The sequence below is a fragment of the Quercus robur genome, chromosome 6 (genome assembly GCF_932294415.1).
Source record: "Quercus robur chromosome 6, dhQueRobu3.1, whole genome shotgun sequence".
In the NCBI taxonomy this organism is placed as follows: domain Eukaryota; kingdom Viridiplantae; phylum Streptophyta; class Magnoliopsida; order Fagales; family Fagaceae; genus Quercus; species Quercus robur.
Window position 1 is genome coordinate 8,524,633 of NC_065539.1, and position 65,624 is coordinate 8,590,256.

General features: G+C 36.1%; 5 protein-coding genes across 5 annotated transcripts; all 5 read left to right on the plus strand.

The window, feature by feature from the left end:
- The first annotated feature begins 1,576 nt into the window (after positions 1-1,576).
- LOC126732594 (calcium uniporter protein 2, mitochondrial-like) lies at positions 1,577-4,601 on the plus strand. The gene is made up of 2 exons (XM_050435540.1): positions 1,577-2,223; positions 3,915-4,601. The coding sequence occupies exons 1-2, from the start codon at positions 1,669-1,671 to the stop codon at positions 4,398-4,400; spliced, it is 1,041 nt and encodes a 346-aa protein (XP_050291497.1). The 5' UTR covers positions 1,577-1,668; the 3' UTR covers positions 4,401-4,601.
- A 20,289-nt stretch (positions 4,602-24,890) lies between these two features.
- LOC126689819 (dehydration-responsive element-binding protein 1A-like) lies at positions 24,891-25,235 on the plus strand. Its single transcript, XM_050384997.1, has one exon. The coding sequence runs from the start codon at positions 24,891-24,893 to the stop codon at positions 25,233-25,235; it is 345 nt and encodes a 114-aa protein (XP_050240954.1).
- A 3,268-nt stretch (positions 25,236-28,503) lies between these two features.
- LOC126732596 (dehydration-responsive element-binding protein 1B-like) lies at positions 28,504-58,061 on the plus strand. The gene is made up of 2 exons (XM_050435542.1): positions 28,504-28,607; positions 56,985-58,061. The coding sequence occupies exon 2, from the start codon at positions 57,054-57,056 to the stop codon at positions 57,780-57,782; it is 729 nt and encodes a 242-aa protein (XP_050291499.1). The 5' UTR covers positions 28,504-28,607; positions 56,985-57,053; the 3' UTR covers positions 57,783-58,061.
- LOC126732595 (dehydration-responsive element-binding protein 1B-like) lies at positions 28,591-29,797 on the plus strand. The gene has a single exon (XM_050435541.1). The coding sequence runs from the start codon at positions 28,678-28,680 to the stop codon at positions 29,407-29,409; it is 732 nt and encodes a 243-aa protein (XP_050291498.1). The 5' UTR covers positions 28,591-28,677; the 3' UTR covers positions 29,410-29,797.
- On the plus strand, positions 53,034-53,915 carry LOC126732597 (dehydration-responsive element-binding protein 1A-like). Its single transcript, XM_050435543.1, has one exon. The coding sequence runs from the start codon at positions 53,215-53,217 to the stop codon at positions 53,611-53,613; it is 399 nt and encodes a 132-aa protein (XP_050291500.1). The 5' UTR covers positions 53,034-53,214; the 3' UTR covers positions 53,614-53,915.
- Positions 58,062-65,624: the final 7,563 nt, after the last annotated feature.

Genomic DNA, 65,624 nt, shown 5'->3' on the forward strand with positions numbered 1-65,624 from the left:
AAAATAGCATTATAGCTTTTTAGCTCCACTGCTGCAAATGCTCTTAGAAATCATCCAATAGCTCAACAGTGAAGAATCTAGTCTAGGCCTAGGCCACTTTGACTCTGGCCTAAGGTTCCCAATACAAAAGATACCCCAAAATTATATTATATTATATTAATGGATTTCACACCCACAAAAAAAGAAAAGAAAAAAAAAAGTGATATGTCGAGGAAGTTATGGTAAGTGACAAAATTACATCTAGACATATCTGACATTTTGTTTGCTATTTCGATATTTAAAATGCCCAATTACTCCTAAATTCTACATTATCTTCTTGATTTATTTTTCTTTCTTCGTTTTGCCAAATAACAATTTCTCAATTCGATGTAATTTATTTATTTTTCTTCATTTTGTAAAAACATTTACATTAATTTGTGTAAAAAAACTTTCTATTTTAATATAAGAATCCACTTTTTATATTTTATATGGCCATTTTTAAAAAATAGTCATATCAAATTATTTATTTTAAACTACATTTTATTAAAATATTAGTTATTTATCAATTCTTGTTCTCCTAAATCATTTAAATAGAATTGAATATAAACAATAAACGTGTATATTGTATGGTAATTACAACTAGAATTCATTTTTACACAATTTTACATAAACTAATATGGATGTATTTTGAAGTTAATTAGGAAAAACTGTAAGGCTTAACCTTATCTCAAATGAACTGAGGTGAAAGTTATCATCATAGTTACTATACAGATAATAACAAACTTACCTTTGAACAATAATATACCAAAATTTGAGATTAAAAAAAAAAAAAAAAAAAAACGACAAATTAGTCCTCGCTCAAGCTGTCACGTGCAAAACTAGTCTTTACTTTTGTTGGGTGAAAGAAAAGCTAGGTTCAAAATTGGTTAGAAATATTTTCTGGCTAGTATTTAGCAATTGAGCTAATTTCGTGGGAGTGTTATTCGTAGAAAAGCGAAACAGACCTTTTTTTCAGACGTGTATAGAGAGTGACAGAGCATATGTGGCGAAGCGTTTGCGTGAACGCAAGACTTTGTAATTAACTCATCATTAATAATCTAACCTCCACCAGTTCTTTCTTTCTTCACGCACTTTTTTACAACGTGAACATTACAAGCACTCATCATCACACGTGTTATGCTCAATCACCGCACATCACAGATTTGATTTCACAAAAACTAGTCAACATCCAAAGCACCAACCCCAGATTATTATTCAGACGATCGGACGGTGGTGACAGAACGAGTCTTTAAACCTCATCCAACCACGTGTACGGTGACCAGCCCGACTCGTTGTCTCGTGATACGAGATAATGAATCCGGTCATCATACGATCATATCCATGAGAATATTTCACTTAGCTTTTAGGGCCAAGAAAACGAATATGCCATATTGCTATGCCTCGAAAAACCAACCATTTCCCCACTATAGCCGTTCCAAACGGCACGTTAAAAAATATCGCGATATTTTCAGAAATAATTTTTTGGTCTATCCTCATCAGTCATCACCATGTCATCCATGAACTCCATCCAAATGGGACACCTATTTAAGGAACCAAAGCCAAACCCATTCATAAAAACAAAACTTAAAGGGCTTTTTCTCGATTGTCCTAAACTAGAATTCTCTCGTTGTCTCTGTGTTTTTTGTATCAATGGCGTTTAGAAAGACGCTGGCTCAGCGTCTTTTCAATATAACGAAGGTCTCAAATCAGACCGTCGCGAATTGCCGGGTTTCTTCCTCTTCGATCCGGACCCGGGTCCCGCCCGATCCGGACAAGCCCGCCATTGGTTCGGATCCCGGAGATAAGGGCATTTTCCGGAGGTTTCTTCACAAGGGTGCTGCTTTTCAGCCGGAGCTCCGGTCACCACCGATCGGGGAGAACCTGCTGGATAAGCTGAAATCCATGGGCATTGCCCGGGACAGGATCCGACTGGATGGTCTGAGTCCGCCGCCGGCGAATGTTTCGGTGGAGAGGCCGGTGGTGACGGTGGACCATGCTAGGAAGTTACTGAGGGTGGCGCAGTTGGAAGCGGTGAAAACGAGGCTGAGAGAGATCCAGCAAAGTTGGATTTCTTATCCGGACTTTGTTTGGGTCTGCAGTGAAGGGTGTTCGGATCCGGATCAGGGTCTCGGGCTCGCAAAGATGCTTGATGAGTCCGGAACTGTCATCGTCTTGGGAAACAACGTGTTACTCAGGCCTGAACAGGTAATTTTGTATTCTAAATTATGGAAAAAAAAACAAATCTCTATTTATTAATTAATTAATTTGAATTTGTTCGCTTGCTTTGTTATTTTTTATTTTTATTTTTGACTGTCTTATTACAGAGGAAATTCTATAATAATGATGGTTCTGAAAGGGGTAGGAGAAATTTTTTTTTTTTAATGTTTTTTAAATTTATAAATTTTTGGGAAAGCCGAGGACTGATATAGTTTTTATGATTATTGTCTGTGTGTTTTCTTTGCGACAGGAAATTGAAACTATGTTGTAACACACGTTACGCCAGATCTAAAACGTGTAAAGGGTTCCACGTTTATGATGGGGTGTTGATGTTGAAGGACCATATAAGCCCTTCTGTTTCTCCAGTGTTGACTCACCAGAACCAGATTTTCACTACCGGTTATGGGATAAACCCATGACCTACCCTCCTCTCACAATTTAAACTAACAAATAAATTAATAGATAAACCAATATATATATATATATATATATATATACTTATATAGCATGGGAAAATGTGAGATAAGTTGGGTGAAGTTTGTGCTCAGTCCATTTTTTGCAGGATACGACACAATTTGGACATGTGTCCAATTTTGAACATATGTCCGTATTGTATTGTGTCTATACAAAAATGCACAGAACACAAGCTCCATACTGTAATTTAATTGAGTTAGTGAATTTTGGGGAGGGAAAAGGAGAGAATTACAAAAAGATACTGGGATTTTTTTGGTAGAGATTTTAATTTAGGGGTTGAAAAATTATGTAAAAAAGAAGAAGATAGAGACAGAAAAGAAGGAAGAGATTTTAATTCAGGGGTTGAAAAATTATGTAAAAAAAAGAGATAGAGACAGAAAAGAAGGAAGAGGAAGGAATGAAAGGATAAAGCTAGGTTTTTAGGGTACAGTAGTCACCACCAGCCATTGGGGTTGGTTGATAAAATATTCGTGTGTGTGTGAGATTCTTTATTTTGTCTCTTTTTTGGGTGGGCTGGGAGAAAGGGGAAGAAAAAGGTGGGGAAGTTTGCTAGGCTTTAATTTTTTGGAGGTTGGGACTGATGTAGGTAAATAATGTAGTTGCTAAAGTGAATAGAGGTTTGATTGTTTCAGGACTTGCCTAGAACCAATAAAGCTTCTTATGTATTACCTTTTTTTACACAGGCATGAATTTTTCATTGTTGAATAGAGTTTTTAATTGTTTCGGGTCATTACCTAGAACCACTTAAGACATTGTGCCTGTCAAAGAAAAAAAAAATTAAGACATTGTGGTGCTTTTTATGCGTTTCCATTTTTACACTGACATGAATTTTTCATTGGCTTAGAACCAGATTTTCGTACTTTCTTTCTTTATTTCTTTCTTCAATTTCTTAATTAAAATTTTTTTTTCAATTTTAGTTTCTTTTTAATCAATTCCAAAGACCCCAAGTCCTCAAGTCCAACACAAGAACTAGACATCCCAAAGTTTTAATATAGCTACTTTTTCTGACACACCAAAAAAGTCAATTTTTAAATGCTTCTTGGTTTTTATTTTGAGCTTTAATGGTTTATGTTTCAGCCTTTCTTGTTTTCCCTGTTTTTTTCTATATGAATTTATCAAATGGTGGACTACAAAAGCCCAAGTTTCATCTAGTAACATGGTTGAGCCATGTTTTACCCAAACGTTTCAAAATTCTTTGATTACAGGTTGCCAAAGTCCTCCAAACTCTTATTCCTATGCCTGGAGGCGATCCAAATGACCCAAGACTAAAGGAGCTGGAAGAGATGGAAAAGCAGAAGGCTGAAATCAACAAAAAGGCTGACATCTTGGTTCGCCGGGAACTCTGGGGTGGACTGGGGTTCCTGGTGTTGCAAACAGCAGGGTTCATGAGGCTAACATTTTGGGAGCTATCATGGGATGTTATGGAGCCAATTTGCTTCTACCTTACTTCAATGTACTGCATGGCTGGATATACATTCTTCCTCAGGACCTCCAGAGAGCCTTCTTTTGAAGGCTTCTATCAAAGTCGGTTCCAATCAAAGCAGAAGCGCCTCATGAAAATCAACAATTTTGACATTGCAAAGTATGATGCTCTCCAAAGAGCTTGTTATCCCAATTCAGTGTTTTCAGAACAGGCAGCAACTTCAACCGGTCCAATTGAAAAAGTTCATTTTGGTACCATAAACCATTAATTCAACAGCCCCAAAACTTGGGATAATATGGAATTCAACTTCTAAACACCCCTGCATTATGTAACCCAAAAAAATAGATGCGGCTTTCTATAACGTATTGTTGAGTCTTTTTGTAGTTTTTTTTTTTAACCAACACCTAACATCATTCTGGTCCTTCTGGATCAAAATTACAAGTTATAAATGAAATTTTGTTCTGACATATATCTACGAGTATTTCAATTATTGTAATTTATAATTAGCAATTATGATCTGGTAGAAGCCTAAAGAATAAACGCCGTAGTAACATAACCAAAATATGGTTGACATAATCAAAAGCAAGTCCTATTCAATACCCCAGCAACAATGGTATTAAGATCCTCACCAATTTGGACTGGAATTCCTACTTTGCGTTTCAAACCTGCAAGAAATTAATTAAAATTTGGTAGTGTATTTGTATTGGACAGGATATACCTATTTCTTCATCTATCGTTGGATTTTCTTGCCTTATAGGGAAGGTCATTCAGAGATAACGACTATGACATAGCCAAAAGAAATACAGTAAAATTTCGAGTCCATGGGCTAATTCACATAAAATATTCAAGCTGTACTTAAAAAATATAAAAAATAAAGCTGGAGCCAATTCATTGAACCGTGTAAATTGCTTCAAATAGTTAGAGCATCTCCAGGAGCATAGCCATCCGGGTATATTAGCTATAATATAGAGAACTTGTGCACTGTGGATGCTCCAGCGGATTCGGCAAAGTCAGTTTTTTTTGGGGCTCATGAACAGTAGCCCATCAAGTCTGATGGGCTACTGTTCATTCTTCAAATTCTTATTTTCTATTATAATAATTAGGTGTTGAATAAAAAAATGTTGGAAGATGTGTAGTTGTTAAAAAAAGAATAAGTAATGAATGAAGAAATAATATTTAAATGAGATAGAGAATGTGATAGAGAGTCTGTTGGAAAGTGTATTTGAAAAGTGGGTAGGCAAAAGCTAAATGTTATTGTTCATTAGTTAGACAGTACAAAAATTTGGCTGATCTGCTGGAGATGCTCTTAAGAGTTAAGACTATTTGACTATTTAATTGTCTTTTAAAGACTGAAATTGAAAGTTTAAAAATCGACTTCTTAATATTAGCCTTGTATTATAATCTTTTTTAATCTTTTAAGTTTTTATATTTTACCTTTTTAACTTCTTTCTCACAAAGTTGGATCCAAATCCATTCAAGTAAAGGAAAAAAAAAATGAAAATTTTATTGTTAAAAGTTCATCAACTAGGCCTTCTCATCCCTCACAAAGTTTGATCCTTTGCAACCTAAACCACATCCCTCAAATCGTGAAATAAATTATAGAGAGCAGAGTAGATATGATCATCAATTCTCAACCTCAAGCAAAAACCAGATAAGTACATCTAAGAGATCGTTAAAGATATTAATACATAATTCTTCATGATTTTGAATTTTAATGATATATAAATGGGATAAAGTTTAGCTACAAAATTAGTTGTAGCCTAAGACTACAACTTTACTCAATATCTTTTTATTAGAGGTAAATTTTGACAAATCCACAATTAGATTATATCTTCTTCTTATATCCTCCATGTTTGCAAAATTTCTAGAAAATTAAAGATCAATTGCTATGTCATTAATAAATTATTTAAAATGCAAGTTTTTTGTAGTTTAAAATTATGCATAAAATATAAGCTTATAGATTACATAGTAAATAATATTTGATTGATATAAAATTTGACATGTGTATTAAGAGTGTAAATTAAAGAACATGTAATTCAACGGTTAGATTTTCAAAATATGTAGTAATATTTATTTTATTAAGTATGGTTGTAGCCTTTAGTTACAGCTAATTTGTAGCTAAACTTTGTCCATATAAATGTGCTTTTGAAGAGTAGTGAACGGTAAATGTGAATATAAGGGAGAATGAGTCTTTGAGGGTAGTGTTTGTATTTGATCAATTCTAACCAAATGTGCCAGTCTTGACCCTCAAGCTGCTCGGTGTGCTCCATAAGGATAGTGATGTGTATAAATAGGACATTGGAAGGTTCATGGAGATGCCATGTTTCTACTTTATTGAGGCATCCCGAAATTGATGGCATTTGTGTTTGTATTCAAATTTCAAAGGTCTTTCCTGGTGAGAGTGCTGATCTAGGGAAGGTTTTTCTTGGACAGGCCAAGTCTTACTCACGCACTCTTCACACTTTTTATCAGTCAATGTAATTAAGTCTTTTTAACCTTGTCAGTCTGGGACTTTTATTCTATGGTGTTGAATTTGAAAACCCGAATATTGTGACGTGTTTTTCTGTCCACAAATTCACATGAAGTAGGTGTACCATGCCAATTTGTCAAGTCCAAGTTCAGTGGTCACGTTAAGCAACCTCCTAGAATGGTCCGATTGGTGTGGCTCAGCTTGCATGGCCCCCCGCCGCTTAAGTCGATACACTAGACGTCAAGGTCGAGGAACCTTCAAGAAAACAATTGGGTGCTTCATTCATTGCATAGAAGGTAGGCAAAAGGGTTGGGACTTGTTGCTCTATAATCATCTTAAACAAAATTTAATCAAATGGTTTTTTAATAATACCAAAGCCCAACATGATGAATCTCTCACCGCCCAATTTATAAATCCATCTTTACAATTTTGGATTTGGCTCTAGTAAAATAATGGGGAAAGAGAATATTGCAATATTGAAATATACAAATGTGGGTTCCAGTTAGTTCAACTAGTTTAATAGTTGTATAAGAGAACTAGGGTTCAATCATCGTCTACACCAAATACCGATTGGTGTCTTGGTTTAATAATAAAGAGTTATCATTAGGAGCGAACACCATAAGTTGAAACTTTCTGTATATATATATATATAATTTATGCGGTAACTTGAAGAATTGGATGATTGGTAACGTTGCAATTAGATAGTATGACTAATAAATGGTTGTCATTCCAACCTTGCGCATGGGCATAGAGTAGGTTTTTCATGTCGTTTTGTTTGTTGGGGATGTATCATATATGTATCATATAAATTATAAGAAACGTGAATGTTATTGCATATTGGCATAATATATGATTATCTCACAATTTTCACAGGCTGTTATACTATTGGTTCTGAACTACTTATCTATTGTCTCATCCTACTCGGTGTACCCGTCAAATGTTCCACGCGGTCTGTATGGCAATTTTTTTTTTCTTTTTTTGAGAACAATTCTGTATGACAATTCAATTTTGGATTACTACTGAATTTAAATATATATAATTTTATATGGATTGAACTTAGGTATTGTTCAACTGATTAATTAAATCAGTAAGTCTATATAATTAGCACCCATAATCCTATATATATTTATTGGAAATAATTATGCAGTTGCTTGATTGTTTCAAAGAAGTGGTGCCTCATAGGCAATGGCATTCTGCCCCGTTGGCATGTTAGCTGTCCATTTGTTTTTGTTTTAAGACACTTTTGTGGGTTTGCATCTAGGTTTTAATCTTTTTCATTACGCTAGTGTGGTCTCTCATGGAAATAAACATCTTTTTGTCTCACTTTTTGTATTTTATTTTATGTTACATTGATGGCAGTATGCCATGCATTTTATATATATTCAATTTTAAACTTTAGTTATTTTATAAGGGAAGTTAAAAAAAAAAAAAAAATCACCGCAGAGGCACAGACTATTGTGTAAAACAGTAAAACTTCTACTTTATTTAAGCCACTTTTCTCTTTTATTTTTTTAATCTTTACTATAAATTCTCACTTTTATTCATAACATGTAATTTTCCAAAATACAAATATTTATAATTATATACATACAGTAAAGTCAAAATGTTTGTGTCTTTTTTCCTATCTTCAAATTAAATGGAGGAAGATGTGGGGGAGAGAAGAAAGAAAAGTGAATGAAATGTGTACTAAATTTTAGTGTATATATATATATATGCTCCGCACATCTTTCTTCTATCTTTCTTTATTCATAACATAATCTTTATTTTTTCTTCTTCCTAAATGTCTCCCACGGCAGATTTTTTTTTTTTTTGTTGGGGGGGGGGGGGGGGGGGTTTGTGGGAGCGGTAGATAATCACCATCAGTGACTTCAAAGGGCTTATTGTACAATGGGATAGAAGGGTTAGTTAATTAAATCTAGACGTAGAAGTGTCAGTATACTCACTAAATTGAACCTAAATTAAATGATGGGCTTGGGTCTATGATGTATCATGATTCAAGATAGCCCTCTCAAGTTTACGCTTAATATAAGATAAACACCCAAGAACTTTATGGAGCCTCTATACAGGATTATAGGCTAATGACTTAATTTTAGTAAGTATGGTACAATAATAAAGAAGTGTTAGAAAATTGAACCTAGACGTAGAAGTGTCAGTAAATTCACTAATTTGAATCTAGACGAAATGATGGGCTTGGGTCTGCGATGTATCATGATAGCCCTCTCAAACCTATGCTTAATATAAGATACTCACCAATAAACTGTATGGGGACTCCATAATCTATATCGGATTATAGAATAATGACCTACTTTTAATAGTACAAAAGTATAAGTATAGTACAATAATAAAGAAGTGTTATTAAATTGAATCCAGATGTGGAAGTGTTGGTAAATTCAGTAAATTGAATCTAGACAAAATGATGGTATGGGGTCTAGTGCATCATGATAATCCATAATTGTTAAAATGTGAATATTTTTTATTTTTATTTTTATGTATTGTTTATCATAACGTATTGTCACATATACATACACTATATAAATTTATGAAAAATTATAAATATACATATATAAATTATATATTTTTTAAGAAATCAAACATATTCAACTAATAACTATTTTAATTATAATTTATGCTATAGTATTAGAAAAAATTAACTAAATAAATCAAATAAAATATATTTATAACATCTATATTCAAAATTATCAAAGGTAAAAGTATTAACCCTTAATATATATATATATATATATATATAGGAGTAATCTAATAGCATTTTGTAAGAGCACGTTTTGGATCCTAGGCCCAAGGTATGATTGAATCCTAGCCCAATAAGTCTAATATAATGAATTTGTAGAGAGTGAGTTGGAGAATTAGGCTCTAATGAATGACTTAACAGTTAGAATAGATTTTAAAAGATAATCAGATAGAAATGGACTGGATTTATCTAAGTAAATTTGTTTTCGGCACAATCCAAGGAGGTATATTCTAGTAGATATTGATTGAAAATGGTTACAGATATGGTTCAAGCTGCTATAGTACTTTCTCTTCCAAATTTCTGATCCCCATCTCTCAGGGTTCTCCCTCTAATTTATATCATCTTCCCTTCTCATCTTTCCGTACACGTGGACAGTAGATTGCTCAAGTGGATCCTTGCCCCATCCACCCCCTCCCGAAGTCTTTGGGAGTAGCTGTAAGGCTGACAAAACACTATTCAGAGATCACTTCCTCATTAATGCGGCTAGGGAGTTAGCTGCAGAGTATTCAATGCAGTGGTAGCAGCTTTCCCTTAGATATTTCTGAGCTCCCATCCCTCTTGTACGTTCATGATGAGCGTCTCTATCACTGTAATTTCCTAGAAGGTCACCTTGAATATTATAATATACATTTGACCTGTGCTTGGCTTATCCGAGGAGATATTCCTCCTCAGCCTACCTTTTCATTTGTAACCTACTCATGGAACTCTGAACTTAACCCACCCACTACTATTTATTCATCCTCAGATCACCCCACGTTCTCGGCCAAGGTCCAATGCCCAATGTATAATTTGGGCCCTTATCCTTACAATAGCCCCTTAAAACTCCAGTTTTTTCCCTCTCATTCGAGGAGAAAAAAATGGAGTTTTGATTTCTTAAGAGTTAAAACTATTTATTCCTTTGATTTACACACGTGGGAGCACCGTTTTGCGCTCCCCATAATTGTTACTGACGCTTCGGAGCTCGCAATGCGTCATTAATTGCTCCAGGCGGCGCTTTGTTCTTCGCATCTAACGGTGAGGCAGAGATCCTACGGTGGACATTTCTTCTTGAATTTTGAGCAGGATAACTCCCACTCAATTTCGCCTCCTATATAAGGTACATGGGGAAATCATTTTCCCTCATTTCACAAGTCTTCAAGTTTTCTAGAGATCTCAGACCTTCAAGGTTTTCTAAGTTCCTAGATCTCCCCACCCCTTTTCTTAAGAAATCTTTGAATCTTTTACAAGTTTAGGGATCAACATACGCACTTGTCCTTGTAAGTTTTTACGTCTTTAAGCTTTTTTCTCCTCGGCCTTCTATTCTTTACTTCCTTCTTTTAAAAATTTCTTTCACATCCCCTTAGCTTGCTTAGATGGGTAGGTTCAAGCACCTCATAGACTCTCCGGCTGGTATGGAGGATTTTAGGGCTAGATACCACATCCCGCAGGGAGTAACCCTGCAATATTGTGTCCCAGACCAAATTCTTACAGATAGAAAAGAAGGTGAAGTTGTCATTCCTATGATCGTCTTTTTAGAAGGAGGAATGACACTTCCCATGGGTAGGGTAACCAGAGATTACCTAATCAACCACAGACTGTGTCCCCACCAGTGCGCTCCCAACCTGTTTAGAGTTTTAGGGAGTGTAGATGCTCTGAACAAGCAGATGAACTTAGGGCTCACATGGCATGACATCGTTCACCGATATGAGTGCCATTCCCTTTATGGCGCGAGATTTTATCTCAAATCCCGGTCTGACATCGTTAGAATGGTATCATGTCTTCCTAAGTCTAACAAGGGCATGAAGAATGATTACCTGATCATCTCCGAGAAGTGGCACGACGGTCTTCACTGCCCAACTCGAGAGGGAAAGCCAGGTGGGGTACCCTAGGATTAGGTCCCTTGGCAGGAGATTTAGCCCCTTTAGCTTTACTTCCTTTCACTTTTAACACTTCGCCTTTCTCTAACGATAATTTTCATTGATCTAACCCTGATTTCCTCCTCAGATGTTTTTGCAGATAAAAGGTACGTTGCTCCGAGACTTAGCCTGGTCAACATTTCGAGTCTTAACAAGCTGCTGAAGTTGGAGATATTTATAAGTGAAGACAGGCAGCTGTGAGTCGTCCACTTGATACTCGACTACGAGCCTCTATCAAGAACATTCCAGGACGCAGGCCAAGCAATAAGAGCCGGTTACCCCAAATTCTCGAATAGACGTTTTTGTGCCTGGCTTTTTGGCTCGGAGAGACCTTCCACCAATTGAACTACTTCTTCAACGCTCTCCCTGAGAAGTAGTTGCCCCGAGGGAGGAAACAACCTCCTCGCATCTATCCCTTAAGGCCAAGATTGACCAATTCCGCTTCAAAGAAGAAGGAGAGGTGCTAGAAAGACTTGTAGAGCCCTTGGATTCTGAAGTTGAACTTGACAGATTCTCCGCAACCAATTCTCCAAGACTTGTGGTTGCCTGGGTTTATATTAGTTCTGAAGAAGAGGAAGAGATGGCCTTGAACCCGAGGAGAGGCCTGAAAGATTTAATAGCTGGGAGAAACAAAGGGTCATCATTTAAGGAGGCCCCACAGACCCAGCTTCCTCCCCATGCTCCCCTTCCCCCACTCCTAAATCCGCTCGGCCTGCTTCCCAACCCAGACCTGAAGAAGAAGAGGAAGGAAAAAGAGCCTGTTAAGGAGGGAGAGTTGATCCCTGAGAAGGACCCTAAGCTGCAAAAGACAACAAGGGAGAAAGGAAGGTCCTCCTCAGTGGAAAATAGGGGAGCTGAGCACTCGGCTGAGGTGCGCCATCCAACTTGGAACCTTAATCTGGAGTTGGATGGCGCAGCATTATCCTGGAACTCCACCATAAGGGAGTTCCAAAGAGGTCATGCTTACCATGTGGCCGAGGTGTTGGAGTGTCCTCTCCTTCTTCCCAAGGATATGGATGCTTTAAGGCGCATGAGGCGACCAGAGCTCTTTTCATCCCTGAGGAGGGGTTTAGGCATGGTAAGTTTCTTGGTAATCTTTATCAATAGTGATTTTTTTTTTAATTAACTTATCCCTTTGTTGCCTATGCGTAAGCTATTCAGGAGGTTGTTGTGGCCGAAGAATGGGTCAAGGAAGTGTGGAATGAGGCTAAAGTAGAAGCTAATCTCTGTGCCGAGGCCAATATAAGAAATTGGAGGCTGCTAAACAGCAGAATAAAAAGCTCACCAATAACATGACTACCTCGGAGAGGGCACGTTTGAGTGCTAAGGCGGGTCTGAAGAGTGCCGAGGCTCAGGCCGAGGACCAGTGCAAACTACTCCACCTGACTAAGATAGATTTGGCCACCTAGAGACAGTTGGTACTGGATCTCAAGGCTGAGTTGCAAAAAGTTAAAGAAACAGCTCGGGTGGCCAGGGACATTGCTGAGTCTGAGAAGGCAGCATCCTATGAATGTGGGGTGCTAGACATGGAGACAAGGCTGGCTGAGGAGGTGGCTGGGGTGTGTAGGGATTACTGCACCAAGGTATGGGCAGAAGCGCTCAATCGAGCAGGAGTTCTTGCCACTTTTGAATTGAGGAGCGTGGAGAATATTTTCTTCCCAGATGATATCAGAGAAGATCCAACTATGCTCCCTCCTCCCACTGCTTTTCCTCTTCCTTCTCCTGAGTAGCCCCCTACCATCCAAGTCCCTTCTCTGGGTGTTGAAGTCATAACAGGGGTTTTCAAGAATAAGGAGGATGCTATGGGGGGTCCTTGGCCTGAGGATAAAGGTAAGGACAAGAGGGTCCAACCACCAACCGAAGCCAATCCCTCCGAGGATGCTCTCACCATCAAGGATGTGATCTCTAAAACCAAAGGTGTTGAGTCCAAGTCCAAGGCTGGGGATACCAAATCCAAGGTGGCTGATCACAAGGAAGACCCTCTCCGAGCAAAGCCACAGTCATAGGGCCCTTTAAAGAAAAAAAAAAAAAAAAACCTTCATCTTTTTGTATATTTTTTTTGTTGTGGTTGTCCACCACTAATTATAATGTACCCTCATTTTGATCAATGAAAAGACTCTCCTTTTTACTTTATGTGCTTTTCCTTTACATGTCTTTAAGTTTGACAATATTGCACACAACACTGAACTGTTGCTACTCTTTTTTAATAAAAGCTAACAGTAATACATTACTGATAATTTAAATAAATTGAACAAGTACTAATAATAAAGAGTATTATCACATACTTCTATTAAAGGCAGACAACTTTCACTCTGTTCAACACTTAGATAAATATCCAAAAACATTAAATTACCTAAGGCCAGTGATCCGAAAAGTTGAGTGTAACCTAGGATATGCTTTGACACTAGGAAAAATGAATAGATGTTATTAAGTATTAATTTACCCAAAGCATGTGATTTGGGGAGCCAGGCATGACTAAGGTTTTGTTTAGGTGCTGCTACTATTCATGTATGCGAAACTATTTAGCTATATAAGAAAACTTATTCAGTTGTGATTTGTCTAGGTTTTAGTGTTGTTGTTATCTGTGCAAAAGGTCAGTCAATTGTGGGCACCAACATTGTCTTGTAAAAGGGTTTATGCCTAAAAGAAAATTTTATGCATAAAAGCTATTTTTCTGCATAAAAGAAATTTTCTGCATAAAAGAATTTTTTGCATAAAAGGATTTTCTGCATAAACGAATTTTCTGCATAAAAGGGATTTTTCTGCATAAATGGGCTGCCCATTGTTACCTTTTTATACATGCAAAAGGTCATTCAATTGTAGACACCAATATCACACGCGAAGGGAAAACTAGTCAATCATGGACATTGTTTTGAAAAAGGTTCATGCCCAAAGAAACTTTCTGCATAAAAGGGGTTGTTCATTGCCACTTTTTCATGTGCGCATATGTCTATTCTCACTGTTCATGTGGGGATATTGCACTGTACATAGCAGGGGACACTTCCAGCCGTAGCTGTAGTGCCCCCTTTTTTGCAAAATGATTTTTTTAGCCCAAAAGGGAGGGGAAAAATGTTTTGTCATCAAATAGTGCTCATTCATCCATGTATATGTATACACATGTAAACTAACATACGTATATGCATCATTACTCTTTTGTTTTAGCCATTTGAGTGTAAATATTGTACTTTTCATGGCAAAGGACACCCTTTAGCCGTAGCTACTGTGTTCCCCCTTTTTTTTTTTTGCAAAAACCATTTTTGAGCCAAAGGCAAAGTAAAAAAAGTTTTGTGATTTTGAAAGAAAACAAATAGTGTCCATTCTTCTATGCATGTATATAAACATACATATGTGCATTGTTATCTTTTTCTTTTTGACTGACCATGTGTAAATATTGTACTGTTCAACTTGAAGACACCTTTAAAAAAAAAAAAATTGTTTCTTTTTTGAAGGAAACAAAAAAGAGTGTTCGCTTATATATACATACATATATATATATATATATATATGTATGTATACTTATATATACATAATGTTAGCTTTGTAGAGGCTACAACAAGGCAGCAAGGCAGTAGGGGATGTTTTTCTAAAATTTGGCATCAAGTGCAGCTGTAGAGTGCTAACTTTGTACCGCCGGGTTAACATCATGCCGACTTGCTTCTTGTTGGCTACTATGCAACCTTGAGGGCACGATAGACTTTCACTATGGTTGGCTTCCCAGTGGAGTCACTAAAATGTTGAGGGGAAAATTTTGATGTTCCTAAATAGAATATGGGGTAGCTAGGCCGAAACTCAACAATGGGCTCTTGAAATAAAGCCTAAAGGCTTTCGGTGTCATGTAAGCCCACCCAAGACAGAGATAGAGCCTGCACCCTGACAAGAAAACAACAACAAAGCACAATAAACACGTTACTGTTGTTAGTTTGTTATATTATTAGTCATTTTACAGCATCATAGTTCAAATCAGTCCTCCAGCGGTAAGGGTAATATTACACTTAGTCTAGAAAAAACAGATTTAAACAGTCCAATGGTCAATGATTAAATAAGTTTAGGAATGTGTTAACTCTTGGGGGTCCTTGCATGTCTCGTCAGGGGAGTTCATTGTACTTTCAGCCATTATTACATCAATGTGAGGGAAAAGTTCAATTGTTACATATACATTATATCCTTCCACCGTAAAATAAAATGTAAAAATTAAAGGTTCCATGGGAAGAAATAGTTTCCAAAACATTATGGCCTTCATCATAATAATACTAAATAAGGATTAAAGGCTTCATTGTTACAAATAAAAGAGTAAAAATAGGATGAAATGAAGGGAGAGAGGGATCCCAGCTCAGTGCAGCAAGTATTAGATTAAGATTTTGGTGAGTGTGTGTTCATAAGGCATGAATGAGACAATATGAGCTGTTTTGAGTGAGTGGGATGAGATTAACTCTGAGGTTAAGGCTTTTTGTGAGTAGTGGTTTGTTTGTGACTAGTTGAGAGACATTTATGGGCTGTGATTGTGTGAAAGGGGAAAAAAGTATCTGAGATTAGATGAGTGTAGGTTAAAGATGATGAGTGGTGAGCTTGAGGAAAGCTAAACCACGAGCAAAGTAGTAAACAAATCAAGGGTTTCAGAGAAAGTGGCTATCCTGGTTAGTTATGGGATGTTTATGGAGTAGGAAGGTGTAAGCAAGGTGGTGAATGTTGGTGTTATGGAGACTATAGGCTGAGAAAGGTTATGAGTGAGCTCAAGAGAGCTTGGGGAAGCTTAAAGAAAGCAGATAGGGATTGAATTTCTATAGAGTGTAGTCAATGACAGAAATTTTTAGAGAGACTTTCTCCCCCCTGTGGGCTGAGGTGTGTATCTTTTTATAATGGAGCTTTAGAGAAGTATTAATTAACAAGAATCCAAAAAAACGTAGATCTGATTCAAGGGAGCCTTGATAGCTGAATTAATAACCTGGATTTGGCCTAAAAATGAGAGATTTGCTTCTGGGGCTGTCTTGCTTCTTTGGGTAATGATGGGATTTTGGAGTGTTTGGGGTAATCTTGCATTAAATGCTAAGATTGCTGAGATTGTGTTCAGCCAATGGGATTAAGGCGTGTATCAAGAATGAATCCTAATGCTGCAACTGAGATTTGGTCCCTCAAGAAGTGAGATTCAACACCCTATGCCAGGTGTCAAACTCTATGTCCACTTTAGGTGGTTTCGCTGAAGATCTCTTTATCCTCTTCAAACCACATGTTCCCAATTTTTCCCCTTTAGGATTCATGGGCTTGGTACATGAATCATGTCTTGAACGTTTTTAACATTTATAGCATCAATTTGTTGAAATTTGGATAATTTGGTTTAAGCTCTCCTTCCGCTGGAGGTGCAGTCTTGAGGAAGATGATGGAGTTCCATCACTCTTTAGACTTCAACTGATATGACAGCCCTTGGGCACTGTTCACGTCAGGCAGTGGGTGGCAGAAAGCTGATGGGACAGCCTCTAGTTCACCCTCAAAGACTTGGTTCTCTTGTAGGAGTCTCTAGTTGTTTTTTGGTTAGGGATGAACAAGGGCTGGTTGCCCACTTTCAAGCCTCTTGCTGGGGATCTTTTTGGGCTGGAACTCTTGTCCATTTCAGTACTTTTAGTTGGGCCACATGGCCCTTTCTTTGCTTGGGCTTGTTCCCTATTTCATGAGATTCGTTCCGCTGGAGATCTCTTTATCCCCTTCAAACCACATGTTTCCAATTTTTCCCCTTTAGGATTCATGGGCTTGATACATGAATCATGTCTTGAACGTTTTTAACTTTTATAGCATCAATTTGTTGAAATTTGGATAATTTGGTTTCAGCTCCCCTTCCGCTGAAGGTGCAGTATTGAGGAAGATGATGGAGTTCCATCACTCTTTAGACTTCAACTGATATGACAGCCATTGGGCACTGTTCATGTCAGGCAGTGGGTGGCAGAAAGCTGATGGGACAGCCTCTAGTTCATCCTCAAAGACTTGATTCTCTTGTAGGAGTCTCTAGTTGTTTTTTGGTTAGGGATGAACAAGAGCTGGTTGCCCACTTTCAAGCCTCTTGCTGGGGATCTTTTTGGGCTGGAACTCTTCTCCATTTCAGTACTTTTAGTTGGGCCACATGGCCCTTTCTTTGCTTGGGCTTGTTCCCTATTTCATGAGATTCTTGGGCCTACAAAATGGGCATTAAAGACATCCTTTGCCATGAGTTTTTTACTCCTTATGGGTTTTAGTTTTTAGTAGAAATAAAATGAATCTATGAGCTTTTATGAAATATTTATGATAGATTTTGGATATTAATTTTCATGGGCTTTAAATAACAACTTGTATAGTTTCTCATAATTTTTGCCATGGATTACTTTGCAAATGATATTTTCTTTGGGGCTTTTTAAATAGTGACCTCCAATATTTTTCTTAAGAATAATATTTACCATGGGTTTTAAATAAACATGGTAACAAACACTATAATGGAATAATGTGATGTTCTCATGAGTTACTCTATAGATAATCATAATGGACATGTAGGATGAATAATTACCATGAGTTTTGGTAATAAATATTATGAATGTTGTGATGTAAGATAGATAGTGAACATGAGTTCATAATATGAAATAAATGTCATGGGTCTAATAATCATAACTTTCCATGGGCTTTTATAAGATGATTATCATGTGTTTTGAGAATAGATGATTCATAAATTCCATGAGCTTGTAATATTATAGTAATAGGTTTAAGAATCTAAAGTATTGTTCATTATTGGACTTTTAAGTAAAATAACTATGATATAGCATTTTGGCGAGTATTAATAATCCTCGGCTTTTAATTAAATAGTGTCAAGTAGTTAGCTTAGGTTTTTAATAGTGCCAACGTAAGTTGGGCTTTTAATATTGCCAATGAGAATTGGGTTTTGATATTGCCAATGAGAATTGGGCTTTAAATATTGCCAGTAAGAATAAGGTTTTGATATTGCTAATGAGAATTGGGTTTTGATGTTTCCAATGAAAATTGGGCTTTGATGTTGCCAATGAGAAATTGGGGTTTGGATAAATAAATTGCCATGGGTTTAAATCATGGGCTTTGATTATGGATTTGAATTCCATTAATAAAATTGTTTTGCCATGGACTTGAATCATGGGCTTTTTAAATATTGCCAAGCGTAAGTATTCTTGGGCTTTAAATAGAATATGATGTGTTTATTGGGTTTATAGGGCTGGTTTTGGGCATAGCTAAATAATGATAATAAAATTAGATAAAATATGAGTTTTTGGGCTTTTTTGTGATATTTTATATCATAACTCAATTTAGATGATGAGATATGAAACATTTGTGATTAACATAATAATAGAGCAAAAAATATTTGGAAAAACCCAATAACTTATTAGCAGTATAAATAGGTGGTATTCAAATAAAATTAGATGTAAAAAAAAAAAAAAATACCCTAACAACATGTGGTCCCATTAGTAATATATTGTGCACTTATAAACAAAAAATGAAAAGTTCAATAAAAGGCTATAACTAAGTTTGTAGCCAAATTTTGTCTTTAGACTAGGTCTCCTTAATAATATATTGGGCACTTATAAACAAAAAGGAAAAAGCCCAAGAAATTTTTATTAAACTAAAATTTAGAAAGAGATATAACTTGTAGCATTGTTAATTAAATTATCATGTAACAATCTTAAAATATGAAAATTCATAAAAAGAAAACTGTAAAATTTTATGTATTTGCATGGATTTTTTTTTTTTTGAGTTGTCAAATATATAAAGTTTTCTTTTTATTAAATTTTGTATAATTTAAATTTTATAATAACTACGCTCCTAGAACCACCATTTTCCAAACTCTAAATAACCTTAAGACAACGGGCCCAAAACTTGGGATAATATGGAATTCAATTTCTAAACCCCCTTTTTCGAATTTGGGCTGGAATTCCTACTTTGCGTTTCAAACCTGCATGTAATTAATTAAAATTTGGTAGAGTATTTGTATTGGGCTGGATAGTGGATATACGTAATTCCCTTTTTTTTTTTTTTTTTTGGGAAGGATATACGTAATTCCTAGAACCACCCTTTTCCAAACTCTAAATAACCTTAAGACAAGGGGCCCAAAATTTGGGATAATATGGAATTCAACTTCTAAACCCCCTTTCTCCAATTTGGGCTGGAATTCCTACTTTGCGTTTCAAACCTGTATGTAATTAATTAAAATTTGGTAGAGGATTTGTATTGGGCTGGATAGTGGATATACGTAATTCTTTCTGTATCTATCACAGGATTTTCGATGCCTTATAGGCAAGGGCAATTGCCCCCCTGACCTTCTAAAAATTTCTCAAATACTAGTAGTAGTACTAATGTAGTAAAAAGGTTATTTGGCCCTCTCCCACAAAGGACAATGGATCAACTTTTTATTTTTTATTTTATTTATTATTTTTTTAACTTGTTACATGTATTAGCTTTTCAACAAGAAGCCAATTTTACATTCACATGTCAATACACTAATCAAATGTTAACTACTCAAAAGAGGAGGATAAAAGGTCTACATAACATTTTTAAAAGCATTCTAGGTGTTGAGGTATGTATAAAACTTCACACTTAGATCGTAATATTCTTAATATTTATACATTGATTTATTTGAAGGAGTCAAATTACATGTTTAAATTGTGTGTATTTAGATTAATCCTTGATTTGATTGTTATTAGCTATGAATTAATAATAATTATTTTTATTTAATGCTATGAAATATGTAGTTAATTGAGATTCTAGAGAAACCGGTCATAATAGTGAGTTCTGTAGACGTATTATTCAGTTTTTCTTTGTGTTATTTCCATTATTATTGTGTTTGCACCAACATTTAGTAAGTGAAGCACAGTTTGTTATGCTTCACAACACGACGCCATGATGAGTTTCGATTGTTAGAGACAGGATATTTTCTTTTATGATGAAGTGCAGATTCATCAGTCGTTATGAGTATGTCCAGATGGAGGTGAGTATTCGTCGGTGCTACCGTGAAAATAATAAGATAGCTCCCTTAAAATGGTCACCGGTGTGGTACCTGCCACAACATCTCCAATGCCAAAGTCAGTATAAGAAAGCTTTGAAGAAATAACAAAGTATTAGAATAGCTAGTAATGCTTTTAGGTGTGTATCTATACCTTGTATTTGTACTGTGAGAGCTTTATATATGTTTCCATAGCCCCTAGCCATTGTGGTTGTTAATGTGGCTTTAATGTCTCTCTTGATAACACCTCATGCTCAGTAATGTGGGCCTTAATGAGGCAGCCAATGGTCTGTACAGCTGGTCTTGTAAGCACCCGAGACATTATTAACTGTATTGAATGGCTTTGTTACCTTCGTCAGTAGTATGGACATGTGGTTAGCTCGTCTTAGAGGAAGACCTCGTGGCCTGATGAGATCGTTTAGGTAGGTTGAATTTGTCAGTCCCATCATCTTAGATATTTTTTTGTAACAACAAAGATATTTATAGAGTTTGTTAGAAGTTTGTTAGTATTGGAATCCCATGAGTTCAATTATATGGCTCTATAAATAGTCTCTATGATTATGTTCTGTCTCTGCTTGCTTTCCATACTTTTCCTTTCCAAGCTTTCTTGCTTTCTTAAACATCCCACTCAAAGTTTGATGCTCTGCAACCTAAACCACATCCCCTAAATCTTGAAGTAAATTATAGAGTAGAGTAGAGTAGATATGATCAACCTCGACCTCAAGCAAAAATCAAATTAATACATCTAAGAGAACGTTAATGATATTAATCCATCATTAATTCTTCATGATTTTGAATTTTAATGATATATAATACATGTTCTCTTGAAGAGTAGTGAACGGTAAATGTGAATATAAGGGAGAGTGAGTCTTTTAAGGGTAGTGTTTGTGATATTGATATATTTAACAGTAATTTAGACCTACAATGATACTTACAAAATTTTTCTATTTGTTAGGGCTAATTTAAATATCTCCAAACAAGTGAAATTACGATCCCCTCTTATGTTTTATGAAGTTGGATTTGCTTAGTTTCAAAACAATTATTCTTTATTTATTTATTTTTGATAATCAAAACAATTGTTCTTTATGTGCTTATCAATATTGAAAATTTGTTAATGTTTAGAATATGTTCTTGATACCTTATAAAAAAATAGATATTTATCTTTTGACTTTTTTTGGTAGCTTATATATCCTCTTGAAAAAGTTGAAGACTTAATGCCAAAAAGTAGTTGTCAAAGATGCTCGTTGTTTGGCCAATTTTGAGAGGTTAATTTGGTAAAGAGGTCTATGAGCAATGCGACCTCTTGTATTATTTGAGGATGTGAGTTCTTAATGTGAAAGCAATCAAAGCATGCCATAGTGGAGAATAACCAATAACCGACTATGCACTTCATTGCAATCGAACATGTTCTTAATAAGTGTCTCATTTGTAAAACTTACTATAAATTATCAAATGATTAATTTATTTTTGTTTTTATTTTCACAAAGGTAAGTAAAATCACTTAATTTCATACAAACAGACACGAAAATTAAATTAAAACGTTTTTGAAGATGTAACTTAAAATGAGAATCCCTATTTTTTTTTTCAAACTTTAAAAAGAATAAAAGAATAAAAGAATAAATCTAATTTACTAAGAATAGTTATATGAGTTCAAATCTTTTAGTAATTAAGAAAAATGTAATGTTATGTCCACAACGTTTTCACAACAATTTAATAACATAAATGAAAATGATTAGTCTAGGAACGTACAATTTTCAAAATATTTTTCACAATCTTTAACATATAATTTGTTAAGAGATATTTTATGATCATGACTAATTTTACATATATATTCACAATTATATAAAAGTGGATGATTGTGAGGGGTGGTTGACTAATCTCATCCAACCCATGAAACATCATGTCTTCTCAGCTAAGGATCCATAAGCAGGAGGGATATTTTTTCTTCAATTACTTAAAAGGAAAAGAATACAGTAGGGTCTTCATGTATTTGATGTGAAAACGACACTCACTTTCCTCTTTGCTTTCCTTCAGTTTTCATATATATATATATATATATATATATATATATATATATATATATATATATATTATGGAGGGATTTTTTTTTTCAATTATTTAAAAGGAAAAGAATATAGTAGGGCCTTCATGAATTTGATGTGAAAACGACACTCTCACTTAATTTCCTCTTTACCTTCCTGCAGTTTTCAAATTCATGAAGGCCCTACTATATTCTTTTCCTTCTAAATAATTGAAGAAAAAAAATATCCCTCCATAATATATATATATATATATATATATATATATATGTATATGTGTATATAATTTTTGTTTTGGCTAAAATTACAAAACTAACTTTCTAAATTTGTTCAGATTTCATTTAAATCTTTTAACTTTGCTTTCATTCATTTCAATACTCTAAGTTTCAGATTTATTCAATTAAGATATTTCCGTTAACTTTTGTTAAAATTTTTTGAAACAAAAAATCTGGAAAATATTTTTCAATCATTAATTAAATTTTCTTAATTTAAAAATTATGAAGAGAAATTTAAAAAAATTTAAAAATTAACTGCAAAATATAACAAAAATGGATGGAAAAGTCTTAATTGAATAAATGGTTAGTTTTTCATTTTATTCTTATTTTTTTTTAGCTGTTGGTTAAAAAAAAAAAAAAAATTCCTTCCGTCTTATCTAACTTCCTTTGCAAGATATATTTTTCAGTGGGACCCTCAGAGAACAGTCCAAAAAATATGAGATTTCTTTTCTTAGAATAAAATTATTGTGAGATAAACAAAGTTTAATACTTGGTAGTCGGCAAAAACAGTTTAGCTTAGTGGCATTTATTAATGAAAAACCTTAGAAATTTTTTAATATATACCACCGTGGTCAACAAGGAGGTAATTGCACCTATCTTGTTCTTTCAACTTTTCCTTATGTTTAAAAAGTCATTTGGAAATCTATTGTACTGCTTTTTAAAAATATTTTTATCATTTTTTCCTCCTACTTACGATATAATAGTTATTGAGAGCAAAATTAAGACTTGAAATGAATGGTTTGGAAAAAAAAAAAAATTGAAAGAAGAAGAATAACTTGTGATCATAAATTTGAAAATATTGCAGTTTTTTTTTAATTTATTGCTAAGACTAAAATATTATTACAAAGATTTTTTTTAATGAAATTGTTATTGGCAATTTCTAATGATAATAGCTAATAAATTGTAATTAAAAATAAGTGAAAAATATATATACAAAAATTAGATTTAAAATGAAGAAATTCATATATAGATAAAGATATGTCTTTGTTTGAAATAATGTAATCAAGATTAAAAGAAAACTATTAGTACATTAAATTTTGTTTTTTTGAAAAGTAACTTGATTCAAGTCAAAAAATAAAGAATATGAAATCAGACAATAAAATTAGACATTATAAAATGGGCGAGTGGACCATCTCTTGATGAGAATTGAGAAATGTTACATCCATAATATTTTTTACAATGAATCATATGTGGTAACTTATTATTAGTTTTAATTTGAAACCACCACTGAAATTACTTTTTTTATCTACTATTAACAACCAATCGCTTAGAATTTTTTATAAAATTGTTATAAACATAGCATTTTTTATCTTGTTCAGTCAATCCAGTTGGCTCAAAAACCCAACTAATTTTAAATACTTTATTTTTTAAACTAAAGACATCACCATTTTTTTTTTTTCAATTTTTATCACTTAATGTAGGGATTATTTTGACAGTATCTAAATGTTATACATTTGAAACATTAGGAATCATCTTGACACATAAGATAAGACAAAGACAAAAACATAAATATAATTGGGACAAAAATCCTGAACTGGACAAAAATCATCTTGACGCATACTGCTTTCACACAAAAATCCTGAACTGGACAAATTCTCCACTTGACTAAAAAAGGAAAATGGGATCCACCTGCTATAAATATCTCATTGAGAAAATGCCATAAAAAGGTATAATTTTTTTTTTGGCCGTGGGTGAGTTATAAAATATGCAAGGAAAATGGAATCCACCTGCTACAAATATCCCATTTAGAAAATGCTTGTACCATAAAAACTAAAATATTATTATACCGATTTTTTTTTCTTTTTTAATTTTATAAAATTGTTATTGACAATTTCTAATGGTAATAAATTGTTGTTAAAAGATAAGTGAAAAATATAAATAAAAATAAGATTCAAAATGAAGAAATTCATATATAGATAAAGATATGTCTTTGTTTGAAATAATTTAATCAAGAAGATATGTGGTCTACATTGCTCACAAAATATCTTTCATTCCAAGTTGTCCAGTCAACATAATATCACACTTTCGTGTTCCTTCTACAATGTTTTGTATAATCCTAATGTCTATATATATGTCCCAACTCTCATTCTTCTTAGTTTCTCCAACAAACACCACCCTTTGCTTTACTTATATCTACGGCAACACAAGTAAGTGAGAAACAAATAGTGTCTTTTTTAGTGTATTCCATTACTATAAAATAAGACCCTTTTGAGATTTAGCTTTGTTTTAGAAATACATGGTGTTTTAAGACATTTCTCGAATCCAAAGTATATCTAATAGTGTTTGATATATGTTCCACGGAGTTTGAGAGTGGTAGTGCTCGTATGTGAACTTGTTAGACAAGAAGGTCATGTTGGCTTCCCAGATTCCTAAGAGACGTGATGGGAGAAAGAAGTTCAAGGAGACAAGACACCCAGTATATCGTGGAGTGAGGAGGAAGAACCCACAAAAATGGGTTTGTGAAATTCGTGAGCCAAATAAGAAGTCGAGGATTTGGCTTGGGACTTTCCCCACTGCAGAAATGGCAGCGCGTGCACATGATGTGGCAGTGATTGCGCTCTGTGGCCGGTCCGGGTGTCTAAATTTTGCTGACTCAATGTGGAAGCTTCCGATTCTGACTTCAACGACGGCAAAGGATATCCAGAGGACGGCAGCGGAGGCAGCCAAGGCATTTCGGCCAACGAAGTTGGATTGAGGTTTTTGGTGTGCACATGATGTGGCAGTGATTGTGCTCTGCAGCCAGTCCAGGTGTCTAAATTTTGCTAACTCGATGTGGAAGCTTTCGATTTTGACTTCAACGATGGCAAAGGATATCAAGAGGACGGCAGCAGAGGTGGCCAAGGCATTTCGGCTGGCGAAGTTGGATTGAGGTTTTTGATGGCAGCAACAATAGTATCGGTGGAGATGGTGGAGGAAGTTGTGTATTTTTTATGGATGAGGAGGCGGTTTTTGGCATGCCAAGGTTGTTGGAAAAATCCCACTTTTCAAACCTAAACCCAAATCAGCCAATAACTAAACACATGATAGGAATTTTTAATACCAGCATTTATTAATAGAAATTTTCTAGAAATTTTTAATACCATTGTTATCAATTGTGTGATGTCATCTAAACAATGTGTATTTCCATTTGTTTGTTGTTTCAATGAGCCATGTTAGTCTTGGTTGGATTGAGATCAAGTGCAATAGGTATTGCATTGTATGCTGTGGTGCCTAGTCTCCCTGGTACTTCCCTTAGGGATGATGAATTTGGGCTCCCAATTAATTTGTTGGTGGGTATCCTTCCACTCCTACTAAATGTTGCCTCAAATGCTGCCTTGACAGCCCAAACCTATACTCCTTTGATCTCTCCTTGCACTTTCCTTTCTTCTCCCCTTTCTTCTCCACTTGATTTTTTCCTTCTATGTGCTTTTTGACCAACCTCTTACCCATTTGCCCTATCTTCCCTTTTATAGTTTCCCCCTAGTGGGGATCCAAATTATTACGTTTGTATCAATTCCCACGCAATTCCACTTCTGCCTAGAATCCCAAGGAAAATGATTCCTTCTGAGGATTCTATGGAAACTTGTTCCTGATGTCAAATAGCGTTCAGTAGCGAACTTTCCAAAGGCACTAACTGTGCTCAGAGAACCGACCTGAATTTGACCGTCCCTTCATTGGCCTCCCTTGGCCTGATAGTCAGTATCGAACCTAACCCGACCCAAATATAGTAGGGTTCCCTCAAGCACCAACCTTACATCCTTGCACTTTTATCATTAGGCTGGGCCTATCCCTATAGTGTTGGGCTAGTTTCAATTACCTGAGACAGCCTTGGTTACCTAGGCCATCTTGGGCCTTGGTTACCTGAGCCCAAGTCCCTACATGTGCAATTGCTTTTAATGGTTGATTTTGAAATTTGAAAAAAAAAAAAAAAATTCAATCTCAACCATTAAATAATAAATATTAAAAAAAGTAAAATATTTTAAAAGTTAAAATGTAAAATGGTAAAAAACAAAATTGTGAAAGTGGATGGCAGTAATTGTACATGTCTTGTTCTTTCAATTTTTCCTTACGTTTAAAAAGCCATTTGTGAATATATTGTACTACTTTTCAAGAATATTTTCATCATTTTTTTTTTCTCCTACTAACGAGATAATAGTTATTGGAGAGCAAAATTAAGACTTGAACAGAGGGGAAAAAAAGAATAGAACAAGAATAAATTGTGATCATAAAATTGAAAATATTGCAATTTATTTTGTAGCTAAAACTAAAATATTATTACATTGATTTATTTATTTATTTTTTATATAAAATTGTTATTGACAATTTCTAATGGTAATAAATTGTTATTAAAAACAAGTTAATATATATATATATATATATATATATATATTATAAATGAAGAAATTCATATATAGATAAGATATGTCTTTGTTTGAAATAATTCAATCAAGTTTAAAAGAAAACTATTATTACATTAATTTTTTAAAAAGTAACTTGATTCAAGTAAAAATAAAATAAAATAAAGAATATGAAATTAGACATTATAAAATGGGCTAGTGGACTATCTTTTGATGACAAATGCTATGTCTACCACATTTTTATAATACTTTCATTACAAATCATATGTGGTAACTTGTTACTAGTTGTAATTTGAAACTATTAGTGAAATTACTTTTTTACCCATTATTAACAATCAACCACTTAAGATTTGTTATAAAAGTATTGTGTAAATATTATGGATATAGTATTTCTCATCTCTTTCGGTCAATCCAATTGGCTCAAAAACCCAACTAATTTCAAATATTTTATTTTTTAAACTAAAGCCGTGTGGTAGCCTACATGGATGCTTAGGTGGCATAAAATTAAATATTTTAATATCTCTGTTAATCATGCCATTTTTTTTTTCATTTATCACTTAATTTAGGAATTATTTTGATATAATACCAAAATGTTAAAGATTAAAATCATTAAATAGATACATCTGAAACATCATTTTGAAGGACAAGGTAAATGACAAAAGAAAAACGCTAGGACCATACCATTTCACACAACTTTGGCCACAACTTGTCACATGGCGAGTTGTGAGTGGCGAATTGTGGTCAAAGTTGTGTTGTCCTATAATTGCTCATGACAAAAACATAATTTGCACCAAATTGATAAGGATCCGGTTAATGTGTCTCCTTAAAGCATACATTAAACTATCTATTTTTAGAAATATTTTTTCTAAAATTAAAATAACTGTCAATAAATTTGCAATTTCAAATTTTTTTTTTTAAAAAAAATGGTTAATTACTGTATGCCCTTAACGAAATCCAATTGATAATATATTAAGCATGCATCATCAGCCGCGACATTTGGAAAAGACTTCCATCACCTGAATTTGACACACACATATACAAACAAAATACAAATATTCATTAGAGTAGAGACACGCAGCACACATTCTTTTTTTATTTTTGGATAATCACAGACCACACATTCTACTTTCACACAAAAAACCTTAACTGGACAAATTCTTCACTTGGCTAAAAAAGGAAAAAACACACCTGCCACAAATATCCCAATAAAAGACTGATAGGACACAAATTTAAGTAACGCTACTATAATTTTTACTACAATTTACTTAAGTGACAAGTCGTAAGTAGTGAAATTGTAGACTAATCATTTTTATTCCACCACTTATCACTTGTTACAAGAGCAAGTTATAGCAAAAGTTCTAATCCTAGTCATTTCTTAAAAATTTATACAAATTTTTGTCACAATTCGCCATGTGATGAATTATAAATTAAAAAAATGTGAACCATGGACCCACCATTCACAAGTTTCCATGCCGTGTGTTATGATAAAAATTGGACAAGATTTTGTGGTCACCATTGCTCACAAAATATCTTCCATTTTAAGTTGTCGAAACAGTGGGAAGCACTACTTCACAGCCTGTCAACTTACACGCTTTGTATAATCCCATCGTCTATATATATGTTCCAACTCTGACTGATCTCAGGGACTCCTTCAACAAACACAAACGCCGCTCTTTGCTTACTTATTATATCTACTGCAGTCTGCAACACAACGGAGTGAGAAATAAAGAGTTTTTTTTTAGTGTATTTCAATCCTATAAATTAAGTCCCTTTTGAGATTTAGCTTTGTTTTAGACATACATGGATGTTTTAAGACATTACTCTGATCCACAATATCTAATGGGGTCTGATATTTGTTCCTTGGAGTTTGAGAGTGGCAGCGATTGCATTGTGAACTTGTCAGACGAGGAGGTCATGTTGGCTTCCCAAAATCCTAAGAAACGAGATGGGAGAAAGAAGTTCAAGAAGACAAGACACCCAGTGTACCGTGGAGTGAGGAGAAAGAATTTGTGGAAATGGGTTTGTGAAATGCGTGAGCCAAATAAGAAATCGAGGATTTGGCTTGGGACTTTTCCCACGGCAGAAATGGCGGCGCGTGCACATGATGTGGCAGCTATCGCTCTCCGTGGCAAGTCCGGGTGTCTAAATTTTGCCGACTCTGCGTGGCGGCTTCCGATACCAGCATCGGCGGCGACGAAGGATATTCAGAGGGCGGCCGCGGAGGCGGCTGAGGCATTTCGGCCCGCGGAGTTGGATAGAGTTTTTGGGGATGAATCCAGATGGAAGTTAGAAAATGCAGCGGCGGCAGCAGTGGCTGCTACAGCAGCGGCAGCAGTGGCTGCTACAGCAGCGGCAGTAGCGGCGGAGATGGAGGAGGAAGGTGTGTGTTTTATGGATGAAGAGGCGGTTTTCGGCATGCCAGGGTTGTTGGCAAGTTTGGCAGAGGGGATGTTGTTGCCTCCACCTCATTGTTATGATGGAGATGACATGGGAACTGATACTGACATGTCATTATGGAGTTACTCAATTTGATTGAACTGAATTAAGCTTAATAGTATTGAGCTTAATTCAGCACTTTCTCATAAAAAAGAAGCAGCTTAATTTAGCATATAGAAGGGTTGCTTATTGGGAATAATTTTTATTCTTCATTCTTATTGTTTTTGATTAAGTGCGGTGTTATGGGGAAAATCATAAATTGTGGGAAAAGCCCCAGAAAAATGCTGCATTATTAATTTATATATGTTGGATGTGTGGGAATGTTGGAGATGGCGTAGCCATATTGAACAAAAGAATTATATTCCATTTTCCATAATGTATGGTATAATGGACATGTTTGCAAAATAAGTTTGTACTTTAATATTTAATCTACCCATTTGGGGCATTTACATCAATCTATGAAAGAAAGTTGTTCAACGTCTTATTTTCATTTTTTATTTATTTATAAATTTCATCCAAATTTCTAAGAACGAAAAAAAAATTAACCAAACATTTTTGTCTTGCATACAAGTTTCAGCTGAAGAAGGAAGTGAATCAGCAGAAGAAGGCCACAGAGCACCCAATTCGTTGAGAGAGAAGGAGAGAATTATAGATTATTGCTGTAATAAATGGAGAGAGAACAAAAGTTTGTCAAAACAAAAGCCTGAAAGGATAAAGTAAAAGGAAAAAGTCGAAGCCTGGAGTTTGTAATCTCTGTTGTTTCATTCAACATCATTCGTCCTGACTAATAAAGATTTTATTTTTAGAAAAAAAAAACATTAAAAATAATGACACATTTAATATGGCAACAAGGCTGGTATCAAATGTTCAAAATTAGAGTCTTTTGGTCCTGATAATTTCTTCTTTTAATTGACTGAATTTCCTTATTTTGACCAAAAAGAGATGCACTCTGAAGTTGCAGAGACCAAGAATACCAGCAAATAATACAGTTAATCGTGTTTGTTGGCTTGAGCTTCAATATGCTGGCTTGCTTCATTAAGAGACAAATCTCCTGCATGAGGGAGGCTAGCTTCGTGACATTCTCTTGATGAATGTGATCAGGAACCTTGTTTTTAGTCGCCAAAAGCACTCACTACCTTGGACAGCCTATCATGTTGCCTGAAAAATAAAAAAATTTAACCCTCAACAGGCTGCAACATACAATGCCGCGTATAAGAATAGAAGTGATATTGCTCCGAATCAGTAAGGTGGAATGGCCTGGCTTCGGTGGGCTGTTCAAACGGTTGATGGCCTGCAAGGAAGAAAACGCGATCAAAGAGGAGACCGGAGAAGACCGGTCGGACCCCCTCCGATGGAGAAGTTAGACTCGTAGAGAAAGAAGTTCCAAGTGTTTTGGAAATTTTTCTGAGAGAAAATCTTACCTCTGTCGGGTTCAGACCGGTCCCTTATATAGGGAGCCTGGGGCGGTTATTTGTCCAATAACCTCCCCAGGATTGGTGGAAACCAACAACTCCGGAGTTAACTACCTCAACGGATATAAAATGGTAACTGCTAATGGAAGTTAACTTATTCGAAGGGTTTGTTGAGATAGTTGAGGGTTGCCAAAAGTCTAAGTGTTGAGGTTTCGTTCGTCTGGTGTAGGGTGGTTTAGTCGTCCAAGGATATTTAACGATTTCTCATGGACGAACCTCATGGACGATCCTCATGGACGATCCTGTCGTCCATGGGAGACTTAAACTTACGGAGTGGTGCTATTATTCTTGGACGTTTCTCCTTCTTCTGGATAAACTCTTGGATCAACCTGCGCTGTAGGCTTTGGACGATCCATTTGGACGATCTGGAGATGGATTGTTTTCCACTTCTCTATCAGTTGCCCCTTTGTTCAAAGGGTCGTCCAGGACATTGTCGTGGTTTTAACAAAATTTCGCTTTTTCGTACGCCACGTGTCGCGAAACTGTTGGTTGGCCAGTTGTGTCGATCTCGTTTCCCAAAGGGATCGCCACGTGTCAATTTCTGAGTGGCGAGTGTCGTTTCGTTGACCCTGTTGCTGGGGCCTATAAATAGCGCATTCTCTTTCATGCCCCTCACTTTTTTCCTCATTCTCTCTTCTGCCAACTCGTCCAAGATTCTCGTCTAGCTCTCGTCCTAGTTTCATCAGGTATTTCCTCTTTTCTTTTTTTTTTTTTTTTCTTTTAGGCTCTCATTTTAAGTCCTCTACATTTCAAACATGTCTTCATCTTCTAGTTTCGAGAGAGAGATAGACGACTACCAGGACGGCTCTGAGAGTGAGGGTAGTGTAGATAGTTCGTCCTGTAGTGATTCCTCAGACGAGCATTACTCGTCTGGGGTTCCTGGCATTCCCTTAAAGGAATTTCAGGAACAACGACGTAGGGCGGCTTCTGGATCTGGGGCTAGTTCGTCCAGACAGCCGTCTAGTCCTTCTCAAGACGAGGAAGAGGACGAAGAAGATGTAATCTATAGTTGTGCCCCAGAAGTAGCATCCACCTTAGACGGTGCTAAGTTAAAAACTCTTGTAGATAGATATCAAATCCCCAAAGAGCTTAACCCTCGTCTACCCAAGGTTGGAGAATGGTGTTGTTCCCCTTCCTCTGGCTTAGGGGTATATGCTTCTTATCTTTTAGCAGGCCTTAGGTTTCCCCTAAACTCTTTCTACAGAGACCTCTTCCAAAGGTTGGGTATTGGGCCTAACCAGCTCAATCCCAATGGTTGGAGGACGATTGTTGTCATGCAAGTATTATGGCGTGAGGCATTGGAAGGGGACCGTCCAATTACAGTGGACGAGTTCCTTTACTGCTATAAGCCCTCAGAGATCAAAAAATCTGCTGGGTTCTACCAATTCTCGTCCAGAGGTTCATATTACAGTTTAATAACGAGTCGTAGTTCGTCTGACCGGCTTTGGAAAAAAGAATTTTTTATTATTTCTGGAAATTGGGCTGGGGACCCAGCTGATGTGGGTATTCCCCTCTTCCCACCTTTTACCAGCCCTCTAGGTCGTCTTCGTCCTGAGGGTATGTTTTTCTTTCCATTTTACCCTGTTTGTCCTTTAAAATTTCTTATCTGTCACTCGTCTAACCCTTTATCTTGGTGATGCAGTTGTTGTTCGTCCACACTTGGACAAGTTTTTCTTGGACCGGATAGACGTGGTTCGCACCTTTCCAGGAAGGACTTTCCACGACTTAGTTACCCTTAGTCGTCTAGCTACTTGGGGACTTGGTCCAGTCCCAACCGCTGAAAACTTAAGTCACGAAGAGCTCACTCGTCGAAGTAAGTGTCGTCCATTATATTCTATTATTTCAGCTCTCTTTTCTTTTGATTTTCTTTTTAATTTTTCTGATTAATTTTTCTCGTCATAGGAATAAGCACAATGAGGGAAAACAAAGAGAAAACAGTGGCTAGCGGGGACGAGGATGTTGCTGCCCCAACTCCCAAAGTGGCTTCCGTCCAGGCTGGGAAGAGGAAGTCTAAGCCAATCTCAAGCAATGTGGACCTGGACGACCTCCCCAGTCGTCGTGGCCACAAGAAGCAAAAGTCAAGTAAGACTTCCCTTCCAAAGGTTCCTAAGTTCGTACCACCAACAGTAAACTTGGACGAACCTATGGTGGACGTGGAGCCCGTCCAAACAATCCATCCTGTCCAGTCTGATCCTCCTCCTCCCAAAGCTTCTCATAAGCCTAGCCCTTCTGAGTCCTCTGATCGTCCACCTAATTTGGTGCTGGACGAGGGTTACGCATGGAGGACGTTCAAAGGAATCGTCACTGATCATGAAGTTAACGAATGTTATAACATGTCAGTGAAGGAATTTGAACGCTCTGGCATCCATGACCTTTTCAAGGTAAGTTTCTTCCTCGTCCTTGTGTATAAGCATTTTATTTTGAATGATGTCTAACTCTTTTTCGTCCAAATACAGGCTATGTCAAAGTTTTATACAGCAACCTGTCAAGCCAAAGAGCTTGCTTCAGATGCTAAGACGGCCAAGGATAAGGTTAAGGAGCTAAACCATGAGGTTTTATCCAAGAAGGGGGAGGTCATTAGGTTGACCAAGGATTTTAATCGTCTGTTGGGAAGCGAGACGAAGCTGAAGAACGAAGTGGAAGAGCTCAAAGCTGACAACTTAGAGAAGGATACCCGCATCGTCCATCTTGAAGGGCAAGTTTCAGAGCTTACCTCGTCCTTGGAGAAGGCACATGAAGAAGCAATTGCTGCTTTTAAGAAGTCTGACGAGTATAAGAATCGTCTAGACAGTCATTATGCAGCTGGTTATGAAGACTTCCGTGCTGACGCCAAAGAGGCATATCCTGACTTGGACTTCAACTCCTTCAAGCTTCCTCTTGCTACAGAGAGTTCCGTGCTGCAGATGAGTTCCGAGGACGTCAACATCATGGACGACGCTAACACTGAAGTCACTCAGGACGACCCTAAGACGAGCTTGCCCAAGTGAAATCTATTTCCTTGGAAAATTTACTTTTATTTGCCTTTTCATGGAAGTGCCCGTTGTTTTGGGCCTTTTACTTCTTTTTCTTTTATTTTAAAGCTCATGCAAGTACAATCATCTCGTCCAGGATTATGGACGAGTTTTATATACATTTTCATATTCAAAACTAAAGGGATTTTTGGACGTTGGTCGTCCACCCTTTGAATTTTATAAAAGAAATGAATACTTCTATTTTTACTTCCATTGTGTTTGAATATATATGTTTCCAGCTTTATGTATGAAATTTTTATTTTCATATCAGCAGTGTGGTTCGTCCATCTAGGAATTCAATTCACCTCGTCTTGGAAATGGGGGTGAATTTTATTACATCACCTAGATAAAGTAAGTTAATTCCTTTTGGCTAGACTTTTCATCATTCCAAAATTATGGACGATCATTTTGTCGTCCTCGATGATTAGACTTTTAGCGATTTCTCGTCCAATGTAATGGATTGTTAAGCTAGTTTTGAAGTCTTTGCTCGTCCGCGTCTCGGATGAACACTTTTTGGGAATTCATCTCGTCTTGGGGTCTAGACGAGTATGCCCTTTTCATCTCGTCCCATGTTCTGGACGGATGAAACATTGCTTTATTTTTAACTTGGGTTTTATCTCGTCCTATGTTCTGGACGGATGGACCTTGGTTTTATTTTCAGGTTAGGTTTCATCTCATCCTATTTCTGGACGGATGGACCTTAGCTTAATTTTCAGTTTAGGTTTCATCTCGTCTCTTGCTTTGGACGGATGTACCTTTTCATCTTTCCTTTGGAGGAAGGCATATGGACGATATATCCTTGCGTCCAAGGATTTCATTAGTCCATGCTAGCTTTCTTTTTGCGGATCAATCTGAATGAACATATAAGGATTCCAATAATATACTTGAAAACAATATATATATATTTGAAAATCCAAACTTATGTAAACATTCGTCCACAGGCATGGCACATGCTTATTAGCTAGTGCCTTATTGAATTAAAAATACAAACCAACTCATCCATGAATAGCACAAAAGTGAAAACACTAATGTACTTTCTAGGGGATTATTAAAATACTTAAAAACACTTGACAGTAGTAAACACTTCTGCTCGTCCATATATCTCGTCCAAGGACACTTGGTGAAGAGTCAGCACTTATTGATGGTACTTCCTGAGGTGCTCAACATTCCAAGGGTGTTCCAGCCTCCGCCCATCCAAAGCTTCCAAATAGTAGGATCCTTGCCTTTTGCAGTTGATAACCCTATAAGGTCCTTCCCAATTTGGGCCAAGTTTCCCGTAGGCCGGGTTTCTTGTTGCCAAGGTAACCCTCTTCAAGACGAGATCCCCGATGTTGAAACGCCTAGGCTTCACCATAGCGTCATATTGTCTTGCCATGAGATTTTTGTACCTTGCTGTCCTCTGTTCTGCATCCATCCTGAACTCGTCCATAAGGTCAAGGTTAAGACGGAGCTGTTCCTCGTTTTCTTCAGTTTGATACTTCCTCACCCTGTGGCTCGTCATGTGTACTTCTGCTGGTATAGCTGCCTCGCTTCCGTAGGCTAGTTTAAAAGGAATTTCTCCTGTTGGAGTTCTCGCTGTCGTTCTATAAGCCCATAAAACACCTGGTAATTCATCCGGCCATATTCCCTTTGCCCCTTCGAGCCGAGTCTTGATGATCTTCAGCAAGGATCGGTTCGCTACTTCTGCCTGGCCATTGGCCTGTGGGTGGGAGGGTGAGGAGTAATGGTTCTTCATTCCAAGCTGTTCACAAAATTCCCTGAAAGGTGTGTTGTCAAACTGTCGTCCATTGTCAGACACTAGCACCCTAGGTACTCCGAATCTGCATACAATGTTCTTCCAGACGAAGTTCTTGACATTCTGCTGTGTAATTTTGGCTAAGGGTTCGGCTTCCACCCATTTTGTAAAGTAATCTATTCCCACCACCAGAAACTTCATTTGCCGGGTTCCAATCGGAAAAGGCCCCAAAATGTCGAGTCCTCATTGTGCGAAAGGCCAAGGGACCATTATTGGCGTGAGATATTCTGCTGGCTGTCTGGGAATGTTGTTGAAGCGTTGACATTGATCACATACTTTGACATATGCTTTAGCATCAGCTTGGATGGTTGGCCAATAGAATCCGCTACGGATGACTTTATGAACGAGTGATCTGGCTCCCGAATGGTTCCCGCATGCTCCTTCGTGAACCTCCCTCAACATGTAATTTGCCTCGTCCGGAGCCAAACATCTTAAGAGAGGCTGGGAAAAACCTCTCTTATATAACACCTCGTCCATAAGTACATACCTGGCTGACTTGACTCTGAGCTTCCTAGCTTCGTCCTTCTCTTCTGGAAGCCTTCCGTCCCTTAAGTATGACACTATTGGGGTCATCCAATTTCCTTCTCCCTCTATCTGCATCAGTTCTGGAAGGTCTATACTTGGCATGTAGTGTACATCATCCATTTCGTCCAACGCCTCATTCGCAGATGCTTCCTTCGCCAGAGTATCTGCCTCCACATTCTCTTCCCTTGGGATTTGAACAAAATCTGCTTTTTTGAATTTCTTCACAAGGCGTACTACATTCCTTAGATATTTCTTCATTCTGTCTTCCTTGGCTTCACATGTCCCATTGACTTGGCCTATGACCAATTGAGAATCTCCCAGGACAAGTATTGAGTCTGCTTCTACGGATTTGGCCAGTTCCAACCCCTTTAAAAGGGCTTCATACTCCACTTCATTGTTAGTAGTCTGGTATTGCAGACGGGCCTTGTATTTCAATTTGTCCCCTTCTAGCGACTGCAAAACAACTCCTATTCTTCCAGCATATAATGTAGACGATCCATCAACATGGACGACCCATTTGTTGTTGTACTCGCCTTCCCCCAGGTCTTCGTAACATGGAGTGAACTCTGCAATGAAATCTGCTAGGGCTTGAGCCTTTATTGCATTTCTCGGTTGATACCGAATGTCGAATTCACTAAGTTCAACTGCCCACTGAATGAGTCGTCCTGCGGCTTCCAGCTTGTTCATTGCCTTCTTAAGCGGATGGTCCGTCATGACATTAATGATATGAACTTGGAAGTAATGTCTTAACTTCCTAGAAGCCGTTATTAGTGCAAAAGCCAATTTCTCCATAAGCGGATATCTTCCCTCTGCTCCTCTGAGTGCCCGGCTAGTGTAGTACACCGGCTTTTGTATTTTCCCCTCTTCTCTGATTAAAGCTGAACTTACGGCGTGTGGGGACACCGCTAAGTATAGGTACAGTTCTTCTCCTTGCACGGATGGACTTAATAATGGGGCAGTTGTGAGATAGTCTTTCAGGTCTTGGAAGGCCCTTTGGCATTCGTCCGTCCACTCAAATGCCTTCCTGAGGACTTTAAAGAAAGGTAAACACTTATCTGTGGCTTTCGAAACAAACCTGTTCAAAGCGGCAACTCGTCCTGTGAGGGATTGGACTTCCTTGATACTCTTCGGTGGCTCCATGTTCAATATAGCCTGGATCTTGTCCGGATTTGCTTCAATTCCTCTTTGCGAGATCATGAACCCCAGAAACTTTCCCGACGATACTCCGAATGCACACTTGCTTGGGTTCAACTTCATCTTATATTGCCGAAGTGTTTCAAAGGTTTCCTGTAAGTCATCTAGATGGCTTCCCTCGTCTATGCTCTTCACAAGCATGTCGTCGACATAAACCTCCACATTCCGTCCTATTTGTGGACGAAACATGTGATTCACTAACCTTTGATAAGTTGCCCCTGCGTTCTTCAAGCCGAAGGGCATCACTTTGTAGCAAAACAAGCCTTGGCTGGTAATGAAGGAAGTTTTCTCCTGATCAGCTTCATCCATCTTGATCTGATTATATCCTGAGAAGGCATCCATGAAGCTCAGCAACTGATGGCCAGCAGTAGAGTCCACCAATTGATCAATGCGTGGCAGAGGATAACTATCCTTGGGACATGCTTTGTTCAAGTCAGTGAAGTCTACGCACATTCTCCACTTTCCATTAGCTTTCTTCACCATCACCACATTGGCTAACCAATCCGGGTAATAGACTTCTTTAATGAACTTTGCCGTGGTCAGTTTTTGAACCTCTTCCTTGATTGCTTTGTCCCTCTCAGGAGCGAATACCCGCTTCTTCTGACGGATAGGCTTAAAAAAGGGGTATACATTCAATCGATGAGTGATCACACTTGGGTCGATTCCTGGCATGTCGTCATGACTCCATGCAAAAACGTCGATACTTTTTCTCAGGAACTGGATGAGGTCTTCTCTTGCCTTCTCCTTCATACATGTTCCAATTCTGGTAAATTTCTCTGGATCATCTTCTTGCAAAAGAACATCTTCCAACACTTCCGTGGGCTCTGCAATAACTCTTATTTCCTCGATGCTCATTGTCTGCACCTGTTCGTCCAAAGCCATCATGGCTAAGTAGCATTCTCTAGCTACCAACTGATCTCCTTGTGCTTGTCCTATCCCGTACTCCGTAGGGAATTTGACTGATAGATGGTAGGTCGAGGTTATCGCCTTCCAACTATTATGAGTGGGTCTTCCAATAATGGCATTGTATGAAGAGGTACAATCTACCACGAGGAAATTGACTTCCTTGGTTATCTGTTGCGGGTATGACCCTACCACAACTGGTAATGTAATGGTACCCACGGGCTGCACCTTCATTCCTCCAAATCCTATCAGTGGCGAGCATACTAGACGAAGTTGATCTCGTCCAAGCCTCATTTGTTGGAAGGCGGGGTAGTACAATATGTCTGCTGAACTTCCATTGTCAACTAACACTCTCCTGGTTGTATAATCTGCAATGAGCAGTGTAATGACGATCGCATCATCATGCGGGTGATGGATCCTCTCTGCATCTTCGTCGGTGAAGGAAATGGTTGGCTCGTCCATTGATCTCGTCCTTGGTGATCGTCCAAAGAGCTGGACGTTTTGTACCGCTTTAAGATACGTCTTCTTCGACTTGGAAGATTGCCTCATCGAGTTCCCTCCAACGATAATCCTTATCTCTCCTAGTGGGGGCCGGGATGATTCCTCTATTTTGCCTTTCAGCTTCTCATCTGTACGATCCCTTCCAACGAAGTGCTTCAACTTTCCTTGTCTGATTAGGTTCTCAATTTGCTGTTTTAGGTCATAACACTCATCCATGTCATGCCCATGGTCCCTGTGAAAGCAACAATATTTGTTCTTATTGCGCTTGTTGGGATTCCCTTTCATCTTCTCTGGCCATTTTAAAGAAGGATCGTCTTTGATTTGCATGAGCACCTGATTAAGTGGAGCGTTCAGGGGCGTATAGTTCTGGCTTCTTCCCAAGGGACCTGTCTTCCTGCTATCTCGTTCCTTCCTATCTTTCGTCCGTCCCTTCTTTGGACGAGGGGCTTGTTTTGAGTGTCGAGCTGGGTGCGCTTCCATCCTCTCAGCTCTTTTCCTCTTCTTGGTTATGATCACATCTTCTGCATTCATGAAGTTCTGAGCCGAATGGATGAGCTCGGCCATGGTTTGAGGCTCCTTCTCATATAGCTTGTGGATAAACAAATCTGAATTAATCCCATTGTGAAAGGCTGCCAGTAGAAGCTTATCGTCCACCTCGTCCACACTAAGGGCTTCTCTGTTGAAGCGAGTGATGAATGACCGCAGGCTTTCGTTCTCCCCTTGTTCTATGGTCAGTAAGCTGGACGAAGAGCGCTTGTGCCTCTGTCCCCCGATGAAATTGTTAACAAACAATTTGCTTAACTCTTCGAAAGAACTTACGGAACTTGGGGGGATTTTACTGAACCAAACTCGTGCCAGGCCTTTAAGGGTAGTAGGGAAGGCTCGACACATGATTTCATCAGGGACCCCCTGAAGGTGCATTGTTGTCTTGAATGTTGCAATGTGATCAAAGGGGTCACGCGTCCCATCATACGAGTCCAGGGAAGGTAGTTTGAACTTTGATGGTAGAGGGTGGCCATTGATGGAAGCCATAAAAGGAGAGTCAGTCCTGTGGACCAAATCCTCTATAGGATTCGTTCTCCTCATGTTCTCCTTCATCTCCTCCATGACTTTCTTCATTTGGTCCATCTCCTCTTTCAAGTGTGGCACTGTCCGTGAAGTGGTGCCTCTAAACTGACTTCCAATCTCAGTATTCTGTGTGTCACCATGGCCTTGTGTCTGCCCTGCGTGTTCCTCACGTGTCTGTCTCCTCTGAGTGATCTCCATCCTTAATTCCTGGTTTTGGCGAGTCAATTCCGCCATTGCAGCCGCCATGGATTGCATATTCTGAACGGACGATGTCTGCATGACTGGTGCAGATTGATGATCACGCTGGGGATCGCTTGAAGCGCCTCTGCTTCCTTGACGGCCAGGGCTAGTAGCCCTTGACCTGGTCCTGACCATCCTAACCCTTTGTCGCGGAAAAGAAAGTCGCAAAACAACCTTCGTTTCCCCACAGACGGCGCCAACTGATATTGCTCCGAATCAGTAAGGTGGAATGGCCTGGCTTCGGTGGGCTGTTCAAACGGTTGATGGCCTGCAAGGAAGAAAACGCGATCAAAGAGGAGACCGGAGAAGACCGGTCGGACCCCCTCCGATGGAGAAGTTAGACTCGTAGAGAAAGAAGTTCCAAGTGTTTTGGAAATTTGTTTGAGAGAAAATCTTACCTCTGTCGGGTTCAGATCGGTCCCTTATATAGGGAGCCTAGGGCGGTTATTTGTCCAATAACCTCCCCAGGATTGGTGGAAACCAACAACTCCGGAGTTAACTACCTCAACGGATATAAAATGGTAACTGCTAATGGAAGTTAACTTATTCGAAGGGTTTGTTGAGATAGTTGAGGGTTGCCGAAAGTCTAAGTGTTGAGGTTTCGTCCGTCTGGTGTAGGGTGGTTTAGTCGTCCAAGGATATTTAACGATTTCTCATGGACGAACCTCATGGACGATCCTCATGGACGATCCTGTCGTCCATGGGAGACTTAAACTTATGGAGTGGTGCTATTATTCTTGGACGTTTCTCCTTCTTCTGGATAAACTCTTGGATCAACCTGCGCTGTAGGCTCTGGACGATCCATTTGGACGATCTGGAGATGGATTGTTTTCCACTTCTCTATCAAGAAGTATTGAAATATTTCAGAATCGAATTGGAACAATTGATGCTGATATGATCTTTCAGGATATAGCCCTTCTATTCTAGGATTCTAGAAGATGATTGCATAATCTTACTCATAAAAACTACTCTTAATGCTATAGAACCAATGGAAAAGCAGTACATTGTCTTTTCAGGTTTAACTTTTTAGTTGTGCCTATTTAAAAGGTTTAAAATCAAGAATCTACTGTAATAGGCATATCTTGATCAGAGATAATACAAATTCAGTTCGGTAGATGCTTATAAATAAGTTTACTCAACAGCAATACCTGAAATTATTGAGTCACTCGTACACAAACAAAAGTTGATCCAAAAAACAAATGAAGAGGATTTTAAAAAAAAAAAAAAAAAGATTGATTCCATGTACCTTTCCCATCTTTCATTTGAAAGTGACTTCAGAGATTTCACGGCAGAATCTACAAGATCCATCTCATATTCCACTGTTTCATTTGTCCAACCCTGAGATTGAAACTCAGACAAAAGAGTAAGAATATTCCTTGGAACAGCTATATGGGAAGAGTTTTGAAAGATGTACAGTCCTCCAAGTTTTTCACCTAGTCCAATCATCCTCCATTGCAGCAATTCCTATATGAAACAAAAGGTGGAAAGGAAAATGCAACATCAATGTAGTTTGTTGGTTAATTTGCTAATGGAGATGAGGTCGAATGTGAAATAAGGAACACATAACACATTTTCTAGTGTTAAATCAGCAGAGAACCGCACTGTGCCTATATGAGTCACCATCACTGATTCCCCCCATTTGGTAATTTCATAGTGACATGTGTAATGAAAGTAATAGTGGTGAGGAACTTGGTTGAATAGACCATGTGATCAGTTGCCCCACTATCAATTATCCAATCATGAGGTGTAATATGAATTGCATCTACCTTTTGAGAACTAAAAACTGAATGCTCTGAAAACTGCCAGTGATTTCAGCAATGCCAAGAGCTGCTGATACTGTACCTCAATAGCCGTGGAAACATTGTTGGCTGCATTTAGCTTGGGAACCATAATTCTAATTTCTACCTTTAGCCACGAAAGAACCATGTTATTACACTTCTTCCATGAACTATAGGTTGGATGTGAGGAATCTTTAGGCTCTGTGATAGATCCATCTATAAATCCTACTTTGTTCTTTGCATTCAAAGCAACAATCACCGATCTACTCCAGTATTATAATTCTCTTCAGTTAAAGGCTGAGCAACCAAGACAAGCCTTGGATGGATTATCACCACTTGGCAAGTGAAAAGGACTCGAAGTGTCTTCTCCAAATGGAGTACCGGTCGAAGAAGATGAAGATGCAGATAAAGACATTGATAGATCTTAACAGAAATCAATCAAAAGGTGTTAAGAGTAAAGTCACAAAAGTCACAAACCAAAGCTTCAACAGCTATTTTTTCCAATGGCTAGCACAGCCTTCTTATATCTGAAGCAGAACGGTGTCGTTCTATTTAAAAACAGTGATGTAATTGTATTTAGTGAAACGCTGTCGTCTTTGCTCTTCTTTGATTAATTGTTTCTTAGTTTCATTAGAACAGGTCATTAGGTAGTTATGACAGTTAATCCTTTCTTGATTTTCCTCCACTCTTTACGGATCAATCCCGAGATTTACGGGATCTCAATTGAGCAGTTATTGATTTCCTTGTAATATATGTATTGTACATTAAGTGTAATGAATTGTTAGTGTGAACATTCTTCCAGAATTCTCTCTTCTTTCCTCATCTCTCTCTCTGAACTTTCTGTCTAATCTTCTTGCTTCTCACTGTGTTTTCTATGTGAACACCATTGTTATAGTCTTTTCAAGCTTAGTTTGATTCTTTTCATGGTATCAGAGCAGCAATCGATCTCAGCATCAATGGCAAAAACTGCTTCAGATTCAACCTCCACGACTGTGCCTTCAACCTCCACAACCATGCCTTCAACTTCTACATCCACCTCTATCAATCTCACTAATCAGCCTCTGCTATTACTATCAAATATGTCAAACATGAATGTCTTGGGTCTGATGCATCATGATATCGATAATTGTTAAAATGTGAATATCTTTTTTCTTCATTTTTATGTATTGTTTATTATAACGTGTTATCACTTGTACAGACACTATATAAATTTATGAAAAATTATAAATATACATATATGTGGGTACCCAAAGTATGGCAATTGGGCCTGACCTCTACTTGGACTCACAATCTATTTGTTTTGTGGGTTTTTGGATTTCCTACTGTTGGTGGTCCTATGCTCGGCAGCCTGAATACAACTCAGTTTACTCAAACCTTTCTCTCTACTTCACAGAATTACTCTCTCAGAGTGACTGTCCTTTTCTCTTAACCTTCTATCCAGAATTGCCAACCCCTTCTTCCCCATCAACTTCTCCTATTTATAGGCCAAGGTAAGTGGGGGTGTTATGATTACTCCCCCTTACTAGTGTAGATGAGGGTCCAATTCCATCATCTTTAGGTGGGTGAGGTGGTAGTGGCATCCGAATTGATACCCACCTCTTGAAGTTCGCTTGGCAACAAGATTTCCACAGACGCAGTTAGGTGGCTAGGCACAGGGTGTACCCGAGCAATAACTCTCCCGATCAGGCTAAAAATGATCGGAAGAGGTTTGCTTCGGGTATTCAAGCTAGTGTGGTCTTATTTCAGCTCTTGGGCCTAAATTAGGCCCTGGGGTGTCTGGGCTAAGGTTCAAGGTCCAAGAATGGGGATATGATCATATGATGTACCGTAAGGCTTAGGCCCGAGTAATGTGGGGCTCGGGGGCTAGCTCCGCACAATATATAAATTATATATTTTTTAAGAAATCAAACATATTCAACTAATAAATATTTTAATTATAATTTATGGTATAGTGTTAGAAAAAATTAAATAAATAAATCAAATAAAAATATATTTATAACATTTATATTCAAAATTATCAAAGGTAAAAGTATTAATACTTAATATATAGGAGTAATCCAATAGCATTTCATCGGAATACATCCCATCATTTCACCTTAGTAGTCCTATGCTTAGTTAGTACTACAAAGGAAAAATTATAATAATGATGGTCTTGAAAGGAATAAGAGATTTGTTTTTTTGTTTTTGTTTTTGTTTTTGTTTTTTGTTTTTTGTTTTTGTTTTTTTTAAATTTTGGGAATGTTGAGGACCGATATTGTTTTTATGATTAATTTTTTGTGTTTGCGACAAGAAATTGAAACTGTGTTGTTAGTTACGCTAAATTTAAAACGTGTAAAAGCATTCACATTCAAGTATCTAAATATAATACCTATTTTATACTTTAAAAAACTACTTTATCTATTTTACCACACCATTTTATAACTCACCAATATCCCATTTCTTATTTTTCAAACTCTATTAATTTTTTTTATCATTTCTCTCTCTTCCTCTCCAACTCTTTTCTCTCTCTTCCACTCCATTTCTATTTTTTCCTCTAAAATAAACCAAGCAATATAGTAACATCCATGATCTAGCAAATCCACACCCAAACTGGCAAGCAAGCCCACCACTGCCGAGCAACCCAATTGCGTGCGCTAGGAAAACTTTAGAGCTTGGGCTTGAACTTTCAAACGAAAGTTTATGGGTTGAAGTTTTAAACATACCCAATAATTTTTAAAACATACCCAACATAAATATAACATGGAAAAATGTGAGAAAAGTGGGGTGGGAAAGAAGAATAATTAATTTAGGTATTGTAATTTGATTGAGCTGGTGAATTTTGGGAAGGGAGAGGAGTGAATTACACAGAGATATTGGGATTTAGTTTTTGGTAGGTATTTAACTTAGGGGTTGAAAAATTATTTAAGAGAGAGAGAGAGAGAGAGAGAAGAAGAAGAAGAAGAAGAAAACTGGGTATGTTTCTCTATTTTATCCTTTTAACTAGGTTAGGAGAGATGGGATGAAAACTGGGTATGTTTCATAGGTTTTTTATGGTGAGATTGGGCCTAATGTAGATAATTAATGTCTATTGCTAGAGTCAATAGAGGTTGATTGTTTCAGGTTATTGCCTAGAACCAGTAAAGACATTGTGGTGCTTCTTATGTATTTACCTTCTTTTACATGGGCATGAATTTTTCATTGTTGAATTGAGTTTTTAATTGTTTCGGGTCATTACCTAGCCAGTTAAGACATTGTGGGGCTTTTTATGGCTAACCATTTTTACCCCGACATAAATTTTTCATTGGCTAGATTTTCATACTTTCTTATTTCTTTCTTCAATTTCTTCATTTTTAAGAATATAATTTTAGTTTCTTTTTAATTAATTCCAAAGACACCAAGTGCTCAAGTCCAACGCAAGATCTAGACATCCCAAAGTTTTCATATAGCTAGTTTTTCTGACACAACAAGATCAAATTTCAAATGCTTCTTGATTTTTATTTTGAGCTTTAATAGTTTATGTTTCAGGCTGTATTTGGCTCAATGTAAAGTGTTTTCCGAATGTAAATTTTTTTTCAAGTGAAAGTATTTTTAGTTGTTTGGTTGTGTTATGAAAAATACGTTGAAAAATGGTTAGGTGTTTGGTTTGCATGTAAAATGGTTATCAGAAAATATGTATAATCTGAAAAATACGTTAGACAGTATCTCGGCTGGAGCCTTTCTCTAAATCAATTTACACTCCCACCCCCTCTATATTCCGTTCCACCCAAAAACCCTGTTAGGTGTAAAATATTTTTCATATATGTTTTCACTCAAAACAAACACTGCCTCATGAGTCTTTCTTCTTTCCCTTTTTTTTTTCTATATGAATTTATCAACAGGTGGACTACAAAAGCCCAAGCCCAAGTTTCATCTAGTAACATGGGATGCACCATGTTTTACCCAAACGTTTCAAAATTCTTTGATTACAAGTAGCCAAATTCATCCAAACTCTTATTCCTAATTTCCTATGCCCGGAGCCAATCCAAATGACCCAAGGGTAAAGGAGCTGGAAGAGGTGGAAAAGCAGAAGGTTGAAATCGACAAAAAGGCCATCATCTTGGTTTGCCAGGAACTCCTAGGTGGACTGGGCTTCCTGGTGTTACAAACAGCAGGGTTCATGAGGCTCACATTTTGGGAGCTTTAATGGGATGTTATGGAGTCAATTTGCTTCTACCTTACTTGAATATACTGCATGACGGGATGCCGGGATATACATTCTTCCTTAGGCCAAAATGGCCAAATACCACTATTTACCAAAATATATATCAATCTACCATTGTTTTGAAAATATATAGGGATTTATCACATTTTTAAAACTTGAGTTTGTGAAACTCGAGTTTGCTGTGTAACTTGAGTTCCATAAACTTGAGTTCTTAGAAAAAGTTGCCTTCAAAATTGTTGGGAAATTTTTGATGGAACTCAAGTACCCAAAAAGTGGTACATCTCTACATATTTTTGAAGCAATGGTAGATTGATATATATTTCGGCAAACAGTGCTATTGTGACATTTTGGCCATCTTCCTCATGTTAATTTGTTTAGTAAGAGTTGTAGTTTTATGCTACAACAAAGTTTGTAGTCAAATTTTGTCTTTAGACTTAGATCCTCTTAGCAATATATTAGGCACTTATAAACAAAAAAGAAAGTTTAATAAAAGGCTACAACTAAGTTTGTAGTCAAATTTTGTCTTTAGACTTAGGTCCCCTTAACAATATATTGAGTACTTATAAACAAAATGGAAAAGCCCCAGAAAAATTTTATCAAACTAATATCTGGAAAGAGATATAGCTTATAGCATTGATAATTAGACTATTATGCAACAATTTCAAAATATGAAAACTCATAAAGATAATTGTAAAATTTTATGTATTTGTGTGTTTTTTTTTTTTTTTTTTTGTCAAATATATAAAGTTTTCTTTTTATTAAATTTTATAATGATCATGCTAAAAAAAATTTCCTAAAACCGCCATTTTCCAAACTCCAAAGAACCTTGATTCAACAGGCCCAAAACTGTGGATAATATGGAATTCAACTTCTAAACCCCCCTTTCTTCTCCAAAAAAAAAAAAAAAAAAAAAAAAATCTAAACCAATTTTCCCCCCCCCCCCCCCCCCCCCCCCCCCAAAAAAAAAAATATGTAACCCCAAAGCCCAAAATATAGATGCTGCTTTCTAATTTCTATAAGACTATAACGCATTCTTTTTTCTTTTATTTAAAAACCAAACTCTAACATCATTCTGGTCCTTTTGGATCACAATTACAAGTTATAAATGAAATTTTGTTCTGACATCTATCTACGAGTATTTCAATTCTTGAGAATTGAGATTGATAATTAGCAATTAGGATCGGGTAGAAGCCAAAAGAATAAAACCCCGTAGTATAACATAACCCAAAGATGGCTGACATAATCAAGTCCTATAATCCAAGACCCCAGCAACAAAGGTATTAGAATCCTCTCCAATTTGGGCTGAAATTCCTACTTTGCGTTTCAAACCTGCATGTAATTAATTAAAATTTGGTAGAGGATTTGTATTGGCCTGGATAGTGGATGTACGTAATTCTTTCTGTATCTATCACAGGATTTTCGATGCCTTATAGGCAGGGGCAATTGCCCCCCTGACCTTCTCAAAATTTCTCAAATACTAGTAGTAGTACTAATGTAGTAAAAAGGTTATTTGCCCCTCCCACAAAGGACAATGGATCAACTTCCTTTTTTTTACTTGTTACAGGTATTAGCTTTTCAACAAGAAGCCAATTTTACATTCACATGTCAATACACTTATCAAATGTTAACTACTCAAAAGAGGAGGATAAAAGGTCTACATAACATTTTTAAAAGCATTCTAGGTGTTGAGGTATGTATAAAACTTCACACTTAGATTGTAATATTCTTAATATTTATACATTGATTTATTTTAAGGAGTCAAATTACATGTTTAAATTGTGTGTATTTAGATTAATCCTTTATTTGATTGTTATTAGTTATGAATTAATAATTATTATTTTTATTTAATGCTATGAAATATGTAGTTAATTGAGATTCTAGAGAAACCCGATCATAATAATGAGTTCTGTAGACGTATTATTCAGTTTTTCTTTGTATTATTTCCATTATTATTGTGTTTGCACCAACATTTAGTAAGTGAAGCACAATTTGTTATACTTCACAACACGACCCCATGATGAGTTTCGGTTGTTAGAGATAGGATATTTTCTCTTAGATATTTTTTTTTTGTAACAACACGACCCCATGATAGAGTTTGTTGGGATTGGAATCCCACGAGTTCAATTATATAGCTCTATAAATAGTCTCTGTGACTATGTTCTGTCTCTACTTGCTTTCCATACTTTTCCTTTCCAAGCTTTCTTGCTTTCTTTCACATCCCACTCAAAGTTTGATCCTCTGCAACCTAAACCACATCCCCCAAATCTTGAAGTAAATTATAGAGTAGAGTAGATATGATCAACCTCGACCTCAAGCAAAAATCAAATTAATACATCTAAGAGAACGTTAACGATATTAATTCTTCATGATTTTGAATTTTAATAATATATAATACATGTTCTCTTGAAGAGTAATGAATGGTAAATGTGAATATAAGGGAGAGTGAGTCTTTTAAGGGTAGTGTTTGTGATGTTGATATATTTAACAGTAATTTAGACCTACAATGATACTTACAAATTTTTCTATTTGTTAGGGCTAATTTAAATACCTCCAAACAAGTGAAATTACGATCCCGTCTTATGTTTTATGAAGTTGGATTTGCTCAGTTTCAAAACAATTGTTCTTTATTTATTTATTTTTGATAATCAAAACAATTGTTCTCTATGTGCTCATCAATATCGAAAATTTGTTAATGTTTAAGAATATGTTCTTGATACCTTATAAAAAAATAGATATTTATCTTTTGACTTTTTTTGGTAGCTTACATATCCTCTTGAAAAAGTTGAAGACTTAATGCCAAAAAGTAGTTGTCAAACTCGTTGTTTGGCCAATTTTGAGAGGTTAATTTGGTAAAGAGGTCTATGAGCAATGTGACCTCTTGTATTATTTGAGGATATGAGTTTGGTAAAGAGGTCTATGAGCAATGTGGCCTCTTGTATTATTTGAGGATATGAGTTCTTAATGTGGAAGCAATCAAAGCACGCCATAGTGGAGAATAACTAATAACCGACTATGCACTTCATTGCACTCGAACATGTTCTTAATAAGTGTCTCATTTGTAAAACTTACTATAAATTATCAAATGATTAATTTATTTTTGTTTTTATTTTCACAAAGGTAAGTAAAATCACTTAATTTCATACAAATAGACACGAAAATTAAATTAAAATGTTTTTGAAGATCTAACTTAAAACGAGAATCCCTATTTTTTTTTTCAAACTTTAAAAAGAACAAAAGAATAAATCTAATTTACTAAGAATAGTTATATGAGTTTAAATCTTTTAGTAATTAAGAAAAGGGTAATGTTATGTCCATAATGTTTTCACAACAATTTCATAACATGAACGAGAATGATTAGTCTAGAAACGTACAATTTTCAAAATATTTTTCACAATCTTTAACATATAATTTGTTAAGAGATAGTTTATGACCATAACTAATTTTACATGTATTTTCACAATTAAGTAAATTTAGATGATTGTGAGTGATGGTTTTTGTGAAAGTGACAACTAATCTCATTGCACCAATGAAACATCATGTCTTCTAGGCTAAGGATCCATAAGTCAAGAATTCTGTCCAACTTGAGATGCAAAATAGATGAGTAAGATGAACAGTAGGTAAATTACTTAAAGCAGGAGGGATATTTTTTCTTCAATTATTTAAAAGGAAAAGAATATAGGGTCTTCATGAATTTGATGTGAAAACGACACTCTCACTTTCCTCTCTAACTTCCTTCGGTTCTCATATATATATATATATATATATATATATATATATATATATATATATATATATATATATAATTTTAATTTTGGCTAAAATTGCAAAACTGACCCTCTATATTTGTTCAAATCTCATATAAGTCTTCTAACTTTGTTTTTGTTCATTTCAGTTTTCTAAATTTTAGATTTATTCAATTAAGATATTTCTGTTAACTTTTGTTAAAATTTTTTGAAAAAAAAATATGTAAAATTTACGACAAAATATAACAAAATTTGATGGAAAAGACTTAATTGAATAAATGGTTAGTTTTGCATTTTATTCTTTTTTTTTTTTTTTTCAGCTGTTGGTAAAAATAAAAAAATAAAAAAAATAAAAAACTTCCTTCAGTCATATCTAACTTCCTTTGCAATGGATATTTTTCAGTGGAACCCTCAGAGAACAGTCCAAAAAATACAAGATTTTTTTTCTTAGAATAAAATTATTGTGAGATACACAAAGTTTAATACTTGGTAGTCAGCAAAAACAATTTAGCTTAGCCCCCTTAGGCATTTATTAATGAAATATCTTAGAAATTTTTTAATATATACCACTGTCGTCAACAAGGCGGTAATTGCGCCTGTCTTGTTCTTTCAATTTTTCCTTATGTTTAAAAAGTCATTTGGAAATCTATTGTACTACTTTTTAAGAATATTTTCATCAGTTTTTCCTCCTAATTACGATATAATAGTTATTGAGAGCAAAAATAAGACTTGAAATGAATGGTTTGGAAAAAAAATGAAAGAGGAAGAATAACTTGTGATCATAAATTTGAAAATATTGCAGTTTTTTTTTATTCCTAAGACTAAAATATTATTAAAAAGATTTTTTTAATGAAATTGTTATTGACAATTTCTAATGATAATAACTAATAAATTGTTACTAAAAATAAGTGAAAAATATATATACAAAAATAAGATTTAAAATGAAGAAATTCATATATAGATAAAGATATGTCTTTGTTTGAGATAATGTAATCAAGTTTAAAAGAAAACTATTAGTGCATTAAATTTTGTTTTTTTGAAAAGTAACTTGATCAAGTCAAAAAATAAAGAATATGAAATCAAACAACAAAATTAGACATTATAAAATGGGCGAGTGGACCATCTCTTGATAAGAATTGAGAAGTGTTACGTCCATCACATTTTTTACAAAATTTTTACAATAAATCATATGTGGTAACTTATTACTGGTTCTAATTTGAAATCATCACTAAAATTACTTTTTTTATCCACTATTAACAACCAATCATTTATGATTTTTTGTGAAATTGTTATAGACATAACATTTTTTATTTCGTTTAGTCAATCTACTTGGCTCAAAAACCCAACTAATTTTAAATATTTTGTTTTTTTAAACTAAAGACATCGCCATTTATTTTTTTCCACTTTTTATCACTTAGGATGTGTTTGTTTTGGGTGAAAACCATTTCTGGAAATACTTTTCTGTATTTACGGGTGTTTGGTTGCGCATGAAAAATACATTTTCCGAAAATGGTTTTCAGCTGACCGTGTGTTGGGTGTAAATTGATTTCCGTTTTTATTTTACCTTCAAATACAATTTTCCGGAAAACAGAGAGAGAGAGAGAGAGCTGAGTGAGAGTGAGATAGAGGAAGAAGAGAGAGGGAGAGAGCACAGGCCTCCGGCCAGAGAGATCGCACCCAGAAAGAGAACGAACCCAGAGCCGTTCGACTTCACCTTCGCGCCGATCGCCGTTCGAATCGCGCCCTTCGTCGTCCCCGATCGCCGTTCGAATCGCAACCTTCGTCGTCCTCGAATTGCACCCTTCGTCGTCCCCGAATCGCACCCTTCGTCGTCCCCGATCGCGAATCCAGATTCGTCGTCCCCGATCGCCGCAGTCACAACATCGATTCGTCGTCCCCAATCGCGATGGTCGCACCCCAAAACCGATCATCCTCGACCCCAAAACTGATCGTCCTCCCTTTCTTCCTTCTTCTCTCAATTTGACCGGAATATGATTTTTTTTTCTGGGTTTTATTTGTGTTTTGGTGTTCTGTGTGATTTTGATTTTTGTTGTTATTGTGGTGGTGTGGTGGTGGTGTTTTGGTGGTTGTGGCTTTTGATTGCCGGAGTTTGCAGTCGTGGGTTGAATTACTATATGAAAAATTTGTAGGAAAATAGCATTTTCAACCATACAACCAAACACCAGAAAATATTTTTCACAACATTTTCTGAAATGCAACCAAACACTTAAAATATTTTCCTTTTCGAAAAATAGCATTTCCAGAAAATACTTATTTTCCGAAAAATCACTATATGAAACAAACACAGCCTTAATGTAAGAACTATTTTGATACAGTACCAAAATGTTACACACATATATATATATATATATATATATATATTTTTGGTTCAGATTTCGGCGTGCACGAAGCTCCGTACTATACAACTTATATTCATTCATTAGAGATTAGAGACACACCTGACACCACACATGCTACTTTCACACAAAAATCCTGAACTGGACAAATTCTCCACTTGACTAAAAAAGGAAAATGGGACCCACCTGCTACAAATATCCCATTTAGTCAATCCACTTGGTTCAAACACCCAGCTAATTTCAAAATATTTTATTTTTTAAACTAAAGACGTGTGATAGCCTACATGGTTGCTTAGGTGGCATAAAAATAAATATTTTTAATATCTATGTTAATCATGCCATTTTTTTTCATTTAATTTGGGGAAAAAAAATGTAGGGACAATTTTAACACAGTACCAAAATATTAAAGATTATAATATTAAATGGACACATTTGAAACATTAGAAATCATTTTGACATTTAAGGCAAACAACAAAAAAAATAATTGGCCCCAAATCGATAATATCTTAGAAAAGACTTCCTTGACGCTGAATTTGACACATATATACAACCTATTCATTAGAGAGTAGAGACACCACAAACCACACATACTACTTTCACATAAAAATCCTAAACTGGACAAAACCTCCACTTGACTAAAAAAGGAAAAACTCACCTGCTACAAATATCCCATTCAAAAAACGGTATGTCACAAAAATTTAAATAATTTATTGCAGCGACCCCACATATCAAGTTATGAGCGGTCCTTCACCCATATGAACATGCTGTGAGGGATGGCCAAAATTGCTGAAGTTTTTTGTGGTCTACATTGCTCACAAAATATCTTTCATTCCAAGTTGTCCTGTCAACATAATATCACACTTTCGTGTTCCTTCTACAACGTTTAGTATAATCCTAATGTCTATATATATGTCCCAACTCTCACTCTTCTTAGTTTCTCCAACAAACACCACCCTTTGCTTACTTATATCTACTGCAACACAACTAAGTGAGAAACAAACAGTGTCTTTTTTAGTGTATTCCATTACAATAAAATAAGACCCTTTTGAGATTTAGCTTTGTTTTAGAAATACATGGTGTTTTAAGACATTTCTTGAATCCATAGTATATCTAATTGGGTCTGATATATGTTCCATGGAGTTTGAGAGTGGTAGTGCTCGTATGTTGAACTTGTTAGACAAGAAGGTCATGTTGGCTTCCCAGAATCCTAAGAAACGAGATGGGAGAATGAAGTTCAAGGAGACAAGACACCCAGTGTACCGTGGAGTGAGGAGGAAGAACCCACAAAAATGGGTTTGTGAAATTCGTGAGCCAAATAAGAAGTCAAGGATTTGGCTAGGGACTTTCCCCACCGCAGAAATGGCAGCGCGTGCACATGATGTGGCAGTGATTGCGCTCCACGGCCAGTCCGGGTGTCTAAATTTTGCTGACTCAATGTGGAAGCTTCCGATTCCGGCTTCAACGATGGCGAAGGATATCCAGAGGACGGCAGCGGAGGGGGCCAAGGCATTTCGGCCGGCAAAGTTGGATTGAGGTTTTTGGTGGTAGCAGCAATAGTATTTGTGAAGATGGTGGAGGAAGGTGTGTTTTTTTTTATGGATGAGGAGGCGGTTTTCGGCATGCCAGGGTTGTTGGAAAAATCCCACTTTTCAAACCTAAACCCAAATCAACCAATAATCAAACACACGATAGGAAATTTTTAATACTAGCATTTATTAATAGAAATTTTCTGGAAATTTTTAATACCATTGTTATCAACTGTGTGATGTCATCTAAACAATGTGTATTTCCATTTGTTTGTTGTTTCAATGAGCCATGTTAGTCTTGTTCGGATTGAGATTAAGTGCAATAGGTATTGCATTGTATGCTGCAGTGTCCAGTCTCCCTAGTACTTCCCTTAGGGACGATGAATTTGGGCTCCCAATTAATTTGTTGGTGGGTATCCTTCCACTCCTACTAAATGTTGCCTCAAACACTGCCTTGACAGCCTAAACCTATCCTCCTTTGATCTCTCCTTGCACTTTCCTTTCTTCTCCCCTTTCTTCTCCACTTGATTTTTTTCCTTCTCTGTACTATTTGACCAACCTCTTTCCCATTCGCCCTATCTTCCCTTTTATAGTTTCCCCTTGTTGGGGATCCAAATTGTTACTTTTGTATCAGTTCCCATGCAATTCCACTTTTGCCTAGAATTCCAAGGAAAATGATTCCTTCTAAGGATTCTCTAGAAACCTGTTCTTGATGTCAAATTGCGTTTGGCAACGAACTTCCCAAAGGCACTAACTGTGCTCGAGGAACCGACTTGAATTTGACCGCCCCTCATTGGCCTCCCTTGGCCTGATAGTCAGTATTGGACCTAACTTGACCCAGATATAGTAGGGTTCCCTCAAGCGCCAGCCTTACATCCTTGCACTTTTATCATTAGGATGGGCCTATCCCTATAGTGTTGGGCTAGTTTCAATTACCTGCAACAGCCTTGGTTACCTGGGCAATCTTGGGCCTTGGTTACTTAAGCTAGTATTCGGCCTTGGTTTCCTGAGCCCAAGTCCCTACATATGCAATTGCTTTTAATGGTTGATATTGAAATTTGAAAAAAAAAAAAAAAACTTTCAATCTCAACCATTAAATAATAAATATTAAAAAAAGTAAAATTTTTAAAAGTTAAAATGTAAAATGGTTAAAAAAAATTGTGAAAGAGGGGAAGGCAGTAATTGTACATGTCTTGTTCTTTCAATTTTTCCTTACGTTTAAAAAGCCATTTGTGGATATATTGTACTACTTTTCAAGAATATTTTCAACATTTTTTTTCTCCTACTAACAAGATAATAGTTATTGGAGGGCAAAATTAAGACTTGAATAGAGGGGAGAAAAAAGAAAGAAAAAGAATAAATTGTGATCATAAAATTAAAAATATTACAATTTATTTTGTAGCTAAAACTAAAATATTATTACACTGTTTTTTTTAATTTATTTATTTATAAAATTGTTATTGACAATTTCTAATGGTAATAAATTGTTATTAAAAACAAGTTAAATATATATATACACAAATGAAGAAATTCATATATAGATAAAGATACGTCTTTGTTTGAAATAACTCAATCAAGTTTAAAAGAAAACTATTATTACATTAATTTTAAAAAAAAGTAACTTGATTCAAGAAAAAAAAAAAATGAAATTAGACATTATAAAATGGGCAAGTGGACCATATATTGATGAGAAATGCTATGTTCACTATATTTTTATAATACTTTCACCACAAATCATATGTGGAAACTTGTTACTGGTTGTAATTTGAAACCACTAGTTAAATTACTTTTTACTCATTATTAACAACCAATCACTTAAGATAATATTGTGTAAATATTATAGATATAGTATTTCTCATCTCTTTCGGTCAATCCACTTGGCTCAAAAATCCAACTAATTTCAAATATTTTATTTTTTAAACTGAAGACGTGTGGTAGCTACATGGATGCTTAGGTGGCATAAAATTAAATATTTTAATATCTCTATTAGTCACGCCTTTTTTTTTTTTTTTTTTTTTTTTTTTTCATTTATCACCTAATTTAGGGATTATTTTGACATAATACCAAAATGTTAAGAATTAAAATCATCAAATAGATACATTTGAAACATCATTTTGACAAACAAGGTAAATGACAAAAGAAAAATGCTAGGATCACATTATTTCACACAACCTTAGCCACAACTCGTCACGTGACGAGTTGTGAGTGGTAAAGGTGTGGTCCCACATGGACCCATCACCACAACTCACATGACGAGTTGTGGACAAAATTGTGTGAAATGGTATGGGCCTAACATTGCTCATAACAGAAACATAATTTGCACCAAATTGATAATATATTAAGAATGCATCATCAGCGGCGACATTTAGAAAAGACTTACATCACCTGAATTTGACACACATATATACAAACAAATATTCATTAGAAAGTAGAGACACACCACACATTCTTTTTTTCTTTTTGGATAATCACAGACCACACATTCTACTTTCACACAAAAATCCTTAACTGGACAAATTCTTCACTTGGCTAAAAAAGGAAAAAAACACACCTGCCACAGATATCCCAATGAAAGACTGATAGGACAAACAAATTTGAGTGCTAATGACTACAATTTTTATTACAATTTACTCACGTGACAATTTACTCACACAAAAAACCTTAACTGGACAAATTCTTCACTTCGCTAAAAAAGGAAAAAAACACACCTGCCACAAATATCCCAATGAAAGACTGATAGGACAGACAAATTTGAGTGCTATGATTACAATTTTTATTACAATTTGCTCACGTGATAAATTGTAAGTGGTAGAAAGTAGACTAACCACTTTTACTTCATCACATATAACTTATTATATGAACAAATTGTATCAAAAATTATAGGTTTAATATTTTTTCAAAAATTTACACAAATTTTTATCACAATTCACAACGTAACGAATTTTAAGTTGAAGAGATGTGAACGAGTATGGACCCACCCCTCACAAGTTTCCATGCCGTGCTTTCTCAAAAAAAAAAAAAAGTTTCCATGCCGTGAGTTATAATAAAAATTGGATAAGATTTTGTGGTCACCATTGTTCACAAAATATCTTCCAATAAAAATTGGATAAGATTTTGTGGTCACATTGCTCACAAAATATCTTCCATATTAAATTGTCGAAACAGTTCCCATCAAAATAAAAAAAATTGTCGAAACAGTGGGAAGTACTACTTTACAGCCTGTCAACTTAATATCACACTCCGGGTAAACGCTTTGTCTATATATATGTCCGAACTCTGACTGATATCAGGGACTCCTTCAACAAACACAAACGCCGCTCTTTGCTGACTTATTATATCTACTGCAGTCTGCAACGCAACTGAGTGAGAAATAAAGAGTTTTTTTTTAGTGTATTTCAATCCTATAAATTAAGTCCCTTTTGAGATTTAGTTTTGTTTTAGACATACATGGATGTTTTAAGACATTACTCTGATCCACAATATCTAATGGGGTCTGATATTTGTTCCTCGGAGTTTGAGAGTGGCAGTGGTCGCATGGTGAACTTGTCAGACGAAGAGGTCATGTTGGCTTCCCAGAATCCGAAGAAACGAGATGGGAGAAAGAAGTTCAAGAAGACTAGACATCCAGTGTACCGTGGAGTGAGGAGAAAGAACCCGTGGAAATGGGTTTGTGAAATGCGTGAGCCAAATAAGAAGTCGAGGATTTGGCTTGGGACTTTTCCCACAGCAGAAATGGCGGCGCGTGCACATGATGTGGCAGCTATCGCTCTCCGGGGCAAGTCTGGGTGTCTAAATTTTGCCGACTCGGCGTGGCGGCTTCCGGTTCCAGCATCGGCGGCGGCGAAGGATATTCAGAGGGCGGCAGCGGAGGCGGCTGAGGCATTTCGGCCCGCGGAGTTGGATAGAGTTTTTGGGGATGAATCGAGATGGAAGTTTGAAAGTGCAGCGGCGGCAGCTGTGGTTGTGGCAGCTGCAGCAGTGGCTGCTACAGCAGCTGCAATAACGGTGGAGATGGAGGAGGAAGGTGTATTTTTTATGGATGAAGAGGCAGTTTTCGGCATACCGGGGTTGTTGGCAAATTTGGCAGAGGGGATGTTGTTGCCTCCACCTCATTGTTATGATGGAGATGACATAGAAACTGATACTGACATGTTTTTATGGAGTTACTCAATTTGATTAAACTGAATTAAGATTAATAGTATTGAGCTTAATTCAGCCACTTCACATAAATAAAATAATTAAAAAAAAAAGAGAGCTTAATTTAGCATATAGAATGGCTGCTTATCGGGTAGAATTTTTATTGTTTTTTATTAAGTGCAGTGTTATGGGGAAAATCATAAATTGTGGGAAAAGCCCCAAAAAAATGCTGCATTATTATTATTATTTTTTTTTTGAGAAACCGCTGCATTTTTAATTTATATATGTTGGATGTGAGGGAATCTTGGACAAAAGAATTATATTCCATTTTCCATAATGTATGGTATAATGGACATTTTTGCAGAATAAGTTTGTACTTTAATATTTAATCTACCCATTTGGGCCATTTACATCAATCTATGAAAGAAAGTTGTTCAACGTCTTATTTTCATTTGGGCCACAAAGCACCCAATTCGTTGAGAGAGAATTATAACAAGAAATGAAAAACAATACAAGAAGAAGAGAAATACAGAGAAAAACAAATGGAGAAAATGAAAGAGTTCTTGATGAGATTCAGTTCTAGATTCTTCATTGATTGGCACTGATTACAGACTCCAATATATATACAATAACCAATTCGGTAGAATGTGGAACCACTCTAACAACTCTATCAGAAACTCCTCTGATATGCTGACACGTGGACAATTTCAAAAGATGCTGACACTTGAACTCACACAAGTAACAGACTCAACTAACATAGACTACCTGTAGTTTATAATTCTACGACAGGTCGTTTAGACTCTGCCTTAGTCTCTGCCTTTACAAATTATAGATTATTATTGTAATAAATGGAGAGAGAACAAAAGTTTGTCAAAACAAAATCCTGAAAGAGTAAAGTAAAAGGAAAAAGTCGAAGCATGGAGTTTGTAATCTCTGTTGTTTCATTCAACATCATTCTTGCTGACCAATAAAGATTTTATAAACAAAACATTAAAAATAATGACACATTTAATATGGCAACAAGGCTGGTATCAAATGTTCAAAAATAGAGTCTTTTGGTCCTGATAATTTCTTCTTTTAATTGACTGAATTTGCTTATTTTGACCAAAAAGAGGGGCACTCAGAGGTTGCAGAGATCAAGAATACCAGCAAACAATACAGTTTTTTTTTTTTTTTTGGAGAAACAAAGCAAATAATACAGTTAAGATGCTGGCTTGCTTCTTTAAGAGACAAAATCTCCAGCATGAGGGAGGCTAGGCTTCACAACATTCTCTTGATGAGTGTGATCAGGAACCTTCTTTTTTGGTAGCCAAAAGCACTCACTACCTTGGACAGCTTATCATGTTGCCTGAAAAATAAAAAAATTAACCATTACCAGGCTGCAACATACAATGCCGCGTATAAGAATAAAAGTATTGAAATAGTTTAGAATCGAATTGGAACAATTGATGCTGATATGATCTTTCTGTGCCTGGCAATAAAGCGGTCTCAAAGTCACCATTAAGCCTTTTCATTTTCAGGATATAGCCCTTCTATTCTAGGATTCTAGAAGATCATTGCATAATCGTACTCATAAAAACTACTTTTAATGCTATAGAACCAATGGAAAAGCAGTATATTGTCTTTTCAGGTTTAACGTTTTAGTTGTACCTATTTTTAAGGGTTTAAAATCAAGAATCTACTGTAATAGGCATATCTTGATCAGAGATAATACAAATTCAGTTCGGTAGATGCTTATAAATAAGTTTACTCAACAGCAATACCTGAATCTATTGAGTCACTCATACACAAACAAAAGTTGATCCAAAAAACAAATGAAGAGGATTCTTTTTTTAAAGATTGATTCCATGTACCATTCCCATATTTCATTTGAAAGTGACCTGAGAGATTTCACTGCAGAATCTACAAGATCCATCCCATATTCCACTGTTTCATTTGTCCAGCCCTGAGATTGAAACTTAGACAAAAGAGTAAGAACATTCCTTGGAACAGCTATATGGGAAGAGTTTTGAAAGATGTACAGTCCTCCAAGTTTTTCACCCAGTCCAATCATCCTCCATTGCAGCAATTCCTATATGAAACAAAAGGTGGAAAGGAAAATGCAACATCAATGTAGTTTGTGGGTTAATTTGCTAATGGAGATGAGGTCGAATGTGAAATAAGGAATACATAACACATTTTCTAGTGTTAATCAGCAGTGAGCCGCACTATCAATTATCCAATCATGAGGTGTAACATGAATTGTATCCACCTTTTGAGAACTAAAAACTGAATGCTCTAAAAACTGCCAGTTAATTCAGCAATGCCAAGAACTGCTGATACTGTACCTCAATAGCTGTGGAAACATTGTTGGCTGCCGCTAGCTTGGGAACCATAATTCTAATTGCTACCTTTAGCCACGAAAGAACCATGTTATTGCACTTCTTCCATGAACTATAGGTTGGATGTGAGGAATCTTTAGGCTCTTTGATAGATCCATCGATAAATCCTACTTTGTTCTTTGCATTCAAAGCAACAATCACCGATCTACTCCAAGTATTATAATTCTCTTCAGTTAAAGGCTGAGCAACCAAGACAAGCCTTGGATGGATTATCACCACTTGGCAAGTGAAAAGGACTCGAAGTGTCTTCTCCAAATGGAGTACCGGTCGAAGAAGATGAAGATGCAGATAAAGACATTGATAGATCTTAACAGAAATCAATCAAAAGGTGTTCAGAGTAAAGTCACAAAAGTCACAAACCAGAGCTTCAACAACTAGTTTTTCCAACGTCTAGCACAGCCTTCTTATATTTGAAGTAGAACGGTGTTGTTCTATTTAAAAATAGTGATGTAATTGTATTTAGTGAAACGCTGTCGTCTTTGCTCTTCTTTGATTAATTGTTTCTTAGCTTCATTAGAACAGGTCATTAGGTAGTTATGACAGTTAATCCTTTCTTGATTTTCCTCCACTCTTTACGGATCAATCCCGAGATTTATGGGATCTTAGTTGAGCAGTTATTGATTTCCTTGTAATATATATATTGTACATCAAGTGTAATGAATAGTTAGTGTGATCATTTTTCCAAAATTCTCTATTCTTTCCTCATCTCTCTCTCTGAACTTTTTCTCTAATTTTCTTGCTTTTCACTGTGTGTTTTCTGTGTGAACACCATTGTTATAGTCTTTTCAAGCCTAGTTTGATTCTTTTCATGGTATCAGATTAGCAATCGATCTTGGCATCAATGGTAGAAACTACTTCAGTTTCAACTTCTACGGCTGTGCCTTTAACCTCCACAACTTTGCCTTCAACTTCTACATCCACCTCCATCAATCTCACTAATTAGCCTCTGCTATTACTGTCGAATATGTCAAACATGATGGTCTTGGGTCTAATGCATTGTGTTGGGGTATTTTAATATTAATTAATTAAAATGAATAAATGTTACAATATAAGTGTAAAGATACGAGAGTGAATATGGAAGATGAGTAGTTAGAGAAAATGTTTAATCCCATATTAAAAAGGAGAGAGACTGTTTTATTCTTTTTAATTGTGGTGATTAATGGGCTAACATGAATTGTCTCAGATATTGGGCTAGATACATGTGCAAGGGGGAGGTGAAGGATGGAGGTATCAAAAATGGAAATGAATCAATCTCTTAGATCCTCCTACTTGACAACCCATTCAGAGTAATTACCCTATCTGTTGGTGAGTAAATTGTCCGAATTAATACTCCATTTTTATTATGGACAATGAAGAGCGATTAACCCACTTAATGGACTATCCGTTTGGGCCTATTCATTCTTTAGAAACTCCTTATCTTACCATTAATTGTCTAACTCTAGCTTATTAGATTAATATCCAACAATTAATCTTGTAATACCCACTACATCAGAGTAATGGACCTAATTAATCAGATTAATTTGGGTAGTAATTTCGTGAGGCCCATTGAGCCTATAAATAGACTCAATCAGACCCAATCTAAGTAACTGAAAAAATACACTAAAAAAATAGAGAGGTTCTTGGCAAGGAAGGGTGTTCTTTCTTGTGGAGCTTTGGACTTGAACATTTTGTACAAAGGTTGTTCTAACCATATGACACTTGTTGGGCTGTTGTATCCTGAGAGAGACAAGTCAAAGACGATTTGCACTGGTTACAAATTTTACCCAACCAAGGGTTTGAATCTCCTTAAAGAAAGCGAGTGCCGTGCCTTAGTTCAAATAGTGTTGTGTAATTTTTCTCATTGAATTAATAATATTTAGAAAGTACTATTCAATTTCTCATTGTGTTATTTCCATTATTATTGTTTTTGCACCAACATATCGTGATATCGATAATTGTTAAAATGTGAATTTTTCTTCTTCATTTTTATGTATTGTTTATTGTAACGTATTGTAACATATACAGACACGATATAAATTTATGAAAAATTATAAATATACATATATAAATTATATATTTTTTAAGAAATCAAACATATTCAACTAATAACTATTATAATTATAATTTATGCTATAGTATTAGAAAAAATTAACTAAATAAATCAAATAAAAATATATTTATAACATTTATATTCATTTCACCTTCGTAGTCCTATGCTTAGTTAGTACTACAAAGGAGAATTTATAATAATGACTATCTTGAAAGGAATAAGAGATTTGTTTTTTTGTTTTTGTTTCGTTTTTTAAATTTTGGGAATGTTGAGGACTGATATTGTTTTTGTGATTATTTTTTTTGTATTTTCTTTGCGACAGGAAATTGAAACTGTGTTGTTAGTAACGCCAAATCTAAAACGTGTAAAAGCATTCACATTCGAGTATCTAAATAAAATTCCTATTTTATACTTTAAAAAACTACGATATCTATTTTACCACACCATTTTATAACTCACCAATATCCCACTTCTTATTTTTCAAACTCTATTAATTTATTTATCATTTCTCTCTCTTCCTCTCCAACTCTTTCTCTCTCTTCCACTCCATCTCTATTTTTTCCTCTAAAATAAACCAAGTAATATAGTAACATCCATGATCTAGCAAATCCACACCCAAACTGGCAAGCAAGCCCACCACTACTAAGCAACCCAATTGCATGCTCTAGGAAAACTTTAGAGCTTGGGCTTGAACTTTTGAACGAAAGTTTATGGGCTTAAGTTTTAAACATACCCAACATAAATATAACATGGAAAAATGTGAGAAAAGTGGGGTGGGAAAGAAGAATAATTAATTTAGGTATTGTAATTTGATTGAGTTGGTGAATTTTGGGAAGGGAGAGGAGTGAGTTACAAAGAGATACTGGCATTTAGTTTTTGGTAGATATTTAACTTAGAGGTTGAAAAATTATTTGAGAGAGAGAGAGAGAGAGAGAGAGGAAAGAATGATGGTTTTTAGTCTACACTAGTCACCACCAGGCATTGGGTTGGTTCAATAAATATTTGTATGTGCGTGTTTCTCTATTTTATCCCTTTAACTAGGTTGGGAGAGATGGGATGAAAACTGGGTATGTTTCATAGGTTTTTTATGGTGAGATTGGGACTGATGTAGATAATTAATGTTTGTTGCTAGAGTCAATAGAGGTTGATTGTTTCAGGTCATTACCTAGAACCAGTAAAGACATTGTGGTGCTTCTTATGTATTTAACTTTTTTTACACAGGAATGAATTTTGCATTGTTGAATTGAGTTTTTAATTGTTTCGGGTCATTACCTAGCCAGTTAAGATATTGTGGGACATTTTATGGCTAATCGTTTTTACCCCGACATGAATTTTTCATTGACTTAGAATCAGATTTTTATACTTTCTAATTTCTTTCTTCAATTTCTTCCTTTTTTAAAGGCAAAAATGCAAAACTGGCCCTTTAACTTTCTCGCTTTTTCATTTCAGTCCTCTAACTTTCAGTTTTGTCAATTCAGTCCTCTAACTTCCTATTTTTGTCAATGCAAGATTCGTTAAACCCAGACCTTAACTGTCGTTAATGTCACTATTCCTTTTTTTTTTTTTTTTTGCACTCATCATTTATTAATTAACTCTCTATATTACTAGCTTCCCATTTGTTTCCCAAGAAAATCAAAAAAGAGAAGGCATCAAGATCCTGAAACTCCTTTTGGTCCCACCATCACTTCTAAGTTCTAAACATCGTGGTCTCGTTTGCACTCGAGTAGGAGGCTAGGGAAGTGTATACGATCTGTACAGTAGTTGTAGATGGTGTATCCATGGTGGACCTAACTGAGCATTCTGTATTGGAAGGTATCAAGATCCTGAAACTCCTTCTAGTCCCACCATCTCTTCCCTTGAGTTTGGCAGAACATTGCATTCATAGATACCTCACATGCATCAATGTGGAAGCTCTTGTAAGAGGCTACAAAGGGAGCCTTGGACTAGTTTGTCTTCTCCAAGCCACCCCTTGTGGCCCAGTCGTCTACATTCCAGAGGCTTGAATATATCCTCATGGGTTGGTTAAATGGGAATCTTACCCCCAAGTCTTTGTTTCAAGAAATGATCGGAAAAAATATTTTCAACAATTCATTTCTAAATGTTGAAATCAAAAGTGTAGCTAAAAACAAAAAGCATCAAATTAGCTTCATCCAAAACCAAAGCAGAAACCAATTTCTTCTTTTTTCTATTACGGTGAAAATGGAGGCTATAGGTTGTCGGAAAAGAAGAGCCGACAAGTGAGAGCAAAAATTGATTTCTGGGTGTGGAGTGATACCTCGGTTTTGATTTCAAGGAAGCGTCGTTCCCCTTAAATGTTTTCTTTCTTTCTTTTAATTCTGAAATTAAAAAAAAAAGGGCAAAACGGCGTCGTTTCAGTGACATTAATGGTAGCCCATAACTAGAATTTAATGGAATCCCACATTAACAAAAATTGAAAGTTAGAGGACTGAATTGACAAAACTGAAAGTTAGAGGACTGAAATGAAAAAGAGTAAAAGTTAAAGGGTCAGTTTTGCATTTTTGCCTTTTTTAAAATATAATTTTAGTTTCTTTTTAATTAATTCCAAAGACCCCAAGTGCTCAAGTCCAAATGTAAATTTTTTTCAGGTGAAAATATTTTTAGTTGTTTGGTTGTGTTATGAAAAATACCGAAAAATGGTTGGGTGTTTGGTTTGCATGTAAAATGGGTATCAAAAAATATGTATAATCTGAAAAATACGTCGAACAGTGTCTCAGCTGGAGCCTCTCTCTCTCTCTCTCTCCCTAAAACAATTTACACTCCCACCTCCTCTATATTCTGTTCCACCCAAACACCCTGTCAGGTGTAAAATATTTTTCATATATGTTTTCACTCAAAACAAACACTGCCTTGTGAGTCTTTCTTGTTTCCCCATTTTTTTCTTTATGAATTTATCAACTAGTGGACTACAAAAGTCCAAGCCCAAGTTTCATCTAGTAACATGGGATAAGCCATGTTTTACCCAAATGTTTCAAAATTCTTTGATTACAGGTAGCCAAATTCATCCAAACTCTTATTTCTAATTTCCTATGCCTAGAGCCAATCCAAATGACCCAAGGGTAAAGGAGCTGGAAGAGGTGGAAAAGCATAAGGTTGAAATCAACAAAAAGGTCGCCATCTTGGCTCCCCAGGAACTCTTGGGTGGACTGGGCTTCCGGTGTTGCGAACAGTAGGGTTCATGAGGCTCACATTTTGGGAGCTTTAATGGGATGTTATGGAGTCAATTTGCTTCTACCTTACTTCAATATATTGCATGGCGGGATGCCAGGATATACATTCTTCCTCAGGCCAAAATGGCCAAATACCATTGTTAACCGAAATATATATCAATCTACCACTATTTTGAAAATACATAGGGATTTATCACATTTTTAAAACTTGAATTTGTGAAACTCAAGTTTGCCGTGTAACTTGAGTTCCATAAACTCGAATTCTTAGAAAAAATTGCCTTCA

Coding starts and splice junctions, on each gene's coding strand:
- LOC126732594 (XM_050435540.1), top strand. CDS start 1,669: ATGGCGTTTAGAAAGACGCTGGCTCAGCGTCTTTTCAATATAACGAAG. Junction 2,224..3,914: donor TGTTACTCAGGCCTGAACAG/GTAATTTTGTAT, acceptor CTTTGATTACAG/GTTGCCAAAGTCCTCCAAAC.
- LOC126732597 (XM_050435543.1), top strand. CDS start 53,215: ATGGAGTTTGAGAGTGGTAGTGCTCGTATGTTGAACTTGTTAGACAAG.
- LOC126732595 (XM_050435541.1), top strand. CDS start 28,678: ATGGATGTTTTAAGACATTACTCTGATCCACAATATCTAATGGGGTCT.
- LOC126732596 (XM_050435542.1), top strand. CDS start 57,054: ATGGATGTTTTAAGACATTACTCTGATCCACAATATCTAATGGGGTCT.
- LOC126689819 (XM_050384997.1), top strand. CDS start 24,891: ATGTTGGCTTCCCAGATTCCTAAGAGACGTGATGGGAGAAAGAAGTTC.